The following is a 72,089-nucleotide window of genomic DNA, read 5'->3' on the forward strand; positions in this document are numbered from 1 at the left end:
AACCTGTCATCTTATTGAAATGTCGAGTCTGAAACAACGCATATATGATTGAGCTAGTACAAGAAGGAAACCAATAACAAGATAATGCATGTTTGCGATTGATGTTGAATAGCACATTCCACCCGATTGAGGTTTTGGACAAACTGATTGGTGCATGCAATTCCATATGGTCACTAAGCAAAATATTTTGGCTTCAAGACCCGCTGACGCAATTTTAAATACTTTCGGCTGCCGTTCAGGCCCGAGGTAGCAACACGTGATGAGTGTTGAATACAAGTGCATTGCACTTGCACACGCTGCCCATTATCTTGAGGTTTTCAGAGCATCTCTAGCAGACCCCGTATAATGCCGACCCGTAAAACTTGTTTACAGTTAGCGGAAAATGGGTTTTGCGGGGCGGCGCAGGCTGCGGCCGAGCAGACCCTGCAGGGTCTGCTCGACCGCAGCGACGCGGAATATGCTCTTTTACGGGTCGGCTACGCAGGGTCTGCTCGGCCGCAGCCTGCGTCGCCCCGCAAACCGAAAACCCCCGATAAGCGAATTTGACAGCGATTCCAACAATTGAGTTGAAATTCGAACAATAAAACATAATTCGCGCACAATTAAAAGCATAGTTTTGTAGGACAAACGCAAAAGGCTTTCATGCAAAAGCGACGACCATGTCCATCATCATCTTGGTCGATTTTCACCCTTCATCATGATCTTCACTCCGCACCACCTGCATCGATGCCATCGCCGCCCCCGAATCCATCGTCAGCACTTGTTCCAACTCCGGCACCGAAAGCATCGCCAGGCGCACTGAATGCATCAGCAACATTGGTTCCAAATCCCGATGAGAAAACATCGCCGACACTGTAACACGCACCAGCCGCCGCAAGCATCCTCCACTTCAAGATGTCTCTCCTTGCCATATCATGCCATTCTTTAGTGATGTCGTCCCTGTTAGCGCGGTTCAATGTCATGATCCTATTCTCTTCGGCAAGAAGCTTTGACATGGCTTTGTTCTCAGCGGCACGTGCTCTTCTCTCCTCAATGGCCGTCTTGCGCAACCCCTCGTCCTTGAGCAATTGCCACTACTCTTGCTTCTCTCGTGCCTTCTTCTCCGCCAACTCTTTATTTGTCTTCAATGTCTTCACTAACATCAACTCATTTGATTGCACCATGGCATCTATCTTGTCCCGCAAGCTCGATGCTTCGTGTTCCCTCTTGATCTTCTCCTTTTGTCTTCTTGTCACCATCAGGCTTGTTCAAGTTTCTTGGGCCATCATCATCTTCATCTTCATCCATGTTCGTAAGTGAACCTCTCTTCGGTGGGGATTCTTTGTCAATCAACTTCCACTTGTCGCACTCTTTGAGCAAGTCCCAACAATGCTCTAGTTTAAAAAAAATTGCCTTCGGAAGCTTCCATGTCTTTGTATCTTTGTTGGGCAATTTTCTCCTACACAATTAAAACAAAGTCAAATGATGCAATCACTTCATATGGCACAAATGATGTGCACAACTTGGGACGTGAAAATGAACTCACATAGTCGGCATCCACGGTTCCACTTGGAGGTGCATTGCGAACTTGTTCCAAGCAAGCAGCCCAATGGCTACAAATCGGCTTGATCACGTCTCAACGACCTTGGAGTGACCGAAAGGTCCGTGGAGTCCTATTGGGATGCTTCCCCATCATGCGGAAGTATGGATCTTCGATTCTTTGCCAATACCTCTTGTTGGTTTGAGATGTACCCGTGCAAGCATCAAGGGACACCGCACTCCAAGCCTTGATCAAGATTTGATCTTCCAACATCGTATAGTTCTTCGATCTCATGCTTTTTTTGCTTCCGCTTGCTCATACGCCCCCTCATCTACCTCCTCCACTTCATCTTCACCACCGTGATCATCCACGCCACCCTCCATTTCATTGTAATCGAAATCAGCGAACAGGGCTTGATCGATGTCGACGATGTTGGTGTCCAACAAGTTCACCAACTCAGCAGTGGCGTTGTTCGAACCACCGCTACAATGAGTGACATCAAGTCACGAGCTACCACAATGGCGAAAAGCGAAGCAAGTACAAGGCATCGAAGATGCATACCTTCTGGCCATTTCATCGAACACCTCGCATGCGGTGGAAGCAGCGCCGTTGTACGGCGTTGTCGGGGAACATCATGCCGGGGCAGAGGGAGTGGACGAAGGCGCTGGCCTTTTCATAGGAACCTTTTTGCGCTTCACGCCGAAACCTTGCCCACCTTCTCCGCCGGCGGCCGGGTAGATCGCGCAGCGGTGGCGGCGCCCGGCGTGTGTGCCTTTCTGGCGGGGCCAGCAGGATTGCCGCCCTGCACGACAACGTTGCCCTGCCGCTTGCGGGCGGGCGCAGTGGTGCCTTGGGAGATGGCAGGGGCGACATGACCGGCGACGAGATCCTTCAGAGGGCATTGCGCGTGCGCGACCTCCACGGTGACGAAGGACGGCTGGGAGGCTTCCATGACAGAGAAGAATGGCCGGGGAAGATGGACCGGAGCGGGTGGTGGCCGGGGAATGGCGGCCGAGTGGAAATTTCCCTCGCGCCAAATCTCGCTGCGGATAGGGGGCGAGCTCGGGTCGGCCTCCCACTCCGTGAATCTAAAGGTTGAGGAAGAACTTTTGCCGTGTCCCGCAAAAAAAATTATGGGTCGGACGTGTTTGTCTGGTCTGACCAGGCAGCATTTTTCGTGCCGACCCGTATTTTGGTGGTCGCCGCATCACCGCTTCGCTGAAGTGTAGCTGCGGCCCGCCGTCGCCGCACGCCGCTGCCCCTTGTTGTGGGCTACCACGCCGTGCCACCGCGTCACCACACCGCCTCTCAGCGGCGGCATCATGCATGTCACTGACTGGCGGGCCGTAGGCCATTATCTAGTTTTGTTGAATATAAAATAAAATATAAATAGATTTAGGGGAAGAAGTTTTACGGGATCTAACAAAAGTAGCTCTCAAGAGACTTCCCTAAAATTTTAAGGACGTCCTGTAAAAGCACTTTTACAGAAAAATTTCTAAGGGAACAGTTAGAGTTGCTCTTAGATATGCACTAAACCTATGTAATAAAATAAAATCATCAAGAAAAGAACTGCCATTATAAGGGGTATCTCTAATGCTGACCCTCAAACCTCCTGCAACCGTCCGGACCGCGTTGTCCAGACCGCGGAAGCCATCAGCGCGGTCATGTATCGGTCCGCGACGTGGTCCGGATGCGTTTTATCCCGCAAACCGAAGACAAACGCGTGGGCGGTTTGCGGAGTCTAGACCGATCCCAAGCCCGCTTCTAACCACCCCGGCCCACCAAAAACCCCTCCTCCACCCGCGCTTCCCGCTCGGCACCAGCTACCCACATTCATGCTGCTATAGAGCACGCCGCTCCACACTGAAGGAGGTTCAGGGCGGACGGGGCCTCTCACCACCTCCGCCATTGAAGCGGCGCGCCGCCCGATGGCGCCGCCCGCTGCATGCCCGGCTGAACATGCCTCCTCGCCGCATTCAAACGCCTTCATTAAACCCACGTGGAAGCAGAGAAACCTACTCCGGCCACACGTCCATTCACGAGTGGGCCGACATTAAACGCAACACCGGCCGAGCTCCTCCCATCTGCTCTCTATTTAAACGTGGCCAGACGCCGGACAAGAATCGCACCACTCCGCCACTCCCCATCTCCTCCTTCACCAATTTCTCCACTCTTCCGATGGCATCCGACGAGCCGGAAGAACAGTTCTCCGGCATAAAAGCCGTCTGAGTGGCCTGCCAGCCCGCCGGATACGAGCGAGGAAGCTCGTTACTCCACCTCCCTCGCCTAGCCCAACGGAGCCAGTTGCCGCGCCAAGTCGGCGCGCGGTTCAGCAACTCGCCGCTCGAAGAGCTCGCGGAGGAGTGGCGAGTTGCTCCATCCCGGCATGGCGGGAGCACGGCGGCACGAGCATCGCCTCATCCAGTGCCTGCAACCATGCCATCCGCCGTCGACGCGCGTGTAGCCGCGCCATGCACGCAGAGAAAGAAGCCGGCTACATGGATGTCGACGACTTGACGGCCCGCACGTCCGCGCCTGCCGCTATGATCGAGGAGAGGTAGAACACGGAAATCCGGTGTCGCTTGTATCCCATGGAGGCCACCGCCGGCGCGTTGCCGGCTTGTACAGCTGATGACCTGTCTGGTCTTTATCTCAGACCATCATGGGCACACCCGTCTGGGCTCCACGGAAGCACCTTCCCCTTCGGCTGAAACACCCTCTTTGCCACTCCGATGAGTGGCGTAACCGGACATAGGGGAGATACGGGGGAAGCATATGCCTCCGGGACTCCCGGCAGTCCGGTTAGCGGGATGCCGGACATGGGGAAGACAAAGGGATCCGTTGTGGCCGGCTGTAGAGTAGTGTAGTGTATCTGTGTCATGGGAGTGGAGCTCTGCGTGACTGTATGTGCATATGGTTTTACCTTTTTAGTTAAAATATGTCCAAATTATAAAAAAAATCGTCCGATTTGTATGAAATCCGTCATGTTTATATGAAATCCGGCCGAGTTTGCATGAATTTCATCTGATTTATTGAAAACAGTTTGAAATATATGCGGCTAGTGTTAGATGACGTCCTGCCGCATCCTTCTCCACGGACTGCCTCCTGTCCGCGGACGAATGCGGAAAAAAAAATTGCGGGTTGTCGTTGGAGATGCCCTGAGGCACGTACCAGTTGGAGACTTGCGCATTGGCTGATTAGTGGAGCAATTAAGGAGTGAAGCAACGAGTACGTACGTGTTGAATTAATTAAGAAGGGAGTAGATTACGGTTGCTCGCTCCTTAATGTTTTCCCTTAAAAAAAGTTAAGGAGGGACCAACCATTCATGTGCTTTAGCACAAGGCTACACATTAGTTGTATATATAAATGAAGCCGATTTGTAGCCTTAGATAGATTTTTTTTTTGAACATAGTACAGACGCAAGCGCTCATATACACGCGCATACCCTCATCCTTATGAACGCACACACGCACACCCTACCCCTATGAGCACATCCGAAAAACTGAGCAGGCATATCATCTTGAAATTTATGAAAAGTCACCGTAGCCACCTCGTCGTCGACGGGAACGTCTCCTCCCACTGAATGCGCATCGCCGGAAATACTGAAATAAATTCAGAAATAAATGCGAGCACCAGGATTTGAACCCTGGTGGGCTGGGGATACCACAATTCCTTTAACCATCCAACCACAGATTAGTTCGCCCCTAGATAGATTATCGGTTGGTTAATTTTACACGCTTTTATGTGTCAGCCCCAAAAATAACACGTACTCCGTCCAGACGTGAATATAAGTCGGATATGGGTTTTTAGTTCTTCAGTTTGATAAGCGAAGCATGTGTGATATATGTCACAAAAACATACATGCGTACAAACTTCATGCAATGTTAAATAAAATCATACATTTTTTGCGGTATGTAACACATGTTCGGCTAGTCAAATTAAAGACCTAAAACCCGTATCCAACAAGGAAATACTCATTTGAATGGTGTATACATTACAATGGTACACAAAAGCATCAAAAGAGTGAAATCTCTAGCAATTCCACTGGAGAGGAACGAGGTAAAGTGACACTAAAAGAGACCGATTTACTTGAAAAGAGGGGCAAATTTGACAAAGACAAGCATGCAAATCAGACACCAAAAGAGACTGATTTACTTGAAAAGAGGGGCAAACTTGACAAAGACAAGCATGCAAATCAGGATGCACGACACTCTTGATGTGTGCTCTATACGAGAAAAACCTGGCTTGTAGTACCAAAGGCTTGATTCAGCCTATGCCATCTAGTACGTCAAATGGGACATCTGGTATGTATGATCAACATTTTACCGACACCCCTCACACCTATGCCTATACTTTGCACTACTTTTGCCCTCGGCATCTCGATCGGGCCACCTTTGTGCATTGTTCTTCTTCTATTAGTCTATGGATTTGTCATTCGATAGGAGCTTTATATGTTGCCGCCAACATTACAACAATTGATGCAATCCAACACGCGAGGAGGTTGTTGCACCTATTGATCTAGATGCGAGCAAATGAATTAGTGAGACACATTAACACACGCACTCAACTATTCAAGTTAGGTGGAGTGAATTGTGCTGCATGCCATTTGTTTTCTACTCTCTTGAACATCTATACCAATAAACTAGATAGAAAAAGCAAGACATAAATAATGATATACTCGGTAGTAAACACATATGATCTGGATATCCACACCAAGTGTCATGTTCAATGCACAAGATTTCTTACATACTACATCTTTTGTCCTAGTTACGTCCGGATTGAGAATATGAGTCCATTATATTTGAATATCCTCACCTACGCCCCCACTCCCCTGCGCTGATCCTACATGACATGGCGACACCTATCAAGAGTGCACCGGACCTATCGACTGCCACATACGAAGGTTCTGGCCTTGGTGGATATGGTACACTTCCATAGAGGTCCAACACACCGAGGTAAGCAAATACTAGACTGCATTGGAATTTTGCATGGAGCTCAATGCACTATGTATGTTAGAAGTTCTTCATTCAACACAACTCAAACATGTTGTGTGTGTGTGGTTAGTCTGGAATGCTGAAGGAGGGACATTACTTTGCCATGGATGGCCATCACTTTCCATTGCCTCCCTTTCTTTTCTCCCAAGCACTAACATTGATCTCGTCATTCTTGACGTCCATGGCCCTACACAACTGAAGGCAGCATTTTTTTTCAATATATAGCGGCAAAATAAAGTTGATTGGATTTCTTAGAGCAATGATAGAAATGTTTTACTGTCTAAAAATGCAATAGATGTCATGTCGTCCTCTATTTGAATTTTCAAATGAACAGAGCAATAGCAAATTGACAGTAATAAACACATCCGATTCAATGTGATATGGATACATTATTGGTTTCAATGCACACGTCTTGTTAGATTACCCGTCATCTTATTGAAATGCCGAGCGCCTGAAACGCCGCATATATGAATATAATTGAGCTAGTACAAGAAGGAAACCAATAACACGATGATGCATGTTCACGATTAGAATAACACATTCCACTCGGTTGAGTTTTTGGACAAACTGATTGGTGCATGCATTTCTATACAGTCACGGAGCAAAATATTTTGACTTCAGCATACTGTCGCAATTTTAAATACTTAACTGTGACTGACTTTCGGCTGCATTTTAGGCCCAAGGTGGCAACACGTGATGTGTTGAATACAAGTGCATTGCACACCTCTGCCCATCAACTCGAGGTTTTCAGGTGAACTGACCTGTGGCGAGTGTAGACCGACCCATTGGAGGACAAGTTATCAGGGAGATGAAGGCCCATCTCCACCATTTCCAGGGTTTTAAACTTCAGTTTGCAAGAAGAGGAACAAATATGGCTACACATCTTTGTGCTAGGGAGGCGCTGAAGCTTTATTAGCTCTCTCTCTTTCGATGTAATGTAACCCCTGGTTTCCTGATAGTTGTCGTACAATCAGACTTTGTTCCGCCAAATGTTGAATAAAATGCCTCAAAGGGCGGTTCTAAAAAAGAGGTGAACATGCAATTCTAAACTAACCTACTCACAGACAAACTTCGCTGAGCTTGCAGTTTCATACGTACTACTATGTGCCTTTTCGTTGGAGAAAAGAGCAAGAAGGCCGGTGCTGCGGCTGGGATACCGCACGTAATCCGCAGGCAGAGAGCGACATGGCCAGTTTCCTATGTTTACGTCGAAGACGACACGGGTTTTGCGCTGGTTAAAAACACAAAGCCCTCGCAGCAGTTGCATGCGCCCTAGCTACCCCCGAGCTAACACTGTCCGCTTCGCGCTTTAACGGAATAATTACGTACGTCCGGATGACACTCACTTGACGAGTGGTTCTTCAGCAACCTTCGAAGATGCTTCCCGCAAAAAAAAAAAAAAAAAAAAAAAAAAAAAAAAAAGCAACCTTCGAAGATGTGGCCGGTGATCAAGCCGGTGCATGCATGCCTTCCCAGCCAAACTCAAATTAAGTTACTGAAACTGAAACTGCTAGGTCTAAAAAATTGATGGACTGTTAGTTCTGCGATGTGCCCCTACAGATCATGCATTTTGTGCGGATTCATTCGACGGACGGCAGCAAAGGCGGAGACGTGCACGTACGTGGCCGTGGCGAGCTAGGCCGGATGTGTACAGGACAGGGGTGAGACTAGACTAGCTAGCGCAATGGACGGCTGGCACAGGCGGCGGCGGTCGCTTTCGGGGGCTCTTCTCCCGACTGCGCCCGGGGACTGGTCGGCCACCGCCGGCCGGCCCAACCCCAAAAGGCAAAGGCAGGCAGGCGCGGGGAGTCCACGCGCGGCCGGCGACGGGCCCACGCCGGCGCACACGCCAGCGCGACGTCACCATTACGACGCACTAGCAGGCGACCATCCGTGTCACTATACGGATCAAAGGATGCAATCGAATTCCATCTTGCTCGAATCTCGTGCCCCAGATTTTCCCGGATATGCATTGCACCGTCTGCCTGCGGAGGGTTCACCGAATGAGAATGCTACGAGCTAGGCAGCTATAGCTAGCTAATCGCCGTTGCTTTACACTTAAAAAACCCGGCACATCATGCTTTACTTGTTCGCGAACAATGCCGCTCGCCTCGCTCCAATGATCAAGCCTTTGATGGTTGCCTTGCCTGCCTCTCGAAGCAGCAATGGTCCAGGGGAAAAAGGAAGGGAATAAACTAGCTAGAGCAAACTTTAATCCCAGGCGGCTGGTGATGGCTGGTGTGGTCTTGATATATATTATCCCATTTTAATTATATGATGTATTTTCGCGGTCAATCATGCTGTGATCGATGATGAAGCGCAAAAAAGGGGGCTCTTTGGTTCAATTAAAGGAATTTCATATTATTTTTGTGACCTCTTTTGATCCGTGTGATTTCTAACATACATAAATACATCGAGCTGCCCTCTTTTTTGAGAAAAAATTTATTGCAAAAAATAGAGGATTGAAATGTCACCTACTCTTGGATCTTATAGGATTGGATAGCCTCATAATTAGCACCATATATGTTTGAGTCACCACACGAAATGCCGAAGAACTTATAGCAAGAGTTTTTAGTGGATGGGAACTTCCGTCCAAATTAGCGTATTAAAGAATCATTTGGAAAAATTCTAAAGGATTCAAATCCTAGTCAAACAACCTTAACATGGAAATTTCCGTTAGGATTTAAATATTCCAAGAACAGTTTTGCTAAGTCTCAGTTGACTAAGACTTCGTTATGTCTCAGTCGATGTTATATTCATTTGATCTTGCATGGAGATTCGTACAATTTTTTTCAGTGTTTTTTCTCTTCTTATACTATATCACTTGACTGAGATTTGGTTAAGTCTCAGTCGACTGAGAGCTAGCCACACCCTTCCAAGAATTTGAATTAAAATTCCCCCGCGTCAAAAAAGTTAGGGCCTCTTTGATTCACATGAATTTCTGTCAGTGTTTTCTACCTACAATGATGAACATGCGGCAAGGCAAGAACAGAGAACCCAGAGGGGTGCACACAAGAGAAGGGGTTTACTCAGGTTCAGGCCCTCGAGACGCGGTAATACCTTACTTCATGCCTTTGTGTATTGTATTGGGGTGGGGCGCGGGGGGGGGGGGGGGGGGGGGGGGGGGGGGGGGGGTTTCTATGCCTCGCCTTTTTAATATAGGTGGATGAGGCTAGGGTTACATAGAGTGTGAGTCGGTTATGATATAGTAGTCCTATGGTTGTGATTGGGGTTACCTAGAGTCTGAGTCGGTTATGATCTAGTAGTCCTATACAGTTACATTTGGACATACTTTATATAGTAGAATACACGTCTTGTACAACAAGTTGATGATATGTCCCCGTATGATGGATGGACTCTGAGTTATTGGCCTGGCCCACCCTGTGGCTATTGGGTCGAGTTTGTCCTCCCTGACAATACTAGGGTCATGGCATCGCCAATTTCACACGCGGAAATAATGATGAAAAATAAAGAAATGAGACATCATGACATGCATAATTATACAAGGAATAAAAACACAAGAATGTGTAATAGATGTTGTTTTGTTCTGTCCATAGGTTTTTTTGCAAAAATGTTAGATGTGAAATGGTGTAGAGCACATGTGGTGTGCCACATCGGTGTCGTGCGTCTCGGCTTGGCTGTGTTGTAGCACTTCACTCCCACTTATGCGACATCATGTACCCAAGTTTGAGATATCTAACTTGATGCATGAAAGTGAACTTCATGGACAACTTCTTGTATCAACCGTGCAATTTACTCCTTTTTAATCATGCAAACCAATGATACCCACAATTCATGGTGGGTGCTACACCACTAGAGAAAGACCTAAAATATTTCAGTGGTTTGGAAAACACTCTCTCCTTCAAGAAACTTAAGGTGTGCGCACATTTTAGATGGCCTCTTTTCTAAAAAAATTAAGAATTTGTTGAACAATATGCAAATTATTACTATGTAGTGATAGCAAAAAAAAATTTGAGAGAGATAGAGTGGTAGCAAAACTACTCGCAAAAAAAAGTGAAGCAAATTGATATTGCTGGGCTCTTGTATTAAAAAACGGTCGTGCTAATCATGGCGTTACACTGGGATGGTTGACCACACGCAAACGGCCGGGAACACCGAAAACTCCTCTGCGGTTTCAACACCGCACTCCTTGCTCTCGCGACCAGTTTCAAATCTATGCTCAGCGAGTCAGCAAGGGTCCAAAGTTTTCCCTAGCGGCACTGCATGAGGACGTGCGGTGTTTGACTTGATCGGCACATAGCCGCGTGACTCACTCTACACATATGCGTACACTCTCTGCCTAGCTATCCAGCCAGCCAAATATTCTAATCCCATCAACGAAAAATCCAGGAACGGACGAGAGCATAAACTAGCCACTGCACCCCCATCAACCCAAAGGTCAGAGCTCACAAGTCATCACAAAGTCAGAGCCCCCTCGATCGTGCTCCTACCCTTCACTCCCCAGCCAGTACTGTCCCAATCCCCCGCAGCTCGATCGACCCGCGTATATAAATCATTGATTGTTTCCCTCCACTACACCGATCGATTGAGATGGCGGAGGAGTGGTGGGGCTCCGCACGAACCGGCGGCGACGCGCTCTCGGCGTGCTCCGCGACGCCTACCGGCTCAGAGATCAGCGGGACTTCGGGGATGAGTTCGGGGCCCGCAGGTTTACCGGACTCTGCCGCCGCCGCCGCCGCCTCGCCGTTCTTCCTCGCTGATCCGCACATGGATTGGACGCAATCCTTCATGTAAGTAGCTAGAACTCACTCTAATTAGTCTACCACCTTCCGTATCTATTTCGCTCCATGGTCGATCCGTACATGATACTTCTCTGATTCTCTCTGCCATCGGTGCATGGCTAGCAGGGCCGGGAAAGTAGGAGCGGCGGCCGACGCTCCGACGAGCTTCAACGCGTTGCTCCACCTGCAAGGCGACGCGAGCCGCCAGTTCCTGCTCGATCAGGCGGAGCATCCGCCTCCCGTTCTGGCTACCCCGTACACCGGCGGCGCGTCGCATCAGGGGTCCGTGTACGCGGACGGACTGTACGGCTCCAGCTTGGCCAGCAGCTACGGTGACACGCAGGCCGCCGCGACGACGAAGCCGTTCTCGCAGCAGCAGCACCACCACCACCAGTTCCCAGATTTCTTCAGCTCGACGGGGCTCTTTGGTGCGCCGGCTCCGACCCAGAGGTCACCGCAGCCTCTCCTGCAGGCTCTAGAGCCCAAACTCCTCAAGGTATTCGCATCGCTAGCACCAAATAGCTAGTAGGAAGTTATGAGCTAGGGTTCCTTATGACATGGTTTCTAACTTTGGATGCAGTCTAGCACTGAACCTGCGGCTCAGGACGCCTGCTCGTCGTCATCGGCGACGAGAAGGAGCAGCGCGGCCCCTCCGGCAGCGAAGAAGCCCCGGACAGAAACGCCGATGCCGACTTTCAAGGTACGCACCGGCCGGTGGCGACCCCATATACAATTGATCGTTCTTCCACATATATCTGTCACGTCAGTTCAAATATATTTATCCTCTCTGCCATCAAATGATCGAGCTATATAAGCCTATAATGCCTACTTGATATATTGCTTTTGAATAGAATTTGCCGTGTGTCTGGCAGGTGAGGAAAGAGAAGCTCGGGGACAGAGTCACCGCGCTCCAGCAGCTGGTCTCGCCTTTTGGAAAGGTTTCCTTTCCACCCTCCTACTTCCTTTCTGTTTTCCCTCCATTATTAGCTTAGTAGAGTACGTAACTTTCTTTTCGCTTCTGTTTATACTATATTGCTGTGCAATTCGCCTGTAAGTTGCTGAGTATTTGCACCTTTTTGATCGATGCCCGGCCCCGCCCTTTAGACGGACACGGCATCGGTTCTTCACGAGGCCATCGGATACATCAAGTTCCTTCACGATCAAGTTGCCGTGAGTACCAAAATTCCCTAAGCAACCCCTAGCTCATTATAGATGCTCCAAGGCCCAAGCTTTGTTTTCGCTTACTTATTGCAGATTCCCAAACAGCTAGTAGCTGGCACAAGTAATCTTTTCATGATGAACACGTACGCCATTAACTGGGTTTATCATCTCTGCATGCAGTCTCTGAGCTCTCCCTACTTCATCAGGTGTAGTGGCGGTCCGGTGCAGCTCCAGCACAAACAGGTACCAGTATATTCCTATTGCAGCGCTTTTTGTTTAATTTCCTCTCACTTATGAATTGCATTTTTCTCATGAACTAGGCTTCGGATGGTGACGCCGGCGAGGCGAAGGAGGACCTGCGGAGCCGCGGCCTGTGCCTTGTCCCGGTGGCGAGCACTTACACGATGGCCAGCGAGACGGCGGCACCGGAGTTCTGGCACCCTACCTTCGGAGGCACGTTTCATTGATTCTAATAAGATCCATAGACATGCAAGTAGTATCTAGCACATTATAGCCAACTCAGCTAGCTAGGCAGCCATGCATATATGTGTGCGTGTGATTGTGTGTGTGTGTGCGTGCGTGTGTCGGTTAAGCAATGTGTACTCATGGTCTCATGCCACACCACTAAATCACAGTGTTGAAGCAAAAGCGGGAAATAGCTTTTAAGCGCAATCAGCAATGTGCCGACAAAGTCAAATCATGTGTATATATTGGATCGAAGAAAACCTGAAGAGCGGTAAAAAAGGAAATAAATTTGAAGAGAATTATATGCACTAGGAAATTAGTAAAACGTAACCACTTTGCACATGACGTTTAACTTTTTGATCCTTGCATGATTGATGATCCGAAGGTCTAGCTCCACGCAGCGGACATGATGAAAGAACACGGTGAATCGTCGTATAAAAATAGTTCAAGGACCTACATGACACCTCTGAAATAGTTTGAGGACCTAGATGACACTTTTCATAGTTTGAGGACCTACATGACACAATTGAAATAGTTTGAGGACCTAGGATGCACTTCACTCCCCGTGGAGCCGGCCTTGAACTATACTTCAGAGGTGTCACATATATACACACTTATTACACTTCAACTTGAGCAGTGCGCTTACTTTTTTTTTTAGTTTTTTGGAAAGGAGGTTAAACCCCTGGCCTCTGCACCATCGTGGTCCTCAAACTCTCAAAAGGGCTGTTTTGATTCCCTAAACGCAGGTTTGCACCTTATTTTGGTCGAAATCACAATTTTTTTGGCAACTCTGGAACACGTGGACATGGATGATGACCCGAGTTACAGACGTGGCATCCACCATGCCGGGGGAGCAAGTTCCCTAGCTACGAGATTGTTCAATAGCATATTTGTTTTGCTTTTTGCCCTCATTGTTCAACGAAGCATACTCATTTGCCCTATGCTTCCATAATGAACTCTAGAGGAAAAGAAGGGGTGAGGTGACAGTGAGGATCGTCGAAGGGAGACAGTTTGGTGACTTATGGACTGGAGTGTCAGAGAGAGGTGGGGAATACTTGGGCATTAAACCCGATCGGACCTAAATGCAAAATAAAATAAAATCGCATGCCCTTGATGTGCATAAAATTGCAACCTTGACAATCTTCCATGTCCATGTGTGCCATATTTGCCGTGAAATTGTGATATTTTAATCGAACTGGAGCTCCAAATAGACTAAGGATCAAAATTGCGCCATTTTAGGAGTCTTGTAATTAGCTATATTTTATTTCTATATCTTCATATGACCCGAAATGGCCAGACTTCCCCGCCATGTTGCGATGGAACAAAAGTATCAAGGGCCAACTGTCCAAGGAGAGGTTTTAGCTGAGACATACAAAGTTTGCCCAACAAAACTTACCCAAAAAAAAAGTTTACTCAACAAAATGCTAGGGAGGAGATACCTCACAAACAAAAACACTGAAGATTTTTTTCTTGGATATATTAAACACAGAGATATTTGTTGGAACATGTAATGTGGAAAAGGGGAATCATGTGCTATAGTATTTATTTAAGCAACTTTCCAAGGGAACAATGCCATTCTTAATCCGTACTGTATTGACAGGTTGGGGTGGGAGGGAATGTTGGAAGGGGAACTTGTGCTTAAAGAGCAATGCTACATCAACGAGATTTTACTTAAGCTTTACGGAAAGATATTGACCTGGCAATCTTTGATTGGATTAAGAGGGAGGTTGGGGCCCCACCCCGCTGAAAATCAAGGGGGCGATGGAGAGTATTAGGGGAAAACCCCGTAACAGCCCCGTGTGTTTAGCATTTTTGATGTTTAAATCTGGAAGCAAAACTAGTGTTGGTTTTAGATGCAGTTGGTGTGGTTCATTCTCTAATAGTACAAACGATTAATCAAGTAAAATGTATAATTCATGATACTTCCTCCGTTTCATAATTCTTGTCGTAGTTCTTAATTCAAGGGAGTCCAAATTATATGCCGCGTTCTTTAAAAATAGTGTGCTACTATGATAGTGGATCACTTGTTTAAGTTCTAGGAGTACCAAGTGTCCCCTAACAACATGTCCGCACTAATTGCTTGGTGTACGAACTTGTTCCTTTTTAATTATTTGATTGAGGATTTTTAAATTTTTGATGAAATTTGTTCCTTTTTATTTGTATCTAACTTTTGTTACTAGATGTGACGCAACTATGACGACCGCTGTGCGCCTGCCCCATCATCTCTCACGTGCAAAGTCTAAGATTCTTGACATATATGTTTATGTTATGTGCTCTTGATTATTCATGTCTTGACCTAGCTACTATGTAGGAGTATGTTATCTGGAGTTTAATCCATGCATCCACATATGTAATGAAACAATGAATCGATGCTAGCAGCTAGACATAGTAGATCATGCCGACTTCGATGAGGCTGATGTGCGGTATGTTGAGCGCCACGGCGGGGCCCCGGGAGTTCTTCCGGAGGAAGTTGTAGGCTATGTCGATGGTGAACTTCTTGAACACGTTGGAGCTCTTCCTGGCCTTGATGTACGAGTGGCCCATGATGTAGGCAACGCCGGCGTGCTTGGCCTCCACGATGGCGGCCAGCTCCGCCTTCACCTCCGGGTCCACGTGCTCGCCCGCCAGGTCCGAGAGCTCGAACCGCACGCGCTGCCGCCGGCCGCCGTACGCCGCCCCCGCCGGGGACTCGGCCTCGTAGATGGCCTGCAGCGACTCCAGCGTGTCCGACTTGTCACCGTCCGTGGCCGCCGTGGCCGCGCGCACCACGAGGCTCTCCTCGTCCGCCGGCTCCTGCACCAGCAACCGCCCCGTCCGCGCCAGGTCGCCGGGCCGCCGCACCACGGACATCCGGCCCTCCACGGCCGACGCGGCGCCGTCGCTGGGGCGGTTGTCGGCGGCCTCCATGTGCACGAACTCGGCGATGCGGAGCACCAGGTCGTTCTCGAAGTCGCTCTCCTCGCCCAGCACGTCCTTGTAGCCGTAGCGGACGACGCAGCGGAACATGTGGAAGTCGCGCGGGCCGATGCGGCCCACCAGGTGCCGCTCCTCGGGGCACACGTGCGGGACGGGCACGGCCTTGACGCACACGAAGACGAGCACCTGGTGGAACGCCGGCAGGTTGGTGACGAAGTGCGAGAAGACGGCCGGCACGCCGCTGGCCAGCTCGCTGTAGATGAGGCCGATGCCGGGGACGCGCACGATGCCCAGGCTGGGGCCCAGCGCGTGGATCCACCGCAGGGACACCTTGTTCTGCACGTCGAACGAGTGCTTCAGCCGCGTGCCGTAGTGCCACGTGTACATGATGGCCACGAACTGCAGCGACAGCGCCAGCGGCAGCCACCCGCCCTGCGGCACCTTCATCAGCGCCGCCGACAGGTACGCCGCCTCCACCACGCCGAAGGCCAGCAGGAAGAGCGTCGCCATGATGAAGCCCAGCTGCCACACGAAGATGATCACCAGCGTCATGAGGAGCGTGGTGACCACCATCACGCCGGAGCACGCCATCCCGTATGCGTTGCCGATGAGCATGGTGTCGCGGAAGCCGACGGTGACGCCGAGGCAGACGAGCATGAGGAGCCAGTTGATCTCGGGGCTGTAGATCTGCCCGGGGATGAGGCTGGAGGTGTGCACGATCTTGACGCGCGGGAAGCAGCCAAGCGCCATGCACTGCCGCACGATGGAGAAGGTGGCCGTGATCACCGCCTGGCTGCCCACGATCGAAGCCAGCGTCGCGACCACCAGCACCGGCCAGAACAACTGCACTGCACCCACATTCCATTCATGTCGGGATCACACATATCCACAGTGCATCGTCATAATAGACACTTTGATTTTTGTGCGTGGAGCGAATGTGAGTAGGGGGGCAGTTCTCTTGGCAATTTTAAAAATAAGCCGCCTCCTCTTTAGCTTTTCTCGTAAGCCTTTTGGGGCTTTTAAACGAGTAGGGCGTTTTGGGGCTTTTAAACAAGTACAACTTCAATTTATTTATTTATCTTTTTTGTGGAGTCAACTTCAGTTTATTAGCGCGAAGTGCACTTTTTGAATGAGCTAGGGTTTAAGAAAATCTGAATCGATTGAGATCTAGCAAAATAGATTTTAATTACCGGGTATAGACTTGAAGAAGATGAAGTGGATATCGCATTCGGGGGTTTTGGACAGGAAGGCCGCCTGTCCCATGTACTGCAGCACCAAACATGGGTAGATCAGGCCCACAAAGGCCACCTGTCAGTGATAATAATGGTTCATTTGATTTTCCAGAAAACCTTTCATAGTGGGATATCATAATGCAGTTCATGTAGTTTCATGCATTGTCCACTAGACATATCGCTGAAATCAGCATAATACTAGTGGAAGAAAGGAGGTGTGTAAAATAATGGATGATGTGGTACTATATTTTAATATAAAATAATAAATAAGGGCATGTTTGTTATCAAATTATAATACTATACATTATGAAGATAGTTTCGTACATTAGTACTATGCATATGGTACTATAAATGTATGATATTTCCCATTATGACCCGTTGAAGTGGTCAGTTGACCTCTTAACCAAGCTGGATGCTTAATTATCATGACGCCATTGTCATGATAAAAGCAAAACAGAGTATTAAGTTATCAACAAATACAGCTTGGGAACCATGCGGATGTACCCTTATGGATGTTGCTGTGAAGTGGCCAAGGTCTGCAAACATAGCCTCCGTGCCTGCAACGCATATATTAAAAGATCAACTGATTCAATTAAGGTACCCACTCCGTTCCATAATGTAGCGCATACAACTTTTTTTAAAAGTCAAACCTCACAAACTTTGACTAAATTCACGAAAAAAACATTTACACCTAAAATGCCAAACATATATCATTAGATTCATCATAAGATATACTTTCATATTTTATGTATTTGGTATTATAGATATTAATAGTTTTCTCTATAAATTTTTTTATCAAAGTTTGACTTTATAAAAAAAATCTATACACACTACATGGAATAGAGGGAGTAATAAACAAGGCAGTTCGTATGAAGATATGATGTATTACATTGCATGCATGCCATTGTTGGTACCTGTCATGGAGAGCAGCACCCCTCCGAGTGCAATCCAGCCCTCTCTGCCGGTCCTCATGAAGAACCTGACGAGGTAGGTGGGAGAGAGCGCGTAGAACACCCTGGGATTCCACACGATGATGTTGTAGACGCCGGTGCCCCCCAGGAGGAGGAGCCAGGTGACGATGACCGGCGCGAAGAGGAAGGCGACGCGGTGCGTCCCCCAGTGCTGCAGCGTGAAGAGGCACACCAGCACGATGCACGACAGGATCACCACCTCACCTGCTCTCTTTTTCAGAGGGCCGGCAAATTAGCAGCAAGCAACGATGGCTGATGGTTCCAGTAAGTGAGAAACCTTTGTTCCGATAAGTATAAATCTTTGTTGCAGCATGGACTAGCAGTGATGCGAGCACTCACCGTTTGTTAGGGTGTGTGAATGGACCTGCAGACCGGAGAACGACGACATCACTGCGAGGATCGAACAAGATCAGCAGCAGGCAGGCATTGAGATCAAAGTAATTAAGTACTGTAGCGGCGGCTAGCAGCAGACTGGAAACACGCACCGGACATGGCCGGGGTGAGGACGCCGTCGCCGATGACGAGGGAGGCGCCGAAGAGGACGGTGAGGAGGAGGCAGGTGCGCGACTTGCTGTGGTTCTCGAGGAAGCGGCGGAGAGCGCGCAGGATGGCCGTGTCCTGCGGCGCGTAGCCCGGCTTGTGGTAGGTGGAGAGCTCCTCGTCGGCGGCCTGCTGGTTGGGCATCAGGCTGATCTTGGCGTGCCGCACCAGCAGCGAGTAGAGCGCGAAGGTGCCGCCCTCGCCGTTGTCGTCGGCGCTGAGCACGATGAAGACGTACTTGAGGAGCGGGATGAGGGTGATGGTCCAGAAGACGAGCGAGAAGACGCCGAAGATGGTCTCCTCGTCCTCGAACCGCCGGAGCGAACCGGCGAAGGTGCTCTTGTACACGTACAGCGGCGACGTGCTCAGGTCGCCGTACACCACGCCGCAGCTCTGGTACGCCAGGAGCAGCACGTGCTTGTAGTAGGATCTCCAGTGCCTCTCCTGCAGCATCCATCGTCAATTTTTGCCACTCAATGGCGAATAGCAATCGATCACCGCAATCGACTGCTTACATTTGCATGTTCATCATATTGAGCTCATACTACTCTTTCACGCTCGGAGTAAGCTATTTTTAGTGGGGTGCTACGAACTGCTGGTGGAAAAAAATGCTTATTAAGATTTCTGAGCTAGTTCTCCGCGGCATGCAATGGTTAATATTTTCCTTCATGCATGATCGATGTTGCGATAAGCTATTGACATTGTGTTGTTGCAGAAGATATACTACTTGGTATCAACTTGATATTTTATATTGATCTTTACATAGAAAAAAAAAGCCATCCATCCAAGTGTCCCTTCCATTCATCAAATGTTCTTGTTCATCCTCTTACAGTTGGTGCTAACATAGCATTCGAATCCGGAACCCATGAGAAATTTGATGAATCAACATTTCCATCAAATTCCCGGAGAGGGGGGAGGGGCACATATAGTGTAGATTCATCGCTAGATGGGTGCATGAGTTCTACATGAAAATTCCACCACAAATTGTCCTTGGCACAAATATGGTAGAACAAGATTTTTTTTATTGTTGGTCATATGCCTAGACCTAAATTGGTAATGGATTCTTGCAATTGAAAGCCTCGAAATACACCACCGTTCTTGAGGACAAGGAAGGATAGCTCACTCACCGGGTTCCCATGCGGGTAGTCGTCGGCAGGGTACAGGTCGGCGATGTTCTCCGGCGAGATGCCCCTTTCGCAATCCATCGAGTGCATTTTATTCAGGGATGAAGAAGGGAGTCGGGAGTGGCCGGAACATACCCAGACTCACAAACTATGACGCGTACTCACTGATTTTGCATGTCATGTCCCTCTATTTTTAACCATATGGATGGATGTGCTAGCACTCGGAGTGTTCTTGGAGAGAAATGAGGGAGGGAAGAGAGCGCACTACCCGATTTCTTAGGAGGACGTTGACAGTTCTAGGCTTCTAGCTGCATGTAGAGGTGAAGTTGCAACTTGTAAAAACTGAGCACATTGGTTGCATGTACATGTGCTTTGTTGCGTCTCCTTGGTCACGTCAACTCTCTTTATTTTTCTTACTTTTGATTTTTTTTCCTTTTTTATTGTGTGTATCTGTAATGTCTCGACTAGGTTTTGATATTGTGGTATCGCAGAGTTCTGGTGTAATTGGTATTCCATCTTGAGATTAGTATATTACCCTTTGTCAAACAAAATTGGCCAAACCAAATGATGCCTTGCAAAAGCACGATATGTTAAAACCAAATTATCTATATCAAAGAAAGGACATCTCCCATAAAAGGTATAAAAGAAGGCAAATTTTAACATGCTCCCACTTACCCCCTCTTTTTACATATGAGGTAAGAAAGTAAGAGTTAATCAGACCAGTAATTAATGTGATCAACGGCTCAGATCTACTACATACTCTTACCTTTTATGTGAAAAAAGGGGGTAAGAGGGAGCATGCTAAAACTGCTCATACAAGAAGAAGAAATAGCACTACCTACGATGTACTTTTTTTTAGCGAAAGGAGTTTTTCCTCTATTTCTATTATAGAAATCATAGAAGTTCTTACATATCGCTAGACCCAAGAGCTAAACTAAAACATGCATCAAGACATAGACTAGAATTTAGGACGCAGCCCAATTCTAGCTAGAAGAGCAAACAATGCCCCTATTCGAGAAGCATTCACGGCACTTTTTAAATAGGTACCACCCCAAACTACCATATCCATAACCTAACAGAGGAGTTTAACCCACGACAAGACCAACCAACATATAGAGAGTAGATATGAAGGTAAAATAAAGATATTACGCCACAGACATCCGAGATAGCAGCACCATGCATCTTAGGGATAGCACCACCAGATATTCTTCAACCTTTGTTCATCGACCACCAGTCAATCTCATGACTCTAGGACGCCACCCCCTCGAAGCAATGAAGATGTCACTTCCTACTCACTCTAGTAGCTTTAACTCCCACATCAGGTCATTTTGATCTTCCTGGTTTATCTACAAAATCGACCAAGAATCGATGAGAGAACATGTTTTATGAAGAATCACAAAAGGGTCTATCACCGTCGTGCATTCAAACCATATATCATTCTTGCATGTCCAAGTAGACCACAAAAATGCAGAAGCACCGACACAAAGTTTCATCTTTTTCTCCTTTCCAAATCTTGAATGCCATGTGGAAAAGAGATTTTTAACATCCCTACACTAGTAGAAAAAGGGGCGTTCGTTCAGGCCTGGCCAGCCCATTAGTCCCGGTTCTGCCACGAACCGGGACCAATGGAGGCATTTGTCCCGGTTCGTGAGCCCAGGGGGCCGGCCGGGGCCTCGTGGGCATTGGTCTCGGTTCGTCTGGGCCCATTTGTCCCGGCTCTTGGCACGAACCGGGACCAATGGGCCTCGCTCCTGGCCCACAACCATTGGTCCCGGTTCGTGGCATGAACCGGGACAGAAGGATGGCCTTTAGTCCCGGTTCCAGCCACGAACCGGGACAAATGAGTTGCCTATATATACCCCATCGCCGGCGAGCAGAGCACTCCACAGTGCTTTGTTTTTTGCTGGCCGGCGAGGAAGGGCATTTGGATGCTCTAGCTCACCTCTTATGCATGTGAGGTGTTCGATGAAATGCCCGAGCACACTAGTTAAGCTTTCTCCTCTCGAAGCTCGACCTCCGAGCTCCATTTTTTCTGAGATTTGTCTAGGTTTAGCGGTCCGTCACGCCCCGTCCTCGTCTTCACCGCCATCGATCGCCCGCGCCGATCTCGTCGCCGGCACCACCGTGGTGAGCCTCTTGTTCTTATCTTCTTTCTGAAAGAAAAAAAATCTTACTTTAGATAGATACTTGTCTAATTTTCTTACTTTTGACACACATAATTATATATAATGCACGCAGATGAACCGACAATGGATGTACAGTGACAAACACACCTCCGAGTACATTAAGGGCGTGCATAATTTTCTCGAAGTGGCTGAGGCAAACAAGCAGAATGGTTTTATGTGTTGTCCATGCCCTAATTGTGGGAATACGAGGTCTTACTCTGACAAGAAAATCCTTCACACCCACCTGCTTTATAAGGGATTCATGCCATACTATAATGTTTGGACGAAGCACGGAGAAATAGGGGTTATGATGGAAGACGGCGAAGAAGAAGAGGACGATGACAACTATGTGCCCCCTGAATACGGTGATGCTGCAACGGGGGAAGCTGAAGATCAAGAGGAAGCTGAAGATCAAGAGGAACCAGACGATGTGCCCGATGATGATCTCCGCCGGGTCATTGTTGATGCAAGGGAAAAGTGCGAAAGTGAAAAGGAGAAGCTGAAGTTCGATCGCATGTTAAAGGACCACAAAAAAGGGTTGTACCCCAATTGCGAAGATGGCAACACAAAGCTCGGTACCGTACTGGAATTGCTGCAGTGGAAGGCAGAGAATGCTGTGCCTGACAAAGGATTTGAGAAGCTACTGGAAATATTGAAGAAGAAGCTTCCAAAGGATAATGAATTGCCCAACAGTACGTACGCAGCAAAGAAGGTCGTATGCCCTCTAGGATTGGAGGTGGAGAAGATACATGCATGCCCTAATGACTGCATCCTCTACTGCGGTGCGTACAAGGATTTGAACGCATGCCCGGTATGCGGTGCATTGCGGTATAAGATCAAACGAGATGACCCTGGTGATGTTGAGGGCGAGCCCCGCAGGAAGAGGGTTCCTGCGAAGGTGATGTGGTATGCTCCTATAATACCACGGTTGAAACGACTGTTCAGAAACAAAGAGCATGCCAAGTTGATGAGATGGCACAGTGAGGACCGTAAGAAAGACGGGAAGTTGAAAGCACCCGCTGACGGGTCGTAGTGGAGAAAAATCGAGAGAAAGTACTGGGCTCAGTTTGCAAGTGACCCAAGGAACGTATGGTTTGCTTTAAGCGCAGATGGCATTAATCCTTTCGGGGAGCAGAGCAGCAATCACAGCACCTGGCCCGTGACTCTATGTATGTATAACCTTCCTCCTTGGATGTGCATGAAGCGGAAGTTCATTATGATGCCAATTCTCATCCAAGGCCCTAAGCAACCTGGCAACGACATTGATGTGTACCTAAGGCCATTAGTTGAAGAACTTTTACAGCTGTGGAATGGAAACGGCGTACGTGCGTGGGATGAGCACATGGGGGAAGAATTTGACCTAAAGGCGTTGCTGTTCGTGACCATCAATGATTGGCCTGCTCTCAGTAACCTTTCAGGACAGACAAACAAGGGATACCACGCATGCACGCACTGTTTAGCTGACACCGAAAGTATATACTTGGACAGATGCAGGAAGAATGTGTACCTGGGCCATCGTCGATTTCTCCCGACCAACCATCAATGTCGAAAGAAAAGCAAGCATTTCAAAGGCGAGGCAGATCACCGGAAGAAGCCTGCCATGCGTACCGGTGATCACGTACTTGCTATGGTCTCTGATTTACACGTAATATTTGGAAAGGGCCCCGGCGGACTAGCTGTTCCGAATGACGCTGAGGGACGCGCACCCATGTGGAAGAAGAAATCTATATTTTGGGACCTACCCTACTGGAAAGAGCTAGAGGTACGCTCTTCAATCGACGTGATGCACGTGACGAATAACCTTTGCGTGAACCTGTTAGGCTTCTTGGGCGTGTATGGGAAGACAAAAGATACACCTGAGGCACGGGAGGACCTACAACGTTTGCACGAAAAAGACGGCATGCCTCCAAAGCAGTATGAAGGTCCTGCCAACTACGCTCTTACCAAAGAAGAGAAGGAAATCTTTTTTGAATGCCTGCTCAGTATGAAGGTCCCGACTGGCTTCTCGTCGAATATAAAGGGAATAATAAATATTCTAGAGAAAAAGTTCCAGAACCTAAAGTCTCATGAATGCCACGTGATTATGACGCAACTGCTTCCGGTTGCATTGAGGGGGCTTCTACCGGAAAACGTCCGATTAGCCATTGTGAAGCTATGTGCATTCCTCAATGCAATCTCTCAGAAGGTGATCGATCCAGAAATCATACCAAGGCTAAGGAGTGATGTGGCGCAATGTCTTGTTAGTTTCGAGCTGGTGTTCCCACCATCCTTCTTCAGTATCATGACGCACATCCTAGTTCATCTAGTCGACGAGATTGTCATTCTGGGCCCCATATTTCTACACAATATGTTCCCCTTTGAGAGGTTCATGGGAGTCCTAAAGAAATATGTCCGTAACCGTGCTAGGCCAGAAGGAAGCATCTCCATGGGCCATCAAACAGAGGATGTCATTGGGTTTTGTGTTGACTTCATTCCTGGCCTTAAGAAGATAAGTCTCCCTAAATCGTGGTATGATGGAAGACTGACTGGAAAAGGCACGCTAGGAGCGAACTCAATAATATGCAGGGACGGGCATTCTTGGTCTCAAGCACACTACACAGTTCTACAGAACTCTACCTTGGTGACCCCGTATGTCAATGAACACAAGAACAGTCTGCGCTCCAAACACCCGGAGCAGTGTGACGACTGGATTACATGTGAACACATCAGGACTTTCAGCAGTTGGTTGGAAACACGTCTCAGAGGTGACAACACGGTTTGTGATGAGCTGTACTCGTTGTCCAGGGGACCATCTTCGACTGTATTGACTTACAAAGGATACGAGATAAATGGGAATACATTTTACACGATAGCCCAAGATCAAAAGAGCACCAACCAAAACAGCGGTGTCCGTTTTGATGCAGCAACCGAGAGGGGAAAGGACACATATTATGGTTACATAATGGACATATGGGAACTTGACTACGGACATGATTTTAAGGTCCCTTTGTTTAAGTGTAAATGGGTCAATCTGCCAGGAGGCAGGGTACAGGTAGACCCACAGTACGGAATGACAACAGTGGATCTGAACAATCTTGGGTACACTGACGAACCGTTCATCCTAGCCAACGATGTGGCACAGGTTATCTATGTGATGGGCATGTCTACCAAACAGAGAAAAAGAAAAGATAAGGAAGCGAATACATCATACGATGAGCCAAAGCGCCACATAGTTCTTTCAGGAAAAAGGGACATCGTGGGAGTGGAGGGCAAGACAGACATGTCTGAAGATTATGAAAATTTTCATGAAATTCCTCCCTTCAAAGTCAAGGCTGACCCAAGCATCCAGATAAACGATGAAGATTATCCATGGTTACAGCGCAATAAGCAAAGCACACAAGCGAAAAAAAAGTGAAGACTTTCTCTCCACAACTATTATGATGATACCATGCCAACTTTCAACTTTTTCATAGTTCATTTGAAATGGCTGTTGTAACAGACGAGTTTCCGTATGAAATCCTGATACTTCGAAACAGATTGTCCGTTTTGTACACGAAGTGCATCTAGTTTTTGCCGTAACCCTCTCAACTTTCTTGCACATGCTATGTGGGTGAAATGATGATACCATGCCAATTTTCAACCTTTTCGGAGTTCATTTGAAATGCTTTTCCATTTCCGGGTCTTATAGCTCAAAAAATCAGTAAATGCATGAAAAATAATAAAATGCATAAAACTATAATATTTGTTATGATCAACTAAAAAACTAAAATCAATTAAAATATTCTGTTATGATGAACTAAAATAAAACTATAATATTCTTCAATAGCAAAAAGAATCAACTAAAAAGCTTTTATAAAACTATAATAGCAAAAGGAATCAACTAAAAAGCTTATATAAACCTCTAGTATTTTTGAAACTAAAATTATATAAAATTTATGCAACTTATATTAACAAAGTATTTTTTGTTCAAAACATTAATAGCAAAAAAATTTAACAAAATCTGGTTTTGATTAAAACAGATATTTAAAATAACCTAAAATTACCAAATTGAGTATAATGATAAAACATATTAATATTAAATAGCAGGAAATGGAATCACTCAAAAATCTATTTTTATATTAACCTAAAATTCAAATTTTAAAACTAATGGCACTAACAGAAAGTTTATAATTTTTGTGACCTAAAAGCAAAAAGAAATCACTAAAAAACTATAAGTATTTAGTTTTAAGTAGAAATAAAAAATAAAAATAAAAAAGGGAAAAAAATGCCACCTACTGGACCTCCACGGCCTGAATACGACTAGAAACCCTACAATGGGTCAGGATTCAGGCCCGCAGAAGGCCCAATACGCCCAACAGGCATGGCAAAGTAGAGATTAGGCCCGTAAGCCTGCAATAGAGAGGAGCTCGAGAGGGTGGCGGCAGCAAAGCTTATAAACCACTCCGAGCCCCTCCCAACTAGCGAGGTGGGACTAAATTTCCCACCACACCGTGCCAGCACAAGGCCTATGGTCCCGGTTCATGCCACGAACCGGGACCATAGGTGGGCATTCATACCGGTTCGTGGCACCAACCGGTACCAATGCCCACCTATGGTCCCGGTTCGTGCCACCAACCTGGACCATAGGCCTCAGTTTCCCGCCCTTTAGGCTGCCGAAAAGAGAACTTTGGTCCCGATTCGTGGCACCAACCGGGACCATAGGTGGGCATTGGTACCGGTTGGTCCCACGAACCGGTACCATTGGTTTTGCTATATAAGGTAGCACTTATGAAAATTTCGCCAACTGCTCCCATTTCCCCCGACGCCGCCAGGCCGTTCCTCGTCGTCGTCGCCATCGCCGCCCCAAGCCCCTGCCCGACGCCGTCGCCCTGCACCTGACCCGCCGTCGACGTCGTCCTCGCCGTCGCCGTCGCCGCCCCCGAGCCCTCGCCGCGCGCGCAACCCCTTCCCCACGAGCCCGTCGTCCTCGTCGCCGTCCTCGTCGTCGGCCTCGTAGTCGTCCTCGTCACCGGCCTCGTCGCCGTCCTGCCTCGAGCCCCCAGTGAGCCCCTTCCCATCCCGATCCGTGCGCTGCCGCGGCTGCCGCCGCCCCTGTGTGCTGCCACCGCCCCCCTGCGCTGCGCCGCCGCCCCTGTTTTTGTATGTATGGATGGATATGCATGTATATGGATGGATGTATGTGTATGTGTTCATAGTTTTTTTTTCATAGTTTTTTTTTGTTCATAGATTTTTGTTCATAGTTTTTTGTTCATAGCATTTTTAGGCTATATAGTTTTATTTTTGTTCAATGTTTATGGTTAGAAGAGGAGAGGAAAAAATTGTGTTGCAAAAGTTACATTTAAGGTTAGTTGATTTAGTGCATTTTAGGTTATTAGTTCTACTGTTAGTGCATTTAAAGTTAGTTTATTTTTAGTTCAATTAGTTGATTAAGTAATAAAACTACTTTATTTTACTATATATAGAAGTAGTTTATTTTTAGTAAGTACTACTTTATTTTATTTATAGCAAGTGCTTAGTAGTTGAACTAGTTGATTTAATAAAACTACTTTATTTTACTATATATAGAAGTAGTTTATTTTTAGTAAGTACTACTTTATTTTATTTATAGTAAGTGCTTAATTAGTAGTTGAACTAGTTGATTTAATAAAACTATTTTATTTTACTATAGAAGTAGTTTATTTTTAGCAAGAAAATTAATAGAACTAGTTTATTTTTTTAGTTCAAGCAATTATTCCCGCATCAACGTCGACGATGCCTATCCCGCATCCTCGTCGTCGACTCGGCGGAGGAGGCCGGCTTGATCAGAGGGGCCATGTCCGGGACTGGGCTCCGCCGGGCTGGTATTGGGAGGTGCTACCTTCCGGGGGGCGTAGGTTGGTGAGGAGCCAGCCCGTCGTTGACCCGATCCTTGTTTGGTGGCGGTCGCGTGGGCCAGTAATGGTGCCTAGGCTTCCGGACACCACGGAGGTGGTACGTCGCTGTGTCAGCGAGGAGGACGAGCACGTCCGTCGCTACATGGTTGCGTTGGAGGGCAGGTTTGACAATACCTGGCAGGTTCTTCAGGGATCTCACTGGAGCTATGATTCTGTGATGGTTCCTCCCCCTTGGGTGTCCACCGCCCGCGCCGATACCCGTCGGGCGCTACGGTTCTAGCTGTACTAGCGATGCTATATATATGTATGATAGTATTCGAGGTGTATTAGTGATAATATTCGACGATGTACGGACGGAAGAGATGATGTAGTTTTGCTTATAATTGAATGCATGCTAATTTGAATACTACTTTATTTTACGATTTGGTTTTGTTTATTGAATGCTGAAATTGGAAAACTACTCCTACTTTGAATGCTAAAATTGGAGAGCACTATGCAAGGCGTATGCATATGATTAGTTGATAGCTTATAGGGTTTTTGTTGTCGCAGAAATCTAGGAGCCCCCCTCCATCATCCCCGCCGTCGTCCCCGTCACCGACCCCCTCCGACCTCAAGGTGAGACCAGCCAAATCCTTTTTTAGAAAGATAATTAAACGATATTTAGGGTTGACTTTAAGTCTGTCGAGTCTCCACCATATATGAGAGGACGAAGAATCCCGACTGTTGTCGTGGGGTAGCTTCTCCTTCGTTCCCGTGTGCTAGACAATTTGGTGTAATGCACTCGGGAACGAAAGGTGGAGCTACCATCACCGACGGTCACAAATGTCAGAGAGGAATCAGTGAGGGAGAGTTCCACCATATATATATGAGAGGACGAAGAATCCCGACTGTTGTCGTGGGGGTCGCTTCTCCTTCGTTCCCGTGTGCTAGACATTTTGGTGTAATGCACTCGGGGACGAATGGAGGAGCGACCATCACCAACGGTCGAATGTATACACCACGTGAGCTGAGAGTTTTCAAGAAAAGACTCGACAGACCGATAGTCAACCCGTGATGAATAATAATGATCTAATTTAGTTTTTATAGTACATATATTTAATTATACAAGTTTAATCTTTGAATTATGAACGTAGGAAATGTCGTCATCGGACGACGAAAGTCTCCCGGGGGAGTGTGGCTGGTGCCACGACGATTGAGGTTTGTGCGACAGGCCTCACCTGGACGATGATCGGCGCTTCAGCATTAAGCTCGAGGAGACCTTCGATGTTGAAATGGTACGCAACGTCGACAAGTGTTTTTTTTCATAATTAAGCATGACTTCAACTATTTCAACGTGTAATTTTCATCGTTTACAATTCGAGTATAGCTTATCCCATGCCATGCAAGACGCTATGTCTTGGAGGGGATGGATTTTGAAGACCATGAAAAATTTGAAACAAAGAAAATTCACCTAAGGACTCATCATGATGTGGATTTTGAAGTAAATCTGTATAATGCTGAGAGCGTAACCCATTTTGGTTGCAAAAATTGGGAAGCGTTTTGCAAGATGTGTGGTTTTGATGAGGGTATGCTTGTCACCATGGATCTTGGTGATCCTGACATCGACCAAGACAATATGGACATTTGGGTCCTTGTTGATACGCCTCCAGTTCTATCGCTACGTGAGTTTCTCAAACATAGTTAATTATTAACTAATTTATATTGTTTATTTCAAAATAGTTGACAGCTTATTTTGATTGTTCAAACAATGTGCGGAACATGGTAGACAAAACCCACTACACCGATGGCTCCGAGTTAACTTATCAGGAGAAAAATCATCTGGTCGGATTTTGTACTGATCTTGAGAATTACAATATCTACAATCAAACTCCTCAACATTATGGTCAATACGTGCCACTAGTGCACGTGTTAAACTACGGTAACTACCATGGAGATACCCTGGTAAGATTTTTTACTATTACGACATCCGTGCATCTTTTGCATACTTCTAAAAGTAGTACATCATTGCTAACTATGAAGTTATTACTATGTTTTTCAACAGAGAATCCCAGAGGATTGTGTGCCTCATTTGATGTATCAGAATGGCAGCCTTCGTGTTGAACATATATCCAGGTCATCCTACGAATCTCAACTGTCCATACCGGATTTCTAAAAGAAGTGGAGACATGCTAATCAGAGAATGGAAAAAATGTATGGACAGTCGTAAGGAGGTTCTTGGAAGCAAAAGGAAGCGCCGCGCAAGAATTGAAGACAGGATGATCTCCATTCTCCATAATGGAGAGTCAGGGTCTATATTGTTTTATGCTATTTTACCTTAAATAGGGTATTTAGGTCCTGCCTAATACTGATGATCATGTGCTAAGAACAATTAAGTAGGGTTGGTTCGATGACTATGAGGATGATGATCGTATGACTTGTTATTAATAACGAGTAGAAGTTGTATGAAGATGATTAGTAGGACTTGTTATTATGATGATGCATGATGCGAGCATGAAGAGTTATTATATATCTGTGAGTGAAATGAACATGGATTGGATTGAAGTGAAGGCAACATGCATGTGGTGCATGTCGAAAGTAGTACAATCCAAACTTGATCAAGTTAGGATTAGTATTACTTTCGACATGCACCACATGTTGCCTCACTTCAATCTAAGTCATGTTTAGGCATAGCAGTAGCAGTAGCACGGAGATAAGAGAGGACACATCTCTCTATTAGCTACCTATAACAACCTAAATTAACCCCCAAAATCCCTAAACCACCTCCTTTAAAAAAACAGTCCCTGAAATGCTGACGCGTGGAAGCTTATTGGTCCCGGTTGGTGCTACCAACCGGGACCAAAGGCCCTCCTGCCTGGGCTCGCCGGAACGGCCACGTGAAGGTCCATTTGTCCCGGTTGGTATAAGAACCGGGACTAAAGGCCTAGGGCATTAATAACGACCCTTTAGTTCCGGTTCCCCAACCGGGACAGATGGACCTTATGAATCGGGACAAATGGTCCTTTTTCTACTAGTGCTATGAACCAAATTTAAATTGGAAGTGCACTGCAGAATGCTCCACTGAAACTTACGTAGAGAACAATGCAAGAAAAAATGGTCAACGGTTTCGTTAGCACCACATAATACACATTCTGTACCCGAGTCCACCCCCTTTTTGTCAAGTTATCTTTTGTGAGGTACACTGTTGCACACAGCCAACCACAAAAAACCTTGATCTAAACTATTACGATCAATTGGTTATAAAGGACTTTTTTTTAACACAGTACAGACGCAAGTGCTCATATACACGCGTATACACTCACCCCTATGAACACACACGCACACCCTACCCTTATGAGCACCTCCGAAAGACTGAGCCGGCTTATCACTTGAACCCTGATGGGCTGGGGATACCACAGTCCCTCTAACCATCCAACCATAGGTTGGTTCACAATTGGTTATAAAGGACTGGCGGTGTATTTCCCATCAAGAGCAAGAGACTAGACAAAAGTGTCTTTCTCTTCTTTCAATTCCATTTGAGAGAAAATCTCTTTGATTTCATTCCATTGTGTAAGAGCGTGCCCTCCACAAATTTCTCCTAAATCTAAAATGGTCCCGGCCTTTATCAAACACATCAGCTAGCTTAATATTTTTGGTAAAACAAATATCATACAACCTGGGATATAATTGATTGAATGGTTTACTATGCAGCCACGAATCTTCCGAAAATCTGATGTTTTTGCCATTACCAACATTTTCTTAATATATTGACAGCCACCCCAAACATTTTTCTTGATCTCACTTTTTAAGAAGTTGATTTCCAGCCCATAAATTTGTTCAAATTTTGATCACTAGAAATATCATTATAGGTGGCAAGAATATTATGTCATCTGCATACTGCAATATATTAATCACTTCCTTCCCTTGTTTCCTTTAGCACCCCTTTCACAAAACCATGCTACCTTGCATTATCCATGACAACAGAATCAAATAGAAGTGAGGGACAATGAAACACCATGTCTCAGACCTTTAAAGTAGGAAAGAAAGGACCAATATAATCATTGACTTTAATTCCCACACATCCACCATTCATTGTCTCCGTAATCCAATCTTCTATTTATCAGGAAATCCTTTTAAAGTTAATGTTTCATGGACAAATGGTCGTTGATTTTATCATATGCCTTCTCAAAATCAACTTAGAAAAACATGACACTTTGCTTTTTTAGCATGTATTGAATTCAAAGCCTTGTGCAAAATTAGCACCCCTTCCATAATGTATCTACCATTAACAGAGGCAGTTTGAACCGGAGAAATTAAGGACCCAACCACCTCACTCAATCTGTGCGTAGTTGCTAGATGCTTAAAATGTTGGCCCCACAATGCGTGTGCCACTGCATTCTTGCTATTACCAAATGACATGTACCAAAGAAGTGACTTTCCAAAAATATACAAGGTAAAAAGAAGAAACTACACTGCCTAAATGTAACAGATGTGTACTAGTATTATCACTTTGGCGAAATATCTTGTCAAAGAATCACATAGGCAAAAGCTTCAAATTACCCGTATAAATCGGAAGGTTGTATTTGGTTGGTACTTTATCTTCTTGGAGTACTAGGGTATTTTAATTTTGTTAATGAAAGGGGATCAATGCTCAATAGCCAATGCCAACTTCCTGTAAAGCAAGTTGAATACCCTAGTCCCACATGAGCCGAGGACGAAACTTCCTCTTAGATAGAGGGTGAAATCGTGTTGGTGTCTTGGTGAACTATTGGTTGTTTCAGAATCACATTAAACATTGAACCTTAAGTTGGACCATACCGTGAACGGACATTGTATCTTGGTGACTTGTAGAAGGCTACTTCTTGTCTGAGCCCAGGCTCATCTGCACCCGGTCAGAAAAAAAAATCAAAACAAATACTTAAAAAAATTCAAAAAAATCCATTTTTTGTGTGATAGATAATTTTATGCGTGAGGTGCGCTTCAAATTTCAACTTATTTGGACGTCTGAGCAGCTCTCAGCAAAAAACAAAATCGGGTCAGAACAAAATGAGTTGAAACTTGGAGCGCACCTCACGCATAAACTTGTCTACCACACAAAAAAATTAGAATTTTTTGATTTTTTTAGTATTTGTTTTGATTTTTTTCGTCAAGGCGGGTGCAGATGAGTTCGGGAGCAGAAACGCCGCACTTGTAGAGTTTTTTCCTTCAAACCATGCAGGAAGACTGCACGTGAATATATAGATAAGAAACAAAGGTTTCAAACGACAATTACAGCAGTTGTTAAGCGTGAGAAAGATCAGAGAAGAGAAAGAGAGCAGAAACTGGTCCAAAGCAGAACAAACACGCAAGAAAAACGACCGCAGGGACAGTAAATCCTACGTGTACAGCGCGAGAGTGCGCCACAGTCCACCGCTATCACTTGTATAAATGGCAGTGATATGATAATACTATGAAATGCAAAATCCACTTACAAACTTTACAACCGGTTCAATCAAAGCCATAATAATTAACATAACAGTGTCCACATCACACATCAAACTTAAGCTCCACAGATACAGATAGCAGCAGCAGCACCACCACCACCACCAGTGATCAGGTGATCAATGATCATGCACTCAGGCGGAGGAGCCCTTGAGCTTCTTGGCGATGCCGGCGAAGTACTTTCCCTGGTGGAAGGCATGCTCGAGCTCCATCTCCGACGGCCACCGCGACCCATCGCCCGCGAACGTGCCGGCGCCGTACGGGCTGCCGCCCTGCACCTTGTCCATGTCGAACATCTTGGCGCCGAACGTGTACCCCACCGGCACGAATACCATGCCGTGGTGGGTCAGCTGGGTCACCGCCGTCAGCGGCGTCGTCTCCTGCCCGCCGCCCTGCGTGCCTGTGCTGAAGAATACGCCCGCCGGCTTCCCCGCCAGGCTCTGCTCCCTCCACAGCCCGCCCGTTGCGTCGAAGAACGCCTTCATCTGCGCCGCCATCATGCCGAACCTCGTCGGGAACCCGAACAGGACGCCGTCCGCCTCCGCCAGCTCCTGCGGGGAGATCACCGGCACGTCGGTCTTGGGTGGGGCGCCCATCTTGCCAAGGACTTCCTCGTTCAGGATCTCAGGGACCTTTAATAAGATGGTGAGCAAAGATGCATGTGTGAATTCATTTTTCATGAAATCTCTGTATAACACTAGATAGTTCTTGAGCCTGACGAGCAGAGCATCACAGTGGGAGCTTACACACTGTTGTCAACTGATAAACAGGGTTGCTGAGACTGACCTGCCACACTTTAACCTCCACGCCTTCCACAGAGGAAGCACCTTTCTTGATCTCATCAGCTAGCTTAGCAACATGACCATACATGGAGTAGTACCTGTCAAAAATTGGTGATGATTTTACATCTTACTTTTTATTGACGTTCAAGAAGCAAGACACAATGATATATCTTGTCCCATATATATCAACCACTACTACTTTTTGTTTACGCGTGTTTCACATAACTTTAGGAAACACGCTAGGCTAACAAAAGGAATAAAGGACATCATGAACCAACTAGTGTGTTACACACGGCACAAATGTTCATCAATTAAAGAACTGTGTAAGACACCTGTGCCGAGAACTTCGCACCAGTATATTATATAACTACTTCAGTAAACTTATGGCTCTAAGTTCTATATCTGGTGATTGGTGAAAAGAGTTTGCCCCCACAGCCACTAAGAAAACAGAGTAATCATGTACAGACAAAACAATAAGTTTGATAATGATGTCAAAATGTCCTGAATGGTTTGGGGCAAACCGTCAATCAAAGGTCTAATTTGAATAACCCAGGTGTTTCCCATCTTTTATCTAAAGGCTTCTAGAGGCCTACTTTTTGGTAGTTGGGCAATCCCATTCAGCAGGCAAAATTTTAAAACATGGTCCAATTATAGCTTATGTTAGACAGTGATAGGGTGATACAGGTTAGTTATGTGCTTATGGTTTCTGATAGATGTGACTTGAAAGAAAGACGAGTGATGCGAATTGATAGGGAAATGCTGCTTGCCAATAGCAGGATGCATCCATTGCACCGAGTACTGAACACTCAAAGATGCTTGAAGACACTACTAGTTTGATTCTGACCAGGAGTGACATTCTTCAAATGCTGATGTGAGTTGTCACACTTTACGGATTAATTGTATTGCATTCCAATATTCAGAAGGCCAGTGGACTTGCTCATACTTTTTCGATAATAATTACGCACTGGTTACTTTTGTGCTTCAAATAAGCTTTTATTGAGACAGGCATAATTGTGGAAAAGCTAAAAGTCCATGTTGGTGGAGTTGACACTAGGAAGCAATAAGATTGAACCCTACTACAAGCAAAGATCCATCACAGGAGACAGTGGGGCTGTAGTGGAAAATCCACATCAAAAGAAAATGGCCTTTTAATCGCTGTGCTGCAACTGACAAATTTGCATATGTAAGCTGAAAGAAGGCCATCAAAAATTTAATCAACATACTATTTTTTTAATAAAAAAACATACGTATCATTTTAAAAAAGAAGGAAGAAACTCAGAGATTTATTTAAAATGAGAGAAGGGGTAAACTACAATTTGATTAAACATCTATTCCAGTTCTCGCCTAATACACAAGTTCCACATAGTACAAAACAAATTAGATTTGCATCACACTGATGTATATATGATTTCCATCCTATTTAAAGCACAAAAGATTCCATTCCATCTTTTTTTAAAGGAGCTGTGGTGTATCATATAATATGATATACATCGCACTAGAAGCCTGAGCATCATATGCAGCCATGACCCATGAGTAGCTATCCCTATTAGTTGGTGGGAACAGGGTAAATGGTAAAGATATACTCAGATAAAATTCATATAGGAAACGTAGCCCAGAGCAACAAACTAGGGACAGTCAACAACCAAGGTGATGTTCTTCAGAAAGATGGTAATCAAGGTGTTGTTGACTGCATCCACTGCCACTGGTAACGGAAATTGCTTCGAGAAGTCGCCGATGTCTGCCGGGGCGGCGGATACTTCAGAGGTGCGCGTTTCACACGGCAGGGAGGAAAATATCCAGATAAAGGGGACAGCGCAGGATTACTAGTGCAGGATCAGGTCCCCGTCCATATCCGGCATCGATCCCATCATGGACCACCAGACCCACCACGGATTAAATCCATGATTGGTGATACCCCATATACAGCTAATAATCGAGCAGAGGTTATCCGCGACTCTGAAGTCTGAACCCTCACCCCACCACTCGTTTCAGTTCACTGAACCTGGACTGAACTCTGACGCGAATGATCAAAACTACTAGGGCCACTCTAGACGGAGGCGTCGACGGGCGGAGGGCCTCCCGATGAACAATTGTGCACTAATGGTGTGTGATTGCTGCCGGGACATGCGTTTCAATCCGAATTTAGAAAAATCTAGGCAGAATCATCAACTATCTGAATTAACAACGTCTAGAAATTCAGTTTCATAGTACGCACGAGTGTGAATGAATTGTAATGGGGGCGGCAGCGAAACAGATGGTACTACATAGCAGTGAGGGAGCGGGTGCTTACACGACGTAGACCTTGACCGCCATGGGAGGCGCGCCGGAGCTCCGCGGATCTGAGATCTGGTGGGAGGAGGAGGAGGACGGCTCCGGTTGTTTAATGGGTTCGAGATGGAATGGAGGGGAGGCAGTGGGCAGTGGGAGAGGGGAAGGAAGGCCGGGGGCATTTATAGGCCGGCGGGGACGGGGTTGCCGTGCCGGTTGACATCCGAGGTGAGGTCCCAACCAACTACAGCTCCTGCCAAGCGGATCCGGGCACTGCCACTTGTGCGTGTGAGTGACCGCTGCTGTGTCACGTGCTGCCCGTCCCTGGCCTCTCAATTGTTTTTCTTTTTTATTTTGGACAGCAGGCCTCAAACTCTTTTTTTCTTATTGTTTTTCGGGGAAACCTTTATCGTATTTGCAACAGGTAAAAATATTTCTAGTACTCTCTTCACCATCATATTGTGATTGTCTTTTTTAATTTGGACCGTTTCTGGGTATTTTGCCACTTGTGCTCCTCATCAGTGTGCGTGTTCGACAGGTCCATCCGTGGTCCTAAACTATTCATTTTTGGCTGGCCGGACGCAAATGTTATTTCTATTCTCTATTCATTCAGCGTATGATGAATTAATGATTGTAGAGTTGGTATTTTTGAAAAAAAAAATGTAGAGTTGGTAAAGGTTCTTGAGTCTAGTCAAATGTCAAATGCTCTTCCCCTGAAGAAACTTTTTCCCCGTCAAAACCTCATATCCAATCCAGCATACAAGGTATCTTTGGCGGGTGTGCATCCATGGCTAAGATATCATAATTTGTTCGTTTTGCTTGTTCGTTTGTGGTAGAAGATAGGATATACATGTAAGCATTCTTATTAAGTAAGAGAAACCATGGACTGATTGTTTTGTCTTTTAGTTTGTACTAAAAGATAAAGATAGGATGTGCATGTAAGAATCCATAGTTACACCCCCAAAAAAAAAAGCATCCATAGTTACGATATCATGTAACTATGGCGGCCCTAGAAAATAATCCAATCTGACATATAAGGTATCACTACTAGGAAAATACTTATATGTAGAAGTTTACCAGTAGCGCCTGTTTTTGACCCCATGCTACTGGTATTTACCAGTAGCGCTGGGTAGAAAACACGCTACTACTACTAAATAACAGCAGCGTTTGTTAGCTTGGGCCGTGCTGCTGTTACATGGGCCGCAGGGCAAAAACGGTAGCCCACTTATGTAGCGTTTGTTTCGAACGGGCGCTACAGCTGGTGGGCTTAGCAGTAGCGCCGGCCTCTATCCAGCGCTACTACTAGGGGAAAAGAAAACATGCCCGAGCGCCCCCCCGCACCCCCTCACTCTCACAATCGATCCCCTCCGCCCGAAGACGCCGCCGCGGTTAGGGTTCCTCCCCGGCCGCCTCACCCCCGTCGATGGCGCCGTGCGCCGCCACCACGCGCGGTCGCCTCTCGCCTCCTCCGACGCTCCAGCCCCGTAAGTCCCCCTCGATCTCCTCCTCACTGCGCGCGCCACCACTACCTAGGCTCCAATCGATTCGCCGCGGCGGCTCGCCATGTTTTGGGATTTCACGTGGGGGAAAGGGATTTAGGGATTGCACGGTGACTCCACGCTTCGATGCGACGTGTTCCAGGCTTGTTTCCTCGCGTGATTGGGGAGAGAGTAGAGAGAGGGGTTAGGTGAGAGAAGTAGAGGCTTTTTGTTGCTCACCGAAACTTGGGTTTCAATTCTTGATCAGCAGTTTAGCACATATAATTGAAACTTGGGTTTCAATTCTTGGCTGCTGTCCCTGGAGCAGTGGCGGCGGCGGCGGTGCCTAGTGTTCTAGGGTTTAGAGAGGGGTTCTTTCCTGACACTAGGGTTATGTCTTGAATGCTCCTCCTTTCATCTGAATGATGTTGATTGTGCCAGTTCTTCTTAAAGGTCTAAATGTTTGTATCCTCGTGATGAGCTACCCTATGTGTGAATTTGATCCACTAGCTTCTTTGTTGATGCATATAAAGATATGACCACGAAGCCCTCACTGTTATGTGGTTTCATGGAAAAATCAATGCTTGATTCGATACTCTTTCAGGTTGAAGAGAGTGTCTGTATGTGGTGATGCTCAAATTGCCAAGTTGTTATGGTGCGCATTTGAATATATGCTAACACCCGTTTCGAAAAAAAATGCTAACTGATCTGTCTCATGTCTCTGTTTTATTGAATGAGAAAACTGACTTTGCTGTGTTAATTAGGACACTAGTAGAAAACAGGGCTTTCGTTCGGGCCTAGCTAGGCCATTAGTCCCGGTTCGGCCACGAATCAAGACCCATGGGGGAATTCAACCCGGTTCGTGAGCCCAGGGGGCCCGGCCGGGGCCTCGTGGGCATTAGTCCCGGTTCGTATGGACCCATTTGTCCCGGTTCTAGGCACGAACCGGGACCAATGGGCCTCGCTCCTGGCCCACATACATTGGTCCCGGTTCGTGGCTAGAACCGGAACAGAAGGTGGAGCTTTAGTCCCGGTTTCAGCCACGAACCGGGACACATGAGCTGCCTATATATACCCCATCGCCACAGCAGAGCACTCCACAGTGCTCTGTTTTTCTGGCCGGTGAGGGGAGGGCATTTGGGTGCTTTAGCTCACCTCCTATGCACATGAGGTGTTCGATGAAATGTCTGAGCCACACTAGTTAATCTTTCTCCTCTCGAAACTCGACCTCCGAGCTCCATTTTCCCCGAGATTTGTCCAGGTTTAGCGGTCCGTCACGTCACGTCCCCGTCTTCACCGCCGTCGATCGCCCGCGCCGATCTCGTCGCCGGCACCACCGTGGTGAGCCTCTTGTTCTTATCTTCTTTCTAAAAGAAAAAAAATTCTTACTTCAGATAGATACTTGTCTAATTTTCTTACTTTTATTAGTCCTTGTTATTATATAGTGCGATGGTTTTTGTATCCGCCCCCATCGGCCCTCGTCCTGTCTATGATTCGGCTGTGGTATATATTATCTTTTTATAACTATTTGGTTCATTTATTGTTTATGACTATTATGCCGACCAACGTGACATATATTTTATTTATCTAGGAGGTGGTTGCTACCTCTTGAGCACTGCATTGGTTTTCCCTTGAAGAGGAAAGGGTGATGCAGCAAAGTAGCGTAAGTATTTCCCTCAGTTTTTGAGAACCAAGGTATCAATCCAGTAGGAGGCTACGCGCGAGTCCCTCGTACCTACACAAAACAAATAAATCCTCGCAACCAACGCGATAAGGGGTTGTCAATCCCTTCACGGTCACTTACGAGAGTGAGATCTGATAGATATGATAGGGCAATATTTTTGGTATTTTTATGATAAGATGCAAAGTAAAATAAAAGCAAAGTAAAAGCAAAGCAAATAACTAAGTGTTGGAAGATTAATATGATGAAGATAGACCCGGGGGCCATAGGTTTCACTAGTGGCTTCTCTCGAGAGCATAAGTATTTTACGGTGGGTGAACGAATTACTGTTGAGCAATTGACAGAATTGAGCATAGTTATGAGAATATCTAGGTATGATCATGTATATAGGCATCACGTCCGAGACAAGTAGACCGACTCCTGCCTGCATCTACTACTATTACTCCACTCATCGACCGCTATCCAGCATGCATCTAGAGTATTAAGTTCATGAAAACAGAGTAACGCCTTAAGCAAGATGATATGATGTAGAGGGATAAATTCATGCAATATGATAAAAAACCCCATCTTGTTATCCTCGATGGCAACAATACAATACGTGGCTTGCTGCCCCTACTGTCACTGGGAAAGGACACCGCAAGATTGAACCCAAAGCTAAGCACTTCTCCCATTGCAAGAAAGATCAATCTAGTAGGCCAAACCAAACTGATAATTCGAAGAGACTTGCAAAGATAACCAATCATACATAAAAGAATTCAGAGAAGATTCAAATATTGTTCATAGATAAACTTGATCATAAACCCACAATTCCTCGGTCTCAACAAACACACCGCAAAATAAGATTACATCGAATAGATCTCCATGAGAGAGGGGGAGAACATTGTATTGAGATCCAAAAAGAGAGAAGAAGCCATCTAGCCACTAACTATGGACCCGAAGGTCTGAGGTAAACTACTCACACTTCATCAGAGAGGCTATGGTGTTGATGTAGAAGCCCTCCGTCATGGATGCCCCCTCCGGCGGAGCTCCGAAACAGGCCCCAAGATGGGATCTCATGGGTACAGAAGGTTGCAGCGGTGGAATTAGGTTTTTGGCTCCTGTTCTGATCGTTTGGGGCTACATAGGTATATATATAGGAGGAAGGAGTACGTTGGTGGAGCAACAGGGGGCCCACGAGGGTGGAGGGCGCGCACTGGGGGGTAGGCGCGCCCCCCTACCTCGTGGCCTCCTGGAAGCTTCTCTTACGTAGGGTCCAAGTCTCCTGGATCTTGTTCGTTCCAAAAATCACGCTCCCGAAGGTTTCATTCCGTTTGGACTCCGTTTGATATTCTTTTTCTGCGAAACTCTGAAATAGGCAAAAAACAGCAATTCTGGGCTGGGCCTCCGGTTAATAGGTTAGTCCCAAAAATAATATAAAAGTGAATAATAAAGCCCAATAATGTCCAAAACAGAAGATAATATAGCATGGAGCAATCAAAAATTATAGATACGTTGGAGACGTATCAAGCATCCCCAAGCTTAATTCCTGCTCGTCCTCGAGTAGGTAAATGATAAAAACAGAATTTTTGATGCGGAGTGCTACTAGGCATAATTTTATGTAATTCTTCTTAATTGTGGTATGAATATTCAGATCCGAACGATTCAAGATAAAAGTTCATATTGACATAAAAATAATAATAATTTAAGCATACTAACTAAGCAATTATGTCTTCTCAAAATAACATGGCCAAAGAAAGTTCATCCCTACAAAATCATATAGTTTAGTCATGCTCCATTTTCGTCACACAAGAATGCTCTCATCATGCACAACCCCGATGACAAGCCAAGCAATTGTTTCATACTTTAGTAATCTCAAACTTATAAACCTTCACGCAATATATGAGCGCGAGCCATGGACATAGCACTATGGGTGGAATAGAATATGATGATGGGGGTTATGTGGAGAAGACAAAAAAAGGAGAAAGTCTCACATCAACGAGGCTAATCAATGAGCTATGGAGATGCCCATCGATTGATGTTAATGCAAGGAGTAGGGATTGGCATGCAACTGATGCACTAGAGCTATAAATGTATGAAAGCTCAACAAAATAAACTAAGTGGGTGTGCATCCAACTTGCTTGCTCACGAAGACCTAGGGCACTTGAGGAGGCCCATTGTTGGTGTTGGGGATCGTAGCAGAATTTTAAAATTTCCTACGCATCACCAAGATCCATCTATGGAGTATACTAGCAACGAGGGGAAAGGAGTGCATCTACATACCCTTGTAGATCGCGAGCGGAAGCGTTCTAATGAACGGGGTTGATGGAGTCGTACTCGCCGTGATCCAAATCACCGATGACCGACTGCCGAACGGACGGCACCTCCGCGTTCAACACACGTACGGAGCAGCGACGTCTCCTCCTTCTTGATCCAGCAAGGGGGAAGGAGAGGTTGATGGAGATCCAGCAGCACGACGACGTGGTGGTGGAAGTAGCGGGGATCTCGGCAGGGCTTCGCCAAGTTTCTGCGAGAGGGAGAGGTGTTGCAGGGGGAGAGGGAGGCGCCAGGGGCTGTGGTGTTGCTGCCCTCCCTCCCCCCCACTATTTATAGGGGTCCTAGGGCGGCGCCGGCCACCCTGGAGATCCCATCTGAGGGGGGCGGCAGCCAAGGGGGTGGCTTGCCCCCCAAGGCAAGTGGGGCGCCCCCCACCCCTAGGGTTTCCAACCCTAGGCGCAGGGGAAGGCCCAAGGGGGGCGCCCCAGCCCACTAAGGGCTGGTTCCCTTCCCACTTCAGCCCATGGGGCCCTCCGGGATAGGTGGCCCCACCCGGTGGACCCCCGGGACCCTTCCGGTGGTCCCGGTACAATACCGATAACCCCCGAAACTTTCCCGGTGGCCGAAACTGGACTTCCTATATATAATTCTTCACCTCCGGACCATTACGGAACTCCTCGTGACGTCCGGGATCTCATCCGGGACTCCGAACAACTTTCGGATTTCCGCATACTAATATCTCTACAACCCTAGCGTCACCGAACCTTAAGTGTGTAGACCCTACGGGTTCGGGAGACATGCAGACATGACCGAGATGCCTCTCCGGTCAATAACCAACAGCGGGATCTGGATACCCATGTTGGCTCCCACATGTTCCACGATGATCTCATCGGATGAACCATGATGTCGAGGATTCAATCAATCCCGTATACAATTCCCTTTGTCAATCGGTATGTTACTTGCCCGAGATTCGATTGTCGGTATCCCAATACCTTGTTCAATCTCGTTACCGGCAAGTCTCTTTACTCGTACCGTAATGCATGATCCCGTGGCTAACTCCTTAGTCACATTGAGCTCATTATGATGATGCATTACCGAGTGGGCCCAGAGATACCTCTCCGTCATACGGAGTGACAAATCCCAGTCTCGATCCGTGCCAACCCAACAGATACTTTCAGAGATACCCGTAGTGCACCTTTATAGTCACCCAGTTACGTTGTGACGTTTGGCACACCCAAAGCACTCCTACGGCATCCGGGGGTTGCACGATCTCATGGTCTAAGGAAATGATACTTGACATTGGAAAAGCTCTAGCAAACGAACTACACGATCTTTTGTGCTATGCTTAGGTTTGGGTCTTGTCCATCACATCATTCTCCTAATGATGTGATCCCGTTATCAATGACATCCAATGTCCATAGTCAGGAAACCATGACTATCTGTTGATCAACGAGCTAGTCAACTAGAGGCTTACTAGGGACACGTTGTGGTCTATGTATTCACACATGTATTACGATTTCCGTATAACACAATTATAGCATGAACAATAGACAATTATCATGAACAAAGAAATATAATAATAACCATTTATTATTGCCTCTAGGGCATATTTCCAACAGTCTCCCACTTGCACTAGAGTCAATAATCTAGTTACATTGTGATGAATCGAACACCCATAGCGTTCTGGTGTTGATCATGTTTTGCTCTAGGGAGAGGTTTAGTCAACGGATCTGCTACATTCAGGTCCGTATGTATTTTACAAATATCTATGTCACCATTCTGAACACTTTCACGAATGGAGTTGAAGCGATGCTTGATATGCCTGGTCTTCCTGTGAAACCTGGGCTCCTTGGCAAGGGCAATAGCTCCAGTGTTGTCACAGAAGAGAGTCATCGGACCCGACGCATTGGGAATCACCCCTAGGTCGGTAATGAACTCCTTTATCCAGACTGCTTCCTGTGCTGCCTCTGAGGCCGCCATGTACTCCGCTTCACATGTAGATCCCGCCACGACGCTTTGCTTGCAACTGCACCAGCTTACTGCCCCTCCATTCAAAATATACACGTATCCGGTTTGTGACTTCGAGTCATCCAGATCTGTGTCGAAGCTAGCATCGACGTAACCCTTTACGACGAGCTCTTCGTCACCTCCATAAACGAGAAATATATCCTTAGTCCTTTTCAGGTACTTCAGGATATTCTTGACCGCTGTCCAGTGTTCCATGCCGGGATTACTTTGGTACCTTCCTACCAAACTTACGGCAAGGTTTACATCAGGTCTGGTATACAGCATGGCATACATAATAGACCCTATGGCCGAGGCATAGGGGATGACACTCATCTTTTCTCTATCTTCTGCCGTGGTCGGGCATTGAGCCGTGCTCAATTGCACACCTTGCAATACAGGCAAGAACCCCTTCTTGGACTGATCCATATTGAACTTCTTCAATATCTTGTCAAGGTACGTACTCTGTGAAAGACCAATGAGGCGTCTTGATCTATCTCTATAGATCTTGATGCCTAATATATAAGCAGCTTCTCCAAGGTCCTTCATTGAAAAACACTTATTCAAATAGGCCTTTATACTTTCCAAGAATTCTATATCATTTCCCATCAATAGTATGTCATCCACATATAATATGAGAAATGCTACAGAGCTCCCACTCACTTTCTTGTAAACACAGGCTTCTCCATAAGTCTGTGTAAACCCAAACGCTTTGATCATCTCATCAAAGCGAATGTTCCAACTCCGAGATGCTTGCACACTTTGTTAGCATTCTTAGGATCGACAAAACCTTCCGGCTGCATCATATACAATTCTTCCTTAAGGAAGCCGTTAAGGAATGCCGTTTTGACGTCCATTTGCCATATCTCATAATCATAGAATGCGGCAATTGCTAACATGATTCGGACGGACTTCAGCTTCGCTACGGGTGAGAAAGTCTCATCGTAGTCAACCCCTTGAACTTGTCGATAACCCTTAGCGACAAGTCGAGCCTTATAGATGGTCACATTACCATCCGCGTCTGTCTTCTTCTTAAAGATCCATTTATTTTCTATGGCTCGCCGATCATCGGGCAAGTCAGTCAAAGTCCATACTTCGTTTTCATACATGGATCCTATCTCGGATTTCATCGCTTCTAGCCATTTGTTGGAATCCGGGCCCGCCATCGCTTCTTCATAGTTCGAAGGTTCACCGTTGTCTAACAACATGATTTCCAGGACAGGGTTGCCGTACCACTCTGGTGCGGAACGTGTCCTTGTGGACCTTCGAAGTTCAGCAGTAACTTGATCCGAAGCTTCATGATCATCATCATTAACTTCCTCCCCAGTCGGTGTAGGCACCACAGGAATATCTTCCCGCGCTGCGCTACTTTCCGGTTGGGAAGGGGTGACTATCACCTCATCAAGTTCCACTTTCCTCCCACTTACTTCCTTCGAGAGAAACTCTTTCTCCAGAAAGGACCCGTTCTTGGCAACGAAGATCTTGCCTTCGGATCTGAGGTAGAAGGTATACTCAATAGTTTCCTTAGGGTATCCTATGAAGACGCATTTCTCCGACTTGGGTTCGAGCTTTTCAGGTTGAAGTTTCTTGACATAAGCATCGCATCCCCAAACTTTTAGAAACGACAGCTTAGGTTTCTTCCCAAACCATAATTCATACGGTGTCGTCTCAACAGATTTCGTCAGAGCCCTATTTAAAGTGAATGCGGCAGTCTCTAAAGCATAGCCCCAAAATGAGAGCGGTAGATCGGTAAGAGACATCATAGATCGCACCATATCCAATAGAGTGCGATTACGACGTTCGGACACACCATTTCGCTGAGGTGTTCCAGGCGGCGTGAGTTGTGAAACGATTCCACATTTCTTTAAGTGCGTACCAAATTCGTGACTTAAATATTCTCCACCACGATCTGATCGTAAGAACTTTATTTTCCTGTCACGTTGATTCTCAACCTCACTCTGAAATTCCTTGAACTTTTCAAAGGTTTCAGACTTGTGTTTCATTAGGTAGACATACCCATATCTACTGAAGTCATCAGTGAGAGTGAGAACATAACGATATCCTCCGCGAGCCTCAACACTCATTGGACCACACACATCGGTATGTATGATTTCCAATAAATTGGTTGCTCGCTCCATTGTTCCGGAGAACGGAGTCTTGGTCATCTTACCCATGAGGCATGGTTCGCACGTGTCAAATGATTCGTAATCAAGAGACTCCAAAAGTCCATCTGCATGGAGCTTCTTCATGCGCTTGACACCAATGTGACCAAGGCGGCAGTGCCACAAGTATGTGGGACTATCGTTATCAACTCTACATCTTTTGGTATTCACACTATGAATATGTGTAACATCACGTTCGAGATTCATCAAGAATAAACCATTGACCAGCGGGGCATGACCATAAAACATATCTCTCATATAAATAGAACAACCATTATTCTTGGATTTAAATGAGTAGCCATCTCGCATTAAACGAGATCCAGATACAATGTTCATGCTCAAAGCTGGCACTAAATAACAATTATTGAGGTTTAAAACTAATCCCGTAGGTAAATGTAGAGGTAGCGTGCCGACGGCGATCACATCGACCTTGGAACCATTCCCGACGCGCATCGTCACCTCGTCCTTCGCCAGTCTCCGTTTATTCCGCAGCTCCTGTTTTGAGTTACAAATATGAGCAACCGCACTGGTATCAAATACCCAGGAGCTACTACGAGTACTGGTAAGGTACACATCAATTACATGTATATCACATATACCTTTGGTGTTGCCGGCCTTCTTGTCCGCTAAATATTTGGGGCAGTTCCGCTTCCAGTGACCACTTCCCTTGCAATAAAAGCACTCAGTCTCAGGCTTGGGTCCATTCCTTGGCTTCTTCCCGGCAACTGGTTTACCGGGCGCGGCAACTCCCTTGCCGTCTTTCTTGAAGTTCTTCTTACCCTTGCCTTTCTTGAACTTAGTGGTTTTATTCACCATCAACACTTGATGTTCCTTTTTGATTTCCACCTTCGCTGATTTCAGCATTGAATATACCTCAGGAATGGTCTTTTCCATCCCCTGCATATTGAAGTTCATCACAAAGCTCTTGTAGCTTGGTGGAAGCGACTAAAGGATTCTGTCAATGACCGCGTCATCCGGGAGATTCACTCCCAGCTGAGACAAGCGGTTGTGTAACCCAGACATTCTGAGTATGTGCTCACTGACAGAACTATTTTCCTCCATTTTACAACTGAAGAACTTGTCGGAGACTTCATATCTCTCGACCCGGGCATGAGCTTGGAAAACCATTTTCAGCTCTTCGAACATCTCATATGCTCCATGTTTCTCAAAACGCTTTTGGCGCCCTGGTTCTAAGGTGTAAAGCATGCCACACTGAACGAGGGAGTAATCATCAGCACGTGATTGCCAAGCGTTCATAACGTCTTGGTTCTCTGGGATGGGTGCTTCACCTAGCGGTGCTTCTAGGACATAATATTTCTTGGCAGCTATGAGGATGATCCTCAGGTTCCGGACCCAGTCCGTATAGTTGCTGCCATCATCTTTCAGCTTGGTTTTCTCTAGGAACGCGTTGAAGTTGAGGACAACGTGGGCCATTTGATCTACAAGACATATTGTAAAGATTTTAGACTAAGTCATGATAATTAAGTTCATCTAATCAAATTATTCAATGAACTCCCACTCAGATAGACATCCCTCTAGTCATCTAAGTGAAACATGATCCGAGTTAACTAGGCCGTGTCCGATCATCACGTGAGAGGACTAGTCAAGATCGGTGAACATCTCCATGTTGATCGTATCTTCTATACGACTCATGCTCGACCTTTCGGTCTTCCGTGTTCCGAGGCCATGTCTGTACATGCTAGGCTCGTCAAGTCAACCTAAGTGTATTGCGTGTGTTCCGAGGCCATGTCTGTACATGCTAGGCTCGTCAACACCCGTTGTATGCGAACGTTAGAATCTATCACACCCGATCATCACGTGGTGCTTCGAAACAACGAACCTTCGCAACGGTGCACAGTTAGGGGGAACACTTTCTTGAAATTATTATAAGGGATCATCTTACTTACTACCGTCGTTCTAAGCAAATAAGATGCAAAACATGATAAACATCACATGCAATCAAATAGTGACATGATATGGCCAATATCATTTTGCTCCTTCGATCTCCATCTTCGGGGCGCCATGATCATCTTCGTCACCGGCATGACACCATGATCTCCATCATCATGATCTCCATCATCGTGTCTTCATGAAGTTGTCACGCCAACGATTACTTCTACTTCTATGGCTAACGCGTTTAGCAATAAAGTAAAGTAATTTACATGGCGTTATTCAATGACACGCAGGTCATACAAAATAATAAAGACAACTCCTATGGCTCCTGCCGGTTGTCATACTCATCGACATGCAAGTCATGATTCCTATTACAAGAATATGATCAATCTCATACATCACATATATCATTCATCACATCTTCTGGCCATATCACATCACAAGGCACATGCTGCAAAAACAAGTTAGACGTCCTCTAATTGTTGTTGCAAGTTTTTACGTGGCTTCTATAGGTTTCTAGCAAGAACGTTTCTTACCTACGTAAAACCACAACGTGATATGCCAATTTCTATTTACCCTTCATAAGGACCCTTTTCATCGAATCCGTTCCGACTAAAGTGGGAGAGACAGACACCCGCTAGCCACCTTATGCAACTAGTGCATGTCAGTCGGTGGAACCTGTCTCACGTAAGCGTACGTGTAAGGTTGGTCCGGGCCGCTTCATCCCACAATAACCGCCGAAACAAGATAAGACTAGTAGTGGCAAGAAAAATTGACAACATCTACGCCCACAACTGCTTTGTGTTCTACTCGTGCATAGTAACTACGCATAGGCCTGGCTCATGATGCCACTGTTGGGGATCGTAGCAGAATTTTAAAATTTCCTACGCATCACCAAGATCCATCTATGGAGTATACTAGCAACGAGGGGAAAGGAGTGCATCTACATACCCTTGTAGATCGCGAGCGGAAGCGTTCTAATCAACGGGGTTGATGGAGTCGTACTCGCCGTGATCCAAATCACCGATGACCGAGTGCCGAACGGACGGCACCTCCGCGTTCAACACACGTACGGAGCAGCGACGTCTCCTCCTTCTTGATCCAGCAAGGGGGAAGGAGAGGTTGATGGAGATCCAGCAGCACGACGGCGTGGTGGTGGAAGTAGCGGGGATCTCGGCAGGGCTTCGTCAAGCTTCTGCGAGAGGGAGAGGTGTTGCAGGGGGAGAGGGAGGCGCCAGGGGCTGTGGTGTTGCTGCCCTCCCTCCCCCCACTATTTATAGGGGTCCTGGGGGGGGCGCCGGCCACCCTGGAGATCCCATCTGAGGGGGGCGGCAGCCAAGGGGGTGGCTTGCCCCCCAAGGCAAGTGGGGCGCCCCCCACCCCTAGGGTTTCCAACCCTAGGCGCAGGGGAAGGCCCAAGGGGGGCGCCCCAGCCCACTAAGGGCTGGTTCCCTTCCCACTTCAGCCCATGGGGCCCTCTGAGATAGGTGGCCCCACCCGGTGGACCCCCGGGACCCTTCCGGTGGTCCCGGTACAATACCGATAACCCCCGAAACTTTCCCGGTGGCCGAAACTGGACTTCCTATATATAATTCTTCACCTCCGGACCATTACGGAACTCCTCGTGACGTCCGGGATCTCATCCGGGACTCCGAACAACTTTCGGATTTCCGCATACTAATATCTCTACAACCCTAGCGTCACCGAACCTTAAGTGTGTAGACCCTACGGGTTCGGGAGACATGCAGACATGACCGAGACGCCTCTCCGGTCAATAACCAACAGCGGGATCTGGATACCCATGTTGGCTCCCACATGTTCCACGATGATCTCATCGGATGAACCACGATGTCGAGGATTCAATCAATCCCGTATACAATTCCCTTTGTCAATCGGTATGTTACTTGCCCGAGATTCGATCGTCGGTATCCCAATACCTTGTTCAATCTCGTTACCGGCAAGTCTCTTTACTCGTACCGTAATGCATGATCCCGTGGCTAACTCCTTAGTCACATTGAGATCATTATGATGATGCATTACTGAGTGGGCCCAGAGATACCTCTCCGTTATACGGAGTGACAAATCCCAGTCTCAATCCGTGCCAACCCAACAGATACTTTCAGAGATACCCGTAGTGCACCTTTATAGTCACCCAGTTACGTTGTGACGTTTGGCACACCCAAAGCACTCCTACGGCATCCGGGAGTTGCACGATCTCATGGTCTAAGGAAATGATACTTGACATTGGAAAAGCTCTAGCAAACGAACTACACGACCTTTTGTGCTATGCTTAGGTCTGGGTCTGGTCCATCACATCATTCTCCTAATGATGTGATCCCGTTATCAATGACATCCAATGTCCATAGTCAGGAAACCATGACTATCTGTTGATCAACGAGCTAGTCAACTAGAGGCTTACTAGGGACACGTTGTGGTCTATGTATTCACACATGTATTACGATTTCCGTATAACACAATTATAGCATGAACAATAGACAATTATCATGAACAAAGAAATATAATAATAACCATTTATTATTGCCTCTAGGGCATATTTCCAACAGTTGGAATATACAAGCCAAGTTCTATAATGAAAAATTCCCACTAGTATATGAAAGTGATAAAACAAGAGACTCTCTATCATGAAGATTATGGTGCTACTTTGAAGCACAAGTGTGGCAAAGGATAGTAACATTGTCCCTTCTCTCTTTGTTTTTGGGCCTTCATTTTTATTATTATTCCTCACTTGGGACAATGCTCTAGAAAATGGTGATCATCACACTTCTATTTATTTACAATTCAATGATTACAACTCGATACTAGAACAAAGTATGACTCTATATGAATGCCTCCGGCGGTGTACCGGGATATGCAATGAACCAAGAGTGACATGTATGAAAGAATTATGAATGGTGGCTTTGCCACAAATACTACGTCAACTACGTGATCATGCTAAGCAATATGACAATGATGGATGTGTCATGATAAACGGAATGGTGGAAAGTTGCGTGGCAATATATCTCGGAATGGCTATGGAAATGCCATAATAGGTAGGTATGGCTGTTTTGAGGAAGATATAAGGAGGTTTATGTGTGAAAGAGCGTATCATATCACGGGGTTTGGATGCACCGGCAAAGTTTGCACCAACTCTCAATGTGAGAAAGGGCAATGCACGGTACCGAAGAGTTTAGCAATGATGGAAGGGTGAGAGTGCGTATAATCCATGGACTCAACATTAGTCATAAAGAACTCACATACTTATTGCAAAAATCTACAAGTTATCAAAAACCAAGCACTACGCGCATGCTCCTGGGGGGATAGATTGGTAGGAAAAGACCATCGCTCGTCCCCGACCGCCACTCATAAGGAGAACAATCAAAGAACACCTCATGTTTCAAATTTGTTACATAACGTTTACCATACGTGCATGCTACGGGACTTGCAAACTTCAACACAAGCATTTCTCAAATTCACAACTACTCAACTAGCACGAATTTGATATTATTACCTCCATATCTCAAAACAATCATCAAGCATCAAACCTCCCTTAGTATTCAAAACACTCATAAGAAAGTTTTTACTAAACTTGAATACCTAGCATATTAGGATTATTTAAGAAAATTACCATGCTATTTAAGACTCTCAAAATAATCTAAGTGAAGCATGAGAGATCAATAGTTTCTATAAAACAAATCCACCACCGTGCTCTAAAAGATATAAGTGAAGTACTAGAGCAAAACTATATAACTCAAAAGATATAAGTGAAGCACATAGAGTATTCTAATAATTTCCAAATCATGTATGGCTCTCTAAAAAGGTGTGTAAAGCAAGGATGATTGTGGTGAACTAAAAAGCAAAGATTCAAATCATACAAGACGCTCCAAGCAAAACACATATCATGTGGTGAATAAAAATATAGCTCCAAGTAAAGTTACCGATGGAAGTAGACGAAAGAGGGGATGCCTTCCGGGGCATCCCCAAGCTTTGGCTTTTTGGTGTCCTTAGATTATCTTGGGGGTGCCATGGGCATCCCCAAGCTTAGGCTCTTGCCACTCCTTGTTCCATAATCCATCAAATCTTTCACCCAAAACTTGAAAACTTCACAACACAAAACTCAACAGAAAATCTCGTGAGCTCCGTTAGCGAAAGAAAACAAAAGACCACTTCAAGGTACTGTAATGAACTCATTCTTTATTTATATTGCTGTTAAACCTACTGTATTCCAAACTCTCTATGGTTTATAAACTATTTTACTAGCCATAGATTCATCAAAATAAGTAAACAACACATGAAAAACAGAATCTGTCAAAAACAGAACAGTCTGTAGCAATCTGTAACTAACGCAAACTTCTAGAACTCCAAAAAATCAGAAAAAATAGGACGACCTAGACAATTTGTTTATTGATCAGCAGCAATTGGAATCAATATTTTATCACGTTCTGGTGATTTTTAACAATTGTTTTCGTGAACAGAAAGTTTCTGGAAATTACAGCAAGATCAAATAACTATCATCCAAGAAGATCCTATAGGTTTAACTTGGCACAAACACTAATTAAAACATAAAAACACATCTAACCAGAGGCTAGAACAAATATTTATTGATAAACAGCAAGGATGAATATTGGGTTGTCTCCCAACAAGCGCTTTTCTTTAAAGCCTTTTAGCTAGGCAATGATAATTTTAATGATGCTCACATGAAAGACAAGAATTGAAGCACAAAGAGAGCATCATAAAACACGTGACAAACACATCTAAGTCTAACATACTTCCTATGCATAGGCATCTTATAGAAAAACAAATTATCATAGCAAGCAAAAACTAGCATATGCAAGGAAGCGGAAAGGAACAATAGCAATCTCAACATAACGAGAGGTAATTTAGTAACATGAAAATTTCTATAACCATATTTTCCTCTCTCATAATAATTACATGTAGGATCATAAGAAAATTCAAAAATATAGCTATCACATAACATATTCTCAACACGATCCACATGCATATGAAGTTGACACTCTTCCAAGGGATTATCCTTAACTAAAGTCATGATTTCTCCAAGCCCACTTTTATCAGAAATTTCATAAGATTGAATATTATCCAAATATGTGGGATCTAAAGTTGACACTCTTCCAAACCCACTTTCAATATTATTGCAAACACTATTATCAATCTTATATTCATCATGGGGCTTAAATAAATTTTCAAGATCATAAGAAGAATCTCCCCAATCATGATTATTGCAACAGGTAGTGGACATAGCAAAACTAGCATCCCCAAGCTTAGGGTTTTGAATAATATTAGCACAATTGACATAAAGAGAATTTATAATAAAATTATTGCAATCATGCTTTTTATTCAAGGAACTGTCGTGAATCTCTTCATAAATTTCTTCATCACAATTTTCAGATTCACAAATTTCAAGCAAAACTTCATAAAGATAATCTAGTGCACAAAACTCACTAGCAATTGGTTCATCATAATTGGATATCTTAAAAAGATTGGCAAGCGAACGAGGATCCATAGATCTTAGCTTCTCTGTTTAGGAATAAATACTCAACTATTTCAACCAAACGAGCAAACGAGCCAAGTAAGACATCAAGGCAAACAAAAAGACGAACGGAAAAAGGCGAATAAAACGGCAAGGGTGAAGTGGGGGAGAGGAAAACGAGAGGCAAATGGCAAATAATGTAATGCGGGAGATAAGGGATTGTGATGGGTACTTGGTATGTTGACTTTTGCGTAGACCTCCCCGGCAACGGCGCTAGAAATCCTTCTTGCTACCTCTTGAGCACTGCGTTGGTTTTCCCTTGAAGAGGAAAGGGTGATGCAGCAAAGTAGCGTAAGTATTTCCCTCAGTTTTTGAGAACCAAGGTATCAATCCAGTAGGAGGCTACGCGGGAGTCCCTCGTACCTACACAAAACAAATAAATCCTCGCAACCAACGCGATAAGGGGTTGTCAATCCCTTCACGGTCACTTACGAGAGTGAGAGCTGATAGATATGATAGGATAATATTTTTGGTATTTTTATGATAAGATGCAAATTAAAATAAGAGCAAAGGAAAAGCAAAGGAAATAACTAAGTGTTGGAAGATTAATATGATGAAGATAGACCCCGGGGCCATAGGTTTCACTAGTGGCTTCTCTCGAGAGCATAAGTATTTTACGGTGGGTGAACGAATTACTGTTGAGCAATTGACAGAATTGAGCATAGTTATGAGAATATCTAGGTATGATCATGTATATAGGCATCACGTCCAAGACAAGTAGACCGACTCCTGTCTGCATCTACTACTATTACTCCACCCATCGACCGCTATCCAACATGCATCTAGAGTATTAAGTTCATGAAAACAGAGTAACGCCTTAAGCAAGATGACATGATGTAGAGGGATAAATTCATGCAATATGATAAAAAAAACCCCATCTTGCTATCCTCGATGGCAACAATACAATACGTGCCTTGCTGCCCCTACTGTCACTGGGAAAGGACACCGCAAGATTGAACCCAAAGCTAAGCACTTCTCCCATTGCAAGAAAGATCAATCTAGTAGGCCAAACCAAACTGATAATTCGAAGAGACTTGCAAAGATAACCAATCATACATAAAAGAATTCAGAGAAGATTCAAATATTGTTCATAGATAAACTTGATCATAAACCCACAATTCATCGGTCTCAACAAACACACCGCAAAAGAAGATTACATCGAATAGATCTCCACGAGAGAGGGGAGAACATTGTATTGAGATCCAAAAAGAGAGAAGAAGCCATCTAGCCACTAACTATGGACCCGAAGGTCTGAGGTAAACTACTCACACTTCATCGGAGAGGCTATGGTGTTGATGTAGAAGCCCTCCGTGATGGATGCCCCCTCCGGCGGAGCTCCGGAACAGGCCCCAAGATGGGATCTCGTGGGTACAGAAGGTTGCGGCAGTGGAATTAGGTTTTTGGCTCCTGTTCTGGTCGTTTGGGGGTACGTAGGTATATATAGGAGGAAGGAGTACGTCGGTGGAGCAACAGGGGGCCCCCGAGGGTGGAGGGCGCCCCCTACCTCGTGCCTCCTGGAAGCTTCTCTTACGTAGGGTCCAAGTCTCCTTGATCTTGTTCGTTCCAAAAATCACGCTCCCGAAGGTTTCATTCTGTTTGGACTCCGTTTGATATTCTTTTTCTGTGAAACTCTGAAATAGGCAAAAAACAACAATTCTAGGCTGGGCCTCCGGTTAATAGGTTAGTCCCAAAAATAATATAAAAGTGAATAATAAAGCCCAATAATGTCCAAAACAGAAGATAATATAGCATGGAGCAATCAAAAATTATAGATACGTTGGAGACGTATCAGTGGTTGAACCGGAAATTCCAACCGACCCTATTGTCGAGAGGTTAAATTTAGTTGAAGAAGAAAACAATTACTTGAAGGAAAAAATAAAAAAAATTGAGGAGGAGAAGATGATATTGGAGTTGCATGTTGCGGATGTCCTCGATGATCACAAGATCAAGATGGATGCAATGCGGTTGAAGATTAGAAAGATCAGAAAATATGCCATTCATACCGAGGCTTGGTATCATTATGCAGTTGGATCAATTGTTACCTTGGTTGCGATTATGATCGCATTTCTTGTTGCATTGAAATGTTTTACATAATTTCAATGTATGGTTTAATAAGATGCTCTGGAGAGCTATATGCTGTTCAATGAGAACTATGTATGTACTTTGGTTTTAATGTGATGATGAACTTCTATTAATTTGGTCACTTATCAATTTCAGGGTCTTACAGCTCAAAATAATCAGTAAATGCATGAAAAATAATAGAAGTCAGAAAGGGTTGAAAATTGATGATGTGGCTTTGAATGGTGCATTTTGAACACAGAAAAACTATGGACTTCAAATAAGTTCAAAAAAATGAAATCCCTTTGTAACAGACGAGTTTCCGTATGAAACCCTGATACTTCGAAAGAGATTGTCCGTTTTGTACACGAAGTGCATCCAGTTTTTTCCGTAACCCTCTCTACTTTCTTGCACATGCTATGTGGGTGACATGATGATACCATGCCAACTTTCAACCTTTTCAGAGTTCATTTGAAATGCTTATCAATTTCAGGGTCATATAGCTCAAAATAATCAGTAAATGCATGAAAAATAACAAATGAAGTCAGAAAGGGTTGAAAATTGATGATGTGGCTTTGAATGGTGCATTTTGAACACAGGAAAACTATGGAATTCAAATAAGTTCAAAAAATGAAATCCCTTTGTAACAGACGAGTTTCCGTATGAAACCCTGATACTTTGAAAGAGATTGTCCGTTTTGTACACAAAGTGCATCCAGTTTTTGCCGTAACCCTCTCTACTTTCTTGCACATGCTATGTGGGTGAAATGATGATACCATGCCAACTTTCAACCTTTTCAGAGTTCATTTGAAATGCTTTTCAATTTCAGGGTCATATAGCTCAAAATAATCAGTAAATGCATGAAAAATAACAAATGAAGTCAGAAAGGGTTGAAAATTGATGACGTGTCTTTGAATGGTGCATTTTGAACACAGAAAACTATGGACTTCAAATAAGTTCAAAAAAATGAAATCCCTTTGTAACAGACGAGTTTCTGTATGAAACCCTGATACTTCGAAAGAAATTGTCCGTTTTGAACACGAAGTGCATCCTGTTTTTGCCGTAACCCTCTCTACTTTCTTGCACATGCTATGTGGGTGAAATGATGAATTATCAAAGTATTTTCTGTTCAAAATCATTAAAAGCAAAATGAATTTTCATAAACAACTTTTTTGTTACAAACTTTAATAGCAAAAAGAATTATCATAAAATAAAATAAATAAGTAATTAGAAACAAAATAATATAAACTATAATAAAATATATAAGTAGAAACAAAATAAAATAAAATAAAATAAACTTTAATAACATAAATGAAATTTATGAAACTAAAATTATCAAAGTATTTTCTGTTCGAAACATTATAAGCAACCTCTACTAACATTATATAAAATTGATGCAACTAAAATTGTCAAAGTATTTTCTGTTCAAAATCATTAAAAGCAAATAGAATTTTCATAAAGAACTTTTTTTATTAGAAATTTTAATAGCAAAAACAATTATCATAAAATAAAATAAATAAGTAATTAGAAACAAAATAAAATAAATAAGTATTTTTGTTGTAAGTAGAAACAAAACAGCAAAAAAGCAAAAAAGAAAAGAAAAAACTGGGGAAAAAAAATTTGCCACCTACTGGGCCACCACGACCTGAATACGACTAGAAACCCATCAATGGGCCAGGATTCAGGCCCGCAGAAGGCCCAGTAGGCCCATCTGGCATAACAGTCACAATTAGGCCCGTAAGCCTGCAATGGAGAGGAGCTCTAGAGGGGTGCGGTAGTGGGGCTTATAAACCACTACGCGCCCCTCTCAATTAGCGATGTGGGACTAAACTCCCACCACCACGATGTTGTGTGCGGCCTTTGGTCCCGGTTGGCGGCACCAACCGATACTAAAGGGGTGCATTGGTACTGGTTCGTGCCACCAGCCGGAACCAATGCCCCCCCTTTAGTACGGGTTGGTGCCACCAACCGGGACCAAAGGCCCCAAAGGGCGGGAAGCGGCATCCTTTGGCCCCGGTTGGTGGCACCAACCGGTACTAAAGGTCGCATTGGTACCGGTTGGTGCCATGAACCGGTACTAATGCCCTTGGTATATAAGAAAACACTTTGTGTTTTTCACACTCATCTCTGCAGTTGCCCCGACGACGCCGCCACGCTGCCCGAGCTCGCCCCGTCGACGCCGTCGCCGCCCTCTGCCCCGTCGACGCCGCCGCCCCTGCCCCGACCACGCCGTCGTCGGCCCGCCCGACCACGCCGCCGTCGCCCCGGCCTGACCACGCCGCCGTCGCCTCGCCCCGACCACGCCGTCGTCGCCCCTGCCCCGGCCCGACCACGCCGCGCGCCCTCGCCTTGCCCCGATCGACCACGCCGTCGTCGCCCCTGCCCCGACCACGCCGCCGTCGCCGCCCTCTACCCTGACGTCGTGCCTCTGCCCCTGCCCCGACCACGCTGGTCAGGCCGGCGCCGCCCCCTTCCTCCCTGTTTTTTTCCCACATTTATATGATGTTTTTTTCCGGATTATATGTATATGTGTGAGTATATGTATGTGTGTATATATGATTATATGTCCTGTTTTTTCAGATTTTTTGTTCATATATATGATGATTTGCTTTTTGCTTTTTTTATAAAAATGTATATATGTATGTATGTTCTCTGTGTATATATGTTCATATATGCAAAAGTTAGATTTTTAGAAATGTTTTATCTATATATGTTCTCTGATTTAGTACATTTTAGGTTAGTTTCATTTTTAGAAAAGTTTTATATATTTAGGAAGAAGGAAGCGAGAAGGAAGAAGGAAGAAGAAGAAGAAGAAGAAAAAGTTTTATATATGCATATTTTTAGAAAAGTTTTATATATATGCAAAGGTTACATTTTTTGAAAAGTTTTATATATCTAGCTAGGAAGAAGGAAGAAGAAGAAAAAGAAGGAGAGGAAAAAGGAAAATAAGAAGAGGAAGAAAGGAGAAGAAGAGGAGAGGAAGAAGAGGAGAAATAAATAAGAAGAGGAAAAAAGAAGAAGAAGAAGAAGAGGAGAGGAAGAAAGGAATAGAGGAGAAGAAGAAAAAATACAATATTTTCTATTTTTCTTCTTCTCCTCTATTCCTTTCTTCTTCTCCTCTTTTTTTTCTTCGATCTTCTCCTCTATTCCTTTCTTCTTCTCCTCTTTTTATTTCTTCTTCGTTTTCTTATGTTTTATCGGGTATGTCGTTGTCGATATACCCCCTCCCGATAACTTCAACATGAGGGAGGGTGGGGTCGATATACCCCCTCCCCGATAACATTATTTTCCCATGTATGTATGTCGTCATTGTCGATATAACCCCCTCCCGATAACTTCAACACGAGGGGGGTCGATATACCCCCTCCCCGATAACATTATTTTCCCGTGTATGTATGTCGTCGTTGTCGATATTACCCCCTCCCGGATAACTTCGACATGAGGGGCGGTCGATATATATACCCCCTCTCGACTGTGATAACTTATACCATGGGAGCACCCCCCGGCCCTCTCGCTCGACCAAAACTCTCGAGGACACCCAAACCCTAGAAAAAAACGATATCGGTCTCTACCCCCTCCCGCCGCACCCCTACCCGACAAACTCTCTTGAGGCCACCCCAAACCCTTGAAGCGTTGTCGAGGCCACCCCAAACCCTAGAGAAGCAGTGTCGAGGCCACTAATATGATTCCTTATTGTGATTAGCTAGCTAGTTCTACGTTTGCCACTAACATATCCATCTGTCATGTTTGAATAATAATTGCCATGTTATAAATATTTGCAGAAACTATGGAGCACACCCGAGACGAAGCAACAAAAGCGATGTTGGGGGACATAATCGCAAAAGGAAGTGATGACGTCTTGTCGTTTCTCAACGACACTGATGGTCTGGAAGGACAGGGTGAAGAAGCAGGCTATGATTATGATGGCTCCGGTGACCCAATGCCGGTGCAAGAAAGAGACCGTGATGACGGCTCCGGTGACCCAATGAGGGTGCAAGAAGGAGACGTGATGACGGCTCCGGTGACCGAACCGAGTCCGGCCAGGTATATATATTAGTTAAGCCTGTGCTGACTAGCTAATTGATGCATTCATTGTTTTTTAATATGTACACATATTAATTAACTCTCGTCTTTCTTCTTTTTTCTAGCCCTCCGGATCAAGCACAAGTTCGGTAAAGAGACGAGGCCCAAAGAAAAAGTTGCGCTCGGATGAAAGGTTTGAGATCACAGCAATCACGCGCGATGGCATGCCGATTGAACCCATCCAGACAAAGGAAGCATTTGTTGCTCAGTGTGGGGTTCTTGTTAGGGACAAGATCCCGATCAGTATCCACCAATGGTTAAAGCCTAAGAATGAAGACCCTGAGGTGTCTTATGTCTCCGATATGCAGAAAGATGATCTTTGGACTGCGCTGAAGGCAAATTTCACCCTACCGCCAGAGGAGGATCCGGAGAAGCCAGTTAAAGAGCAATTGATCAAGTCTCATGCTGTTAAGAAGATGGAAGAACTATTCAGGAGGTGGAAGAATGATCTGAAAACATCATTTGTCGACGAAGACAAGACACCAGAATTCATCGGCCGGTATGAGAAGATCAGAGATCACTGGCCCGCATTTGTGGCCCACAAGACATCGGACAAGAGTAAGAAAATGTCAGTGACAAACAAGAAAAATGCTGCGAAGAAGAAGCATCACCATTGCACGGGGTCAGGTGGCTACCTCAAAGCCCGACCGTTGTGGGCCAAGGCTGAGAATGACCTGATTGATAAAGGGGTCGAACCAAAGACATTGAACTGGCCAGACCGTTGCCGGACTTGGTTCTTCGGGGTTGGCAGATCCTTGGACCTGTATCAGGGAAGTGCGTTTGGACGGACGAGCAACTGAGAATAACCGTCACGAGGCTTCAGGAGTATATCGAGGCAGCGCAGCAAGGGACGTTCGTTCCAGGCAGAGAGAACGATGAGCTCACAATGGCCCTCGGGAATCCTGAGCACCCTGGACGGACACGAGGCACGCCAGGCTCCGTTCTGTGGAAGGCTGGGTTTCCGGACGCAGGGGGTTACAAATGCCAGGAGAGGAGGAAGAAAGTGGAGCATACCCAACTGCAGACGCTGCACGCAAGGGTACAAGCGATAGAGGAACGAGAAGCAAATCGCAGCAAACGACCTGCCGAAGCTTCCCCTAAAGCTACCCCGCCATCTCAGCAGAGAAGCAGTGTGGCTTCCACCGAGCAGCTTCAGCTGGAGCCTGTCTTCACAACTCCTGCTAGCTACCCCATGGATGCTATCACGGAGTCTCAACATTGCCACCTTATGACGCAACGGATGAAATTCAAAGTCAAGGCGGCTGTTGGCTCTGTTTTACCTACTGAACCTGGCGCAACCTACCACTACCGGCCGATTCCAGAAGGATATACTAGGGTTATGGTGGATGAAATAACGGACGGATATGAGGACCTCGAGCTTGACCACCCTACCGGTGAAGGGGAGACTCGGCTGGGTTCTTCTCTGAAGAATCCATGCCTATGGCGGAAGGAGCTCATCAACCTTCCGAACTGGACGCCTCCGCCTCCTCCTCCTCCGGCGAGTCAGGGCACTCCGCCTCCTCCTCCGCCTCCTCCTCCTCCGGCGAGTGATCAGGGCACTCAGCCTCCTTCTCCGGCGCGTGGCGGCACTCCGCCTCCTTCTCCGCCTGCGCCAGCGCGCCCGAGCAGCCAGCCTCCTCCTTCTCCGCCTCGCCAGCAAGGGCGGAAGAGACCCGCCACCGCTACGGCTGCTCCGACGCGTCGTAGTCCTTCTCCTCCGCCTCGTAAGCAAGCACGAAAGAAGACACCCGCAGCCGCTTCGTCTGCTCCGGCGTCTAGCAGTACAGCCAGAGGCGGGAGGCAATACAGATTCGGTCCTTCTCTGAAGACTCCGCCGAAGTTACCATACGAGAGGACCGTGGAGGAAAACACGAATATCGTGCGAGCCGAAGTGACGAAATTCTTTGAAGGGGTGAAAGCAAAGAAACATCCACCTCCGGAGGAGAAGATAGATCCGGTGAAAGCGAAGCGCACTGTGGATGCCCTGAAGAAACCACCAAAGTCTCTGCCAAAAGCCAACTATGACCACATTATTGAAAAGTCATTTCTCGAAGCGGCGCGGTCGGGAAGTACTATCAGTGATCAAAGGTTAGCAAAACGACGAGCTGGGAAAAAAATTGCCCAGCTCGGCGAACAAGCGGACCAATCATGCCCCCGGCCCCGCTCAAGGAGTCTGGCGATATCGTCGCTAATGATCCGAGGATGCTGCCCGGTTATAGCAATCTTGGAGATTACCTGCCCGACGATGTACACTATGATTTCTTGGAGGTGGACGAACACAAATACGAGTACGGGAAGCCTCTCGTCAAAGATGAAAGATCTCTAACAACGATGATGCGAAGATTCCATGATTGGTACATGAAAACCTGCAGAGAGTCTGGGGGGACGAATATATTGACACTGAGAGTTAAATAGGAGCATGACCTCGTTGGAATTGAACTGTTGAATGTTCCATTTGAGGAGTTCTTCCAGTTTTTCAATCAACAGGCCCTCGATAAATTAACGGTCACTTGCTATTGTCTGTAAGTACTACTTCTGTCATTAAGTCTCTATATATAGGTCAGCTCTTTCATTGCATGTATTTCTAATTATCCTCACTATATTATGCAGATTGAAGATCGCCGAATTGAAGAAAAGACAAATCGGTGATATTGGGTTCATTAACACAAATCTCATAGATGCATATGAGGTTGAATTTCATGCCAATAAGACCGAGGCCAACTTGCTACGATCATTGGTAATAAATGAAAACAAAGATATAATACTCTTTCTTTACAACTTCAAGTGAGTGTTACTATCTTGTGCATATTCGGTTTCCCTTATTAGTCCAGGTTATAGTAATGTAATTGATGAGTTATGCATGCGTGCGCAGGTTCCACTATATTCTCCTAGAGATTAAGCTTGAGTAGGGACTAGTAACTGTCTTAGACTCGAGACGAAAAGATCCTAAGGAGTATGCGGACATGACTGAAATGCTCGAGAAGTAAGTTAAATCGATCATTATCGCACCATATCAGCAACTTTGTTCATTTCCTGATATCAAGTAATTGTTTTCTTTGTCTGGCCCAATAAAGCTCCGGGACTGCCGAAGAAGCTGCAATTTAGACACCCGAAAGTAAGTACTACTAGCATGTTCCGCGCATCTCCTAGTGATTCAAGCGCTAGTTTCATTAATACCATTTATAGCATGCTTGCTTATCAGTTTGATTGACCTCTATTTCTTGTAAAGTGGTTGTGGCAGGAAGCCGGGAATAATTACTGTGTATACTACGTTTGTGAGTCCATCCGCCACACGACCTGTGAGCGGGGCTACTCTGACAAACAATATGAAGTGCATAAGCAATAATATTCATAATTTTATTTTATTACCATCATTTGTGTTGAGTTTCATTTATTCATATATATATGTATTGACCCCCTTCTTCAAATTAGATCTTTCGGATGCGGGATGAACTCCTACCACCAGATCGTATGCGAGCAATTCAAGAGGAATTGGCGGCATTCTTCCTTGACCACGTGATCGCTAAAGACGGAGAATACCATGTGGACCTTGACTTCGTATATAATTAGGAGATTATATTGTACGAGATAATTATATTGTATATATGTAGCCAGTAGTGTCGGATAGATATACGAGAACTTGTTGTTCGACCAATCTCTCGGAGAAGGAGAGGTGGTCGATATCACTTCCCTCTGTATGCATTTGTTCATGACGATCTTCTGTTTCCTTCATTTGCTTACTAGCTAGCATGTCGAGTCCTCTCTATACGTATAATACGTAGCGTACGTCGACCAACCACGAAGATAAGAGAGGACACTTCTCTCTATTAATTAGCTAGATAACACAATATATGAAACACCTAAATTAACCCCCCAAAACCCCTAAACCACCCCCTTTCAAAAAAACAAAAACCTCAGCTCCTGCCAGCTGCTGACGCGTGGACGCCTATTGGTCCCGGTTGGTGCCACCAACCGGGACCAAAGGGCCTCCTGCCTGGGCTCGCCGCACGGGCCACGTGGAGGCTCATCTGTCTCGGTTCATGTAAGAACCGAGACTAAAGGCCTAGGGCATTAGTAACGACACTTTTAGTCCCGGTTCAACAACCGGGACAAAAGGCCCTTACGAACCGGGACAAATGGCCCTTTTTCTACTAGTGGGACAGGTTGATGCTATCTTTTATCTCTGTGTGCGATTGTTCTTCCCTTGTATTACCTCTTAGTCTGGTGCTCATATTTTGTAGTAGAAAATGTTGGCTACATTTTCACCCACTTGTGAATTCTATATTAGGCTTTGTTTGGGTTATTAGGCTCTGTTTGGGTTACATGATCTCTATTAGGTTATTGTCTGAACAGAACTACAATTTAGTTGTTATTTTGCTTGCCATGTGAACCTCATGTGTATTCTCTAAGATGTGAACCTGATGTGTATATTATTCAAAACCTGATGTGTGTATTGAAAACTTTATGTTTACTTTTTGGATCGTTAATCCTCTAATCATATTGCTTTAGGGAAATAGCGCCACCACCACCACCACCATGTCGACGGTGCAAGTCAAGGTGCGCCAGCAGCCTTGCAACTGGCACGCTGTTCAGCATCTACTTCGAGTCTAGTTTTCTTCATGCGGCGGTAATAAATTATATGAAACTATTAACCACTATTTTGTTTTTAGTGTTATTGGCATTAATGCATCGTGTATATATCATTTTGCTTTTTGTACATAGATCGCCCCATGCAATGTGAGGTCAGAATTCAACAAGCTGACCGGAGACTCTGTGACCTTTGAGGCTCCTGGGGGCCCCTACACTATGGAGGTCGAGAAAGGAAGAAATATGACGCAGGTGGGAGGAGATGGATGGGTCCGTTTCATCGCCCACATGCGTATCACCGGTGGTCAGTTGATCAGCTTCTCCTTCTGACCAGAAAGACCCAAGCTGGCCGTTATTTATGTCAATAAAGAAGAAGATGATGAAGATGATGAGGATGATAATGACCCACTTGGTGAAGCCGTCGTAGCTCAAAGAATGAGGTTGAGCGAGGAGGAGGTGTGCAACCTATGGGACATCATTCTGCCACGTGCTGACTTCGTCGGGGTGCCATTCGTGACCCACGTGACAAGTACCATGGTTGATCGGCATATCATGGTATGTTGCATTTACTGTAGTAATTTGATGATATGCTTTATTGTTGGGACAATTTGATTTATGCCCCTAGTTGTGCCCCCCCCCCCCCCGTCTGTTTTACCCCTAGTTTGAGAAAGTCACCGGTTCTGTCCACACCACTTTGGAATTCTTTCATTTTTGCCCTTCCGTCACGGCTCCGCTTGGTCAGCGCAGTTTGACCACATACGGCGCTCCGTTTTGGACATTTTTGCCCCAGCCCCGATACCGCTTCGTCCTCCTCGAGCTCACGTGCAGAAACAAACAGAGAGTGGGAGAGCTCATGAAGAACGGGATCGAGAGCCGCCGTGGGAGAGGCCCGAGCGGGAGGAGAAGATGCGGACGACAAGCTTCCCGTCATCAAACTCCTCGACGGCGGCTGGTTCTACTGCCGCAGAGGTAAGTGGAGAACTCCGTGGGGATTTGGGGATTTTCTAGGGTTTCAACCATTTGACCCCCTCATTCTAGGGTTTCTCTGATTTGGGGATTTTTTCTCTTCTTCTGATTTAGATCCATGGGATGGGGATTGTGGAGCTCGTCTCGGAGTACCATCACCCAGACGAATCATTTTCCGGCTTGGAGCCTAGATCTAAGCACCGTTGCCCTGGACATGGCCTAGTTCCTGCTCGTCGGGTGGCTTGGGGAGGGGCTAGCACGGGCCGACGATTTTTGGGTTGCCCTCTTGATGTAAGTAGTTGCTTGTCAATTTCATTGTCAATTTGGGAGGTTGTTGTTATTTTGAAATTTCTAATTTTGTTCATCTAATTAGTTGCCAGATGAGTGCAAGTGGGTGGTTTGGGTTGACCCTCCTCCTCCACTGCGTGTGGCCCTTGCATTTAAAGATCTACATGCAGAGATTGAACGCAGTTGGATCAAGTCTCACAAATTGCAGAGGGAAAATATGGAGCTCTCAAAGAAGAACCGTGCTTTGAACAAGAAACTGAAGGAGAGAGATGAGATGCTCAATGTTTGGGTAGTGTTGTTTAGTGGAATTGTTGTATGTGTTGTAGTTGTGGCTTTATCGGTGTTATCACAGAATCAAGCCACTAAGTGAAGCAAGTACGTTTATTGTTGTTGTAGTGCAGGATATGGATGAACTTTGTAATGTACCAATCTTAATGTAATGCTATTTGGTGTTCTAAATTGCTGCAGTTTGGTTCATATTGGTACATGACTAGGGAGATGATCAAATTGTCGTCGTCGACGAAAATTTGGTTCATATTGGCAGATGACTAGGGAGATGACCAAATTGTCGTCGTCGACGACAATTTGGTTCATATTGGCAGACGACTAGGGAGAAGGTTCATATTAGCAGATGATCAAACAACTTCAAATTACCCCAAATTAAAGCATGACATAGCAAGCATCACATATGATCAAACAACTTCAAATTAAAGCATGACATAGCCAGCATCTCAAAGAGTAGTTCAACAGCAAGTGAAAATACTAGTTCAACATCATGACATCTCAAACAGTAGTTCAACAGTAAGTGAAAATACTAGTTCAACATACAGTCATCTCAAACAGTCATCATCAAGTGCAAATGAAGAACTAAAACTTGAGTTTTTTGCTCCTGGTGTTCTCAGCTGGATTGGGGGCTAGCCTTGTTTTGCTCCTGGTGTTCTTTGCTGGGTTGGGGGCTAGCACACCAGGAACTTCAATTGTTGTTGTCTGCTTCTTAGCTGGAGAAGCTCCTCTATCTGTTGCCTTCTTATAATTCTTTCTTGGGCTGTGAAAAGTGCAAGCATGTCACATTTCATATGATAGTGCATGAAAACAAACATATATACACAAACATACACAAACATCACCTGATTACAGTAGCTTGTGTAGATGTTGGTGTTGGCTCTATAGGTTGCTCTTGTGGTGGATCTTCTGCATCTGTTCCATCATCTACTTCCACAGTTGCCACTTGCACTGCTGGCTCTTCTGCATTCTCAGCTCCCCAATGTTCATCTTCACCAAAGGCTGCATCAACTGAATTTTTGCATTTGTTAGCATGGTGTCCTCGTCCTCCACACCTGCCACATCTTTTCCTCCTAGGACCTAGTCCTTTTCCTTCACTACTGGACCTAATTCTAGTTTTCCTCGGCCTGCCAGGTGCTCTGTTTTGGAGCAGAAAGTTTAAATCCTGGATTCACAATTTCCCACTGTTGCTTCCCTTCCAAAGCTGGAAGGTTGTCAGCATAAGTAGCTCTGAATTTCTCAACAAAATAAAACTTATGCACATACTGATCTATTCCACTGGCTTCACCTCTAAGAGAAGTGATAAAGAACAGAGCATGGATACATGGCTTACTAGTTACTTGCCATTGTCTGCAACTACAAGACCACTTGTGTAAGTCAACAGGGTACCTCCATTCTCTTTTTTCTCTGTCAGTAGCAGTAACTTCAGCCTCTGTTGGGCTTCTCCTAATCAAACTCATCTCTAAAGCTTTTGTTTTTGCCATTAAGGCCTTCATCACAGATGGAACAATGAGATGGCCTTCAAAATGATCAATGGCAATCATGTTCCTTATATCAAATTTTTGCATAATGTACTGCCTAATCTTGTCACACAAGTCAACTATGTGAAGCCCCTTGTATTTCTTGATCCTTGAGTTGAAAGCTTCAGCAAGGTTGTTGTTCACATAGTCTACCTTGCAAATGTCATTGATGTGTGCTCTAGCCCATATTTTTGTGTGATGCTCCTCTAAATATTCTTTAACTTTGGGCCTACTGTGCAACTAATTCAGATGATAGTTGTGCTTTTTAATGTTGTATGTAAGTGAGCATGGCCACAAATTCTCATCATAGAACTTGCCTTTGAATTTCTTGCTGAAGTTTTGAGCCAAATGCCTCATACACTCCCTGTGCTCCACCCCAGCATATACATCATCAACAGCAGTCTCCAATCCTTTGCATGCATCAGTATGTATGACTAAACCTTCTGGATGTCCTATTACTTTCTTTAGTTGTTGGAAGAACCAAGTCCAGCTCTCAATTGACTCTGCTTCTATGACACCATAGGCAACTAGAAATAACCAATTGTGTGCATCAAGGGCACAAGAAGAAACAAGTTGGCCCCTGTACCTACCATTCAGTGTTGTTGCATCCACAGCAAGGTAAGGCCTGCACTCCTCCAAGAAACCTGTCTGACATGCCTTGAAGCACACAAACACTCTTCTGAAACACTCCTTGTGCAGTTTCTTTCCTCTCAATGAGTATTCCACAGTGTGCTTGTCAATTTCAACTACACTGCCTGGTGATGTTCTCTCAACTTCAGCCTTCAATGAATAAATCAGATTGAAACTATCACTGTACTTGCCAAACATCTTGTCTAGTGCCATCTCTTTACTAAAATAACACCTACTATATGGCACCTCCACTCCATACTTCTCTGTCAACCTGTGCTGAATTTCCTTTGGACCTATCCCTGGATTTTTTTTTCTAATCCAAGCCATAGAAGCATCTGCTATCCATCTTCTCTTTGCAGCCCTCAATCTCTGAGATCTGTTAACACTTGGACAGTTGTGAGGGTAAGGGTTGACCTTAATCTGTTAAAAAAGAACAAGCAATTAGTACATGAAACATAAATTTTGAACAATAATTATAGAAAGGAAAACAGAAAATGCATTAGTACCTGAAATAATGTGCTTCTCCTCATTAAAGAGGCATGTAGCCTCCACTTACATCTATCAGAGGCACATTTTACAGTAAACCTTCTTTGGTCACTTTTCAAAGTGATGTACTCTGTTTCAGTGGTAATTGAGAAAGTTGCAACTGCATTTCTGTAGTCAATTGCTGAAGGAAAAAACTACACCTTCCCCAATAGAGGGATTATCTCTGTCATACATCATGACAGGTCTGTCCTCATCTTCAGTTTGAAAATATCCATTGTCCAGGTCCTCCTGCTTCTCATCTTCATCTGTATCAGAGAATTCAGCAGGAATGTACTCCTCATCTACATGATCTTCCTCATTGTTGTGCTGACCATAGCCTGGATAAAGTTTCTCATCTTCCTCATCAGACAAAAGTGATGCATTAGGTTCTGCTTCCTCCACAACAGGATCAACTGGTATGCTAGGTTTAGCTTGGGTTTTACTGCAAGAATGCTCAGACTGAGCATTTGCACTTGGGGTTGTAGGCGGCCTGCAACTGCTACTTGTTCCCCTTGTGTTAGTCCTAGGTTTTGCAGATGCTTTAGAACCAGAGGGCCTTGAAGCAGTGGGATTTGAATTATTTTCTGAGCCAGAGGGGGGCCTACGCCTCTGAATAACAGTGATTTCCAGATTGCATGACATGGTTTGTGCATTATTTGCAAACATGGCACCTAACTCATTATCAGACTGAACAGGCACCCAAGCAACTTTCGACACATCCCAGTACCTTAGCTCAACAGCATCATGTAATCCCCATGGATATTTGGCAAATATTGTTGCCCTAAACTGCTCAAATGTGCTGTTGTTGTCCACCACTAATGGAAATGTGAAGCCAGTTTCTTTTCCTTCTGTACCAACAACAGTTAAAGTGCATGTCTCCATTCTAACACTGATATTAAATGCTCTAGACGGATCAATCCTATGCAAACAGGGCACGATATCAACATACAACAACAGATCTGGGATCTAGGGGAGGAAGAAACAGCAGATCTGGGATGGGGGACTTACCCTAATGTTGTCTGCGACCGTGTCCTTGCCTTGCGGCCGCAGACGCCGCAGGTGGCACCGCTGCCGTCGCCGTCGTCCACCATCCTTGCCTTGCGGTCGCGGGCGCCGCAGGTGGCACCGCTGCCGTCGCCGTCGTCCACCATCCTTGCCTTGCGGCCGCGGGTGCCGCAGGTGGCACCGCTGTCGTCGCCGTCGTCCACCATCTCTAGCAGTCACCGCGGGCACCGCAATCGTCAACGCTGTCGCCGCCGTCGCCTCCTAGCTAGGGTTTGTGAGAGTGGGAATGGGGAGAGAGTGGGGAACGAGAGAGAGTGGGGATGAGAGTGAGATGGGCCCGAGTGGGTTCTGTCCTAGCGGGGGGCAAGCAGGGTCCAAAACGGAGTGTCGTATGTGGTCAAACGACGCTGACCAAGCGGAGCCGTGACGGAAGGGCAAAAATGAAAGAATTCCAAAGTGGTGTGGACAGAACCGGTGACTTTCTCAAACTAGGGGGACACAACTAGGGGCACAAAACTAATTGTCCCTTTATTGTTATACTTAGTGTAGAGTCCGATGATATATGCTTAGTGAATCTTATATGCTTAGTGAATCTTATATGCTTTATTGTTATACTTAGTGTAGAGTCTGATGATATATATGCTTAGTGAATCTTATATGCTTAGTAAATTCGATGATCTATATGCTTAGTGAATCCGATGATATATATGCTTTATTGTTATACTTAGTGTAGAGTCTGATGATATATATGCTTAGTGAATCTTATATGCTTAGTGAATCGGATGATCTATATGCTTAGTGAATCCGATGATATATATGCATCGTGTAGAATCCAAAGAACTATTAATAGTGTAGAATCCATATATACTTATTAGTAGAATTCATGCTTAGCAGAAATGTAGTACTGTCTTTTGATAGTGTAGAATGTGTGAGGCTACTTATTAATTGATATGTTTTTCTTATTCAGAAATTGCCAAAGAGCCTATCTGAGAGTTGTGGTATCAAGCCTGATGAAGAAGGCTCTGCTGGAATATGCCTTACCGCGAGGGGCTCCGTCACCACTTGTGCGTACGACGTGGACACGGACGGTCGCACACACTTCAACTCGGTTGGGTGGAAGAGCTTCCTCGTCGGCAAGAATCTTCATGTTAGACAGGCAATCCTAATTACTATCAGGAACACCCACCGCCTAGGCTTGAGGATGATGGTCGTCATCGATATCATCTAGAACTACATATGCATGCGTGTGGCTGCTGAACCATATATATGTTAGTATGACTACCTAGTAGACTTATCAACTATGATCTATCCATGCATTGTTGACTACTATATATGAGTTTGTGAGATTGTGTGGTTATATTAAATGTGGTATCATCGTTAATGTTTGTGAGATGGTTCTATGAAGTTAGTTTATTTGCACTGGACTTGTCTTGATTTCCATGAATATTGCATCTGACTTCTTTTTTTATTTTTTATTTCTATTTACCTAATTGTAGCGTGGGGAGAAAATAGGGCGCTACTACTACGTGATGATAGTAGTAGTGTTGGTGGAGAAAGAGGCGCTACTACTAAGTATTTTAGCTGCAACGCTTGTTTAGAAACGCGCTACTGTTAAATAATAGATGTAGCGCCCTAGCAGTAGCGCGGGTGCCCGCGCTACTGGTATGTAAAAAAACCAGCGCCACTAGTAAGGTTTTCTCTAGTAGTGTATCTTTGGTGGATGTGTGTCCATGGCTAAGATATCATAATTTGTTGGTTTTGCTTGTTCATTTGTGGTAGAAGATAGGATATACATGTAAGCATCCTTATTATGTAAGAGAAACCATGTACTGATTGTTTTATCTTTGAGTTTGTACTAAAAGATAAAGATAGGATGTGCATGTAAGCATCCATAGTTACATCCCGCAAAAAAAACATCCATAGTTACGATATCATGTAACTGTCGCGGAGCTAGAAAATAATCCAATCCGGCATACAAGGTATCTTTGGTGGATGTGTGTCCATGGCTAAGATATCATAATTTGTTGGTTTTGCTTGTTCGTTTGTGGTAGAAGATAGGATATACATGTAAGCATCCTTATTATTAAGAGAAACCATGGACTGATTGTTTTGTCTGTTAGTTTGTACTAAAAGATAAAGATAGGATGTGCATGTAAGCATCCATAGTTACACCCCGCAAAAAAAGCATCCATAGTTACGATATCATGCAACAGTGGCGGAGTTAGAAAATAATCCAATCCAGCATACAAGGTATTTTTGGTGGGTACGCGTCCATGGCTCAGATATCATAATTTGTTTGTTTTGTTTGTTTGTTTGTGGTAGAAGATAGGATATACATGTAAGATCCTTATTATCTAAAAGAAATCATGGACTGATTGTTTTGTCCGTTAGTTTGTAGTAAAAGATAGGATGTGCATGTAAGCATCCATAGTTACCATATCATGTAGCAGTGGCGGAGCCAGAAAAACAGATTGAAGCGGGGCAAGTGATGTTAACACATATTGGGGAGGGCCAGACAACATGGTTTTAACAGCAAGTAATCAGTGATCTAATTAAAAACCTGCATGTTGGCCTGGAACCCGAGCCCCTGCTAGCCACCCCCTGCCTCCACCATTGGGGGCGGGGAAAACATAAAGGGTTGTGTGCGTGGGTAGGGTGAGGAGGAAATAGATTTATTTTCTTCAATATAATCCCTCCTATATTTTTGTTTATTATATTGTTATTACTATGGTATTATGGTTGTCTCCTTAATTATACTGTTACTCTGAGAATTTTGCTACTTAATTAGCTGATTTTTATACAATTAGGAAAAGTGCTCATAAAGTTAGGTGATAGAAAAAATGCAAAAGATATATTGATCACTGCTGCATATATGACACTTTTGTTTTGATGAATATACTGAGAAGTGATATCTACTACGCAACCTTCTTCTTGTAGACTC

At 45.3% G+C, this 72,089-nt stretch overlaps 3 protein-coding genes and 1 pseudogene across 4 annotated transcripts; 2 read left to right on the top strand and 2 right to left on the bottom strand.

Annotated features, from left to right (window-relative positions):
- The first annotated feature begins 10,845 nt into the window (after nt 1-10,845).
- LOC109783852 (uncharacterized) lies at nt 10,846-13,113 on the top strand. Its single transcript, XM_020342438.4, has 7 exons — nt 10,846-11,264; nt 11,382-11,751; nt 11,836-11,955; nt 12,128-12,193; nt 12,360-12,425; nt 12,597-12,659; nt 12,737-13,113. The coding sequence occupies exons 1-7, from the start codon at nt 11,065-11,067 to the stop codon at nt 12,881-12,883; spliced, it is 1,032 nt and encodes a 343-aa protein (XP_020198027.1). The 5' UTR covers nt 10,846-11,064; the 3' UTR covers nt 12,884-13,113.
- Nucleotides 13,114-13,339: 226 nt separating this feature from the next.
- On the bottom strand, nt 13,340-19,121 carry LOC109783854 (probable potassium transporter 3). 2 transcript variants are annotated; one of them, XM_040388945.2, is made up of 6 exons: nt 18,486-19,121; nt 18,340-18,390; nt 17,992-18,204; nt 17,534-17,586; nt 16,988-17,105; nt 13,340-16,645 (listed from the first exon to the last, which is right to left on the bottom strand). In XM_040388945.2, the coding sequence occupies exons 1-6, from the start codon at nt 18,991-18,993 to the stop codon at nt 15,261-15,263; spliced, it is 2,328 nt and encodes a 775-aa protein (XP_040244879.1). In that variant the 5' UTR covers nt 18,994-19,121; the 3' UTR covers nt 13,340-15,260. The 2 variants fall into 2 exon arrangements, with proteins under 2 accessions (XP_040244879.1, XP_020198030.2); XM_020342441.3 differs by having other exon boundaries at nt 17,944-18,204.
- A 2,253-nt stretch (nt 19,122-21,374) lies between these two features.
- Nucleotides 21,375-21,506, top strand: LOC120972978 (small nucleolar RNA SNORA57; annotated as a pseudogene).
- An 11,570-nt stretch (nt 21,507-33,076) lies between these two features.
- LOC109783853 (NAD(P)H dehydrogenase (quinone) FQR1) lies at nt 33,077-36,478 on the bottom strand. The gene is made up of 3 exons (XM_020342439.4): nt 36,211-36,478; nt 33,925-34,018; nt 33,077-33,770 (listed from the first exon to the last, which is right to left on the bottom strand). Exons 1-3 carry the CDS (start codon nt 36,231-36,233, stop codon nt 33,273-33,275), a joined length of 615 nt encoding a protein of 204 aa, XP_020198028.1. The 5' UTR covers nt 36,234-36,478; the 3' UTR covers nt 33,077-33,272.
- Nucleotides 36,479-72,089: the final 35,611 nt, after the last annotated feature.

This window comes from Aegilops tauschii, chromosome 1 (assembly GCF_002575655.3).
Source record: "Aegilops tauschii subsp. strangulata cultivar AL8/78 chromosome 1, Aet v6.0, whole genome shotgun sequence".
Classification (NCBI taxonomy): domain Eukaryota; kingdom Viridiplantae; phylum Streptophyta; class Magnoliopsida; order Poales; family Poaceae; genus Aegilops; species Aegilops tauschii.

What these genes read in the sequence shown, in the direction of transcription:
- LOC109783854 (XM_020342441.3), bottom strand. Translation starts at nt 18,993, where the DNA reads ATGCTGCAGGAGAGGCACTGGAGATCCTACTACAAGCACGTGCTGCTC. An exon ending in CCTCACCCCGGCCATGTCCG is followed by an intron (nt 18,391 to 18,485) that starts GTGCGTGTTTCC and finishes CGATCCTCGCAG; the next exon opens with TGATGTCGTCGTTCTCCGGT. An exon ending in GGTGCTGCTCTCCATGACAG is followed by an intron (nt 17,587 to 17,943) that starts GTACCAACAATG and finishes TATGCGTTGCAG; the next exon opens with GCACGGAGGCTATGTTTGCA.
- LOC109783852 (XM_020342438.4), top strand. Translation starts at nt 11,065, where the DNA reads ATGGCGGAGGAGTGGTGGGGCTCCGCACGAACCGGCGGCGACGCGCTC. An exon ending in TCCTTCACGATCAAGTTGCC is followed by an intron (nt 12,426 to 12,596) that starts GTGAGTACCAAA and finishes CTCTGCATGCAG; the next exon opens with TCTCTGAGCTCTCCCTACTT. An exon ending in TGCAGCTCCAGCACAAACAG is followed by an intron (nt 12,660 to 12,736) that starts GTACCAGTATAT and finishes CTCATGAACTAG; the next exon opens with GCTTCGGATGGTGACGCCGG.
- LOC109783853 (XM_020342439.4), bottom strand. Translation starts at nt 36,233, where the DNA reads ATGGCGGTCAAGGTCTACGTCGT. An exon ending in GCGGTCAAGGTCTACGTCGT is followed by an intron (nt 34,019 to 36,210) that starts GTAAGCACCCGC and finishes AATTTTTGACAG; the next exon opens with GTACTACTCCATGTATGGTC. An exon ending in TGGAGGTTAAAGTGTGGCAG is followed by an intron (nt 33,771 to 33,924) that starts GTCAGTCTCAGC and finishes ATCTTATTAAAG; the next exon opens with GTCCCTGAGATCCTGAACGA.